Source organism: Paramormyrops kingsleyae, chromosome 4, assembly GCF_048594095.1.
Source record: "Paramormyrops kingsleyae isolate MSU_618 chromosome 4, PKINGS_0.4, whole genome shotgun sequence".
NCBI classification, from domain to species: domain Eukaryota; kingdom Metazoa; phylum Chordata; class Actinopteri; order Osteoglossiformes; family Mormyridae; genus Paramormyrops; species Paramormyrops kingsleyae.
In genome coordinates, this window is record NC_132800.1 from 36,483,463 (window position 1) to 36,555,551 (window position 72,089).

Consider the following 72,089-nt stretch of genomic DNA (forward strand, 5'->3'; position numbering starts at 1 on the left):
TCTACACAAAGGGGTTAATTTCTCATCAAGAGCAATAAGAGATTTCAAGAGGGATTACAGAAACATGCCAGAGCCCCAAGTCAGAAGCCCAGGTCAATGCAATGGACGTCCAGCTAAAAAAGGCAGTCGTTTTATACCTCCCACCTGATCGTGGTCGTTGAGGAGTCTCTCCCTACAAACATGCTGTGCTCTCCTTCCAGTATCTGCTGAGCCCAGTACGGATGGAGCCACATGACATGAGACACGTGACCAGCATAAACCATGGGCATGATCCAATTCTCAATGTTAAGCTCGCTGTGATTGAAAGAGAAATGAGAACACAGCACGAAGAAAGCAGTCTTTAAAATCCGCTCCACAATGTCCCTGTGCAGGTGACTATTTATAAACAAGTGAGACGGCCCACCTGAAGAGCGCTTCCTTATCGAAAACGGTGTCAGCGGGCATGCTTACAGGAATCAACAGGTCCGGGTGCGAATCCAAATGGACCAGTTTTATCTTATCTGCCGGGACATGCTTCGAACCAATCGCCCTATATATATGCTGCACCACCTGAACAACAACAAACAGGCTGTTATAAAATAATATTAAGATTCAGATAAACTTTATTGAACCCAGGAAGAAATTCTTGTGCATACAGCATCATGTACTATTACCAGCAGCAGCCCACAGGCGAACACACATATAGTGGAAAACAAAGTGTAAAGACAGTATACAGAGTGCAAACAAACAAATGAATAGCTAACTAATACATGTCGGCAAAAAGTTATTATAGTCCAAGAGTAAACTATATTTAGTCGCAGCTATGATACGTACGGCATCTAGGTAGTTAAGCTGACTTAAAATGAACTTATCCCCGTTGCATTTTAGGGCTGCATAAAATCGGATGGCTAGCCGATATTTTGTAAAAACCCAACGGATTAAGTAGATTTGAACAATCAAATTAAAAAGAATTTAATTTCACACATGGACATATTAATAACGCTTAAAGAACTCATGAATCATTTCAGCTGCCAAAATGCTCACATCGTGGTGATCTTCGACTATCCAGACGGGCAGACGCGGGTATACTCTTTTCGGTGCCTGCACACTCATTTTTTAAAACAATGACTATAATATTATAGCTCTTTATGAATATCGAGTCCTCTTTTAAGACGTATTCCGGCTCACGGAGGTTATAATTAAACAGACATACGGCCGCACCTAAGGTCCGATTGGCTGAATATGACACATACGGCTTGTGATTGGTCCAAATAAGTCCATCGTTGTTACGGCGTCGGCTGGAAACAAGAGATTCGCTTTTAAATTCCCCCTCGAAGAAACCGTCCTACTAATACGACGATGATAACGACAACGATTATTACTACTGCTAATAATAATAATAATAATAATAATGTCGTTTCTATTATTTCTCCATAGAATCAATCTTATTGTGTTACGAACGTAATCATTGGACCGAATAATAATAATAATAATAATAATAGGCTAATAATAATAATAATAATTATTATAATAATAATAATAATAATAATAATAATAATAATAATAATAAACACTTAAACGAATAGGCTGCTGCTGGTAATAGCCCACGTCCCCGGTGTCCCAGGTCCCAACATATCTAATGAGCAACATTTCAGGAATATAGATATTTTGGGACTAAAATTTTGACAGTGATGAGGAATTCACTTAAATGATACTACTGTATGTTTAGCTATACTTTACACCCCCTCTATTTAAAGAAGTAAAGATAATATAAACAGAAGTTATATAAATAACAAATAATTATAAAAATCAACAGTTTATTTATGCGGTTGTGGCATGGCATAATTTGGAGTTAATCTAATAAGCAGATGTTCCTGCCTATGACTATATTACCACAGAGAAGGAAAAGCAAAAAGAGGCGAAATCCCAAGCATCCAAGCAACTAATTAAATAAGTGCCTGAAGCGACCACTTAAATATGTTGTCTAGCGTGGGTGAGTCAGGATGAAATATTGATGTTTTGCGTCGCTCGCTGAAGCGTTATTATTTCGCGTGAATCGGCACCCCCCTAGCGGTCGAAACAAGTAAAACAATCTCTCCGAGACGCCTCCTGACATTACCCGTTCTGTTCACAAGTAGCGCTCTTTCCTCATTCACCCAGTGGCACATTAGTTCTGTATGTAGCATTGTCCCCCTCGCTCTGCCAGGGCGAGGGGTTTCAATCCCTCGCCTGCTTCTCTGTGCGTGGATTTTGTGTGCACTCTTCACATTTGTACAGGATCCCTGCTGAAGTCTAGAATCATGCAGTTGAACTGCCCCCAAAATGCCTGCAGTGTGGATATGGCTGTGCTTCCTGGTAGAGGCTCCAGGCTTGCCATAACTCTGCACTGGATAGGTGGCATGGGTGGATGGATGGATGGATGGATATAGATTAAATGACAAGAGTTTTAAAATGTGATCTAAGGATGTGACAATTTATGTCACTGAGCAAAAAATGATGGATGTCAACACTGTGTTGAGCCCTGCGGGCAGGCTGTGCTGTGTGGGAGGCTGCTCTGCCCCCACCGGGCGTCTGCTCTGGGTGGATAACAGACCTCATACTCTACAGCAACTCTACATCAGAAGCCTCTCATACTATCTATCCCCTCGGCCGCAGAGAACATGCAGAAAAGGCTTCGGCAATCATTAGATGTTAGGAAACACACTGTGCATCATCCATCCTGGCTAAGGAATCATGTCCATCATCTGACAAGTCTACCTGGTGTTTCATCACCAGAAAATGCTATATTTCCTAATTATCTTACTTGAGAAGTTCTAGACTGACAGTTGTAATCTTAATGGGTTCCAGTGAGTGCATACATTACCCAGTCATGTGCCTACACAGGCGGAGATTAGCCAAAATGGCATTAGCTTCCCTCAGGCAAAATTGATCAATAAGATCTACATGCTTCTCATGTCCTGAACAGAACTACTGTAGCATGGATAAGGTGTGAATGTGTGTCAGTCTGACCAGCATTAACATTTCGTGTGCCTGGCCTAATCAGGCCTCCATTTTGTAAAAAAGATAATCCTTGTTCGTCCCTGATAAAGCTGCCTCGATTCTATGTAGTCATTTTCGCAACAGCTGCTCGCAGCACGGCTGGAACATAAACACGGACATCTGTGCGTCCCGCAGAGTTCTTCAGAAGCTTAAAACCACACGTTATTTTGCGAGACTGAAACATATCGGAACAATTATCAATTTTCAGCCTGTTTAACTAATAATAATGCCATTCATCAAGCTCGGGGGTTATGACTGTAATCACCCCAATTCGAATAGGATTCTGTTACTTCCGATGGAGCTCAGTGAGGAATGATGAATGATCTTACAGGGTTACCCTACAAGGACAGGTTAGAATTGTATCTTTACAGAGTTATGCCTTAGGGGCGCGATCAGAATGATAGTGGAATGGAGAAGACTGAGGCTGGTCACTGTGTTAAGGCTGCAACCGATTCAAGGACACAATGCCTTACGTGGGTAGGAGTGATTCAATCCAGAGCAACAGGCAGCTGTATCAAGGCTTTGGAGTTGATTGGCAGTTTGGATACAGTCTGTACACTCATTCAGGATCTGAGTACAGAATATTTTACAGTCGTTTGTTTTGCGTATGCTTACATAAGACTGCAGCATTTCTCATATGTTAATCTGCTTATAATGGGAGATTAAACTGCCTGTCCGTCAGAGTTAATTGAGTAGATAACTTATTAGCCTCTGTTGTCATGGTGAATGAAAACATCCCTCTCGGGCCCGGACCTGCGGCAAGGTTCCCGTCTCGGGTCTGTCGTCCGAGAATAGCGGTCACATCGATTCTGGATCTGTCGAGAAGTTTCATCTCCCGGCAGCTAGGAGAAGCTCATTGTCTCTCCGTGTCTCATTTTCACAACCTGCTTCTGACGCTCTGCCTGCCGGCGTTCCGTGCGGTGAAGGACCCTCACTAAGTCGATACCTGTTTCCTTTTTTTTTTTTTGCTCTCTCTTTCTCTCTTTATCGCTACTTTTTATGCCAGCTCTTGTCAGAGGTGCAGAGGTGTCTCTGAGTACTCCATACCGACGAATGAATGATCTCGCTTTAAAATGGCCTTCATGGTTCTGTGCGTTACACAATGGGCTATAACGTCATTACTCGCCATGGTATAAGCAGGTTGAGGGTCTTAAGAGTTTAATTAAATATATAAATGCATAAGTTTGACAGACTCTAAGCCAGAGATCTCCAACCTTAAGTACAGTAAGAACTACTTCTACATTTTTACATTTATCTAGGGTTTTCCATTCTACTACTTCAGGTAGTAGAGAATTGTGCTGACAATGCGAAGGTCAGGGGTTCAAGTCCCAGGGAACACACATGAATTGTGACCCTTCCCTGTAATATAAGTCATTTTGGATAAAAGCCTCAGAAATTGGCTTAAATGTACTGCTACAAAGGAAATAATCTGGGAGCTACATGTTTGATTCCCTGCAGGCTGCCTGTGGCCAGTGTGGTGGTGAGTCTGGACAGGGGGCGCATGGGAAGGCTCTGGATGGGATGCGAGCCCATTATGGGCCATACCCAGGTGTGATGGGGGGGGGGGGTGTGGCTCAGTGGCTTCTGTGTCTGAGACCAGAAGGTTGCTGGTTCAAATCCCAGGGTCAGCAGAGCGATTTCATCTTTGGGCTCGTGAGCAAGGTGGTTGGAACTGGGGAGGATCCATTCATTTAGGCTGGAAAACTGACTCAGGCTCACCCCCCCCATTGCTTGCGGGACTGGATGACCCTGCTTTCTCAACTTTATGTCACATAAATAAATAAGTTGCTATATACTGATGAGAGCACTGTGTCTCTTCGGAGAATCCTTGCGTATTGCTGGTTTGTCTTTGTGTCGAACGAGCGGTTGCTAGCGGAGACCCGAATGAGGCACATTACCTGCACTGTGAGGGAGCGTCAGTTACGGCGCTACGGCCGTGTGGCGCGTTTCCCTGAGGGTGATCCGGCTCGCAGGATCCTCACTGCTGAGGACCCCAGCGGCTGGACCAGGCCAAGGGGACGCCCACATAACACCTGGCTGCGGCAGATGGGCGGCCATTTCCGGAGGGTGGGACTGGACCGTGTGTCAGCCTGGGGGGTTGCCAAAGGGGAGGTGTTTTGTCATGTGGGGGGCAGGGCAACTGGCTCTACCAGTTAATGCTCCCCAACCTGACCTGACCGCTCGTCAGTCCCTGTGACCAATGACCACAAATATCAGACACACGTCAGTTTGTACGCTGACCACACCCCCCACACCCCCCAGACACTGCAGTCTGACCCCGTTCAGACTGGTTCCTGTTTACAGCTGCATTCCCTTTGTACCAAAGCCAAATCGGCTGCCTTCTATTCTGGCGTCTCCCCACTTTTTCACGAGGCCCGTGCCCTAAATACCTCCCCCCCACTGCATCCCCCCATCTCCACACCCCAGCCTGAGCCGGTCTTCCAGCCAAATTGAATGGATAACCCCCCCCCCCCCCATTCCCACTGCCTAGCCTCTATGGACAGGCACCATGGGAGCGTGTAGAGATCCCATTGCTCAGCGTGGACCTGATTCTGACTCCAGGATGGAATTTGTCACACCCCGCCAGCGGGCTCAGCCACTTTTTCCCTCTCCCTTTTCCCTCCTTTTCTCTCTCCCCCCCCCCTGCAGTAATGTGACACATAATTCACATTTATCACAGCTAACAGTCACGGGGAAGCCTGCCCCATCTATCACTCTTCATCTGCGGCTGCCTTGGGGGTGGTGGTGGTGGGGGGGGAGGAATCCGTGGGGGGGTGGCCATAGGGCGGCGCATCCCGTCACTCTCTCCTTCTCAAGGTGAACAGTCAAAGCCTTATATATCATTCCATGTATTATACTGCCTAGTTGGTTTCATTTCAGGGCTCTTGCAATGGAACTATTGAATCTCTTACAGGTCATTGTTCAGGATAAAGAGTATTCAGCACAATCTTGCTGTAAGTCTCCTTTAATAAGTCCTTCCTGTTTCATTTCCATCTTCTGTGAAAGGGAGCTGAAGCTCTTTCTGCCGGGTTCATATTTATGTCGCGGATTTTAACACCCATATAAAATCTGGTTGAAAGCTCACTGACAGATACCTTTCTGTTGTGGGGGGGGGGGGTGACGTTCTCTTTCTCAGGCCGGTCCTGGAGAATGTTTCTCCCCGAATAGCGACACACGGACGGGGCGCGCCTTCCCGTTCTGTGACGGATGGACACCCTCGTCCTGTGCTTGTTACTTGCTCTTCATCTGAACTATATTTTTACATCCTAAAGTACATTCCAGCTGTTTTTTTTTTTGTCAGAGAAGCTATTTGCTGGCGAAGGAAAAGGTCTGTAAGAAAAAACAGAACTGATACTAGTACTGAAAGAAACATGAAGGCTGAACCTTGACCTTTAACCTCGTATTTGCCGGTGTCACATGTTACGTGAGAAAGCCTTTCTGGCTTGAGGGAGCTGTCCGTTTGTCACCGATAATGATGCCCGAGAGCTCTGAGAGACCCATTTCTATTGCGGCAACACCTGTGGCATGTTCAAGTTTAGTGTTTCAAGTACGCTGAGGGAACTTGTGACGCTGATGTTTTTTCTTCAGTGGTCAAGCCACCTCAGCGGGTGTCCTTCGCTCCCTGCCAGATGTGACATCTCCCTCACACTCGCCACACTGCCCCTCCTCTACAATCTGATTGGTTATGTCTCTGTACCAATCATTTTTTATTCCGCCCTTAGAACATTTTTGTGTAAGTAAAATTCCAACGAGCCACAGAGTAGCTTGGCAAGCTAGAGCAGGGGCATTGTTGTCACGTCGAGACCTTTTTCCCTCACGCGAGAGCCACACATGTTCATTCATTCATCATGAACACTTTTGCAATAATAACAAACATCAGCCTCTCTTTTCACTTTATTCCTAGAAAACCATCTCAAAATGTTTTTTTTTCCTGAGTATTGAATATATTCACTTTTTGATAATTAAGCAGTTTGATTAATTGGTGATTCTTGGATTTGACCCTGAGGGCAGTTCAGCCCCCAGTAGGGTCACCACTTTTATGGGACAAATCACTAAATGTTCCCACCTCCAATAGTTGCTTAGACCCACCTCCTTCACAATCTGATTGGTTGTCTCTGTGAACCAATCATTTTTTGCTGTGCCCTCAGAACATTTTTGCGTGAGTAAAACTCCAATGACCTAGATGGACTGAGGGGAACTGAGACAAAAAAAAAATGGGTGGGAATCACAAGAGACAAAAGGGTCTAGAATTGCATATGGTTAGAGGTTTTCATAAACGTTTCGTTAATATCGCGATACTCAATTGACTTGTCTGTCAGTGCTGACTGATTGGCTGACAATTTTAGGAATCCTTCTTGGGCTCTTTGCAATGCATTATGGTTATTTATACTAAGACGGTTACAAACTGCCGCGTTATGATAGGCTTCCTCGGCCAAAGCCCCTGTAAGGCTGAGCAGTGGCCTCAGGCTGTCCTCTAATTTTGGCGATAACACGTGTGGCTTTTACTCCGAGGTAAACGAAAGCCTATTTTCCTGTTGCTGCCACCACTAGCAGCCAGCCGTCCGGGCAGCTTCTCTCAGGGGGGGGTTACACACTAAGCCCCCCACCCCCCCCCCCCAAGAGCACGCGGTGACCCACTTTCTACTCCCAAAAGCCGAAATCCTGCTAAAATCAAGACTTGGGGTCGTTTATAACAGTGTGAGGAGAGAGAGAGAGAGAGAGAGAGAGAGACTCTGTTCCTCCATCCTCTTCTTTATGTTTTCTTAGCATGTATTTTAATAGGGTATAAAACATTAAAGGCAATTGCCATCACAGACTTTCAGGCTGCCCCGTTATCCATTTCCCCAGCAGACCAGTAGAGGGCGCTGTGATCACACTCTTGGGCTGCGTATAAGCACATTGTCGGAGCTGTCTTTCGGAGACTCATATCCAGGGTGATGTGTCTGGCCCGTTCGCAGCGGAATCGGCTCTGTCATGCGGCAAAGCCAATCAGCACGTGCCCTTCAAGACATTTCCTTCTTCTGTGTGCAACACGAGCATCATTACGGCTGCGGCTTTATTACTTGCTGGCTTTATTAGCTTGCACGTTCTCCCAGCGGGGTTCCCTGTGCCTTCTGTGCTTTCCGCTACCGGAAAGGAGTGAGGTTCTGCAGAAGCGCTGACCTTGAACTGTCCTTGGTGAGTAAATACGTGAGTGGGTCCGTCCAGCGTGACATTTTAACAGCCTCTAGATCGATTCATCATTACGTTTACTTTTTATTCATTTAGCAGACACTTACATTCACAGTAACATACAATTGAGAAGGGGGGGGGGGGCTCAGACAGTCCTTGGAGCAATTGGCAGTTAAGGGCCTCACTTTGGGGTCCAGCGGTAAAATCACTCATCTGAAAATGGGATCCGAACCAGTGACCTTCTGATCGCTAGCACAACATCCAAACCTGAGCCATACACCGCTCCATGCAGACTGGCAGGATTGACGGTGGGGCAGCAATGGTGGAGATGGGCCGAGAGGGGAAGCTTGGGAGTGGATCTGGGTGTCCGAGGTCAGGGTGGGGGAGGAGGGTGAAGACGAGGGGCGGAGACGGAATGGCTGAGTGGCAGACTGAAGCCGCCTCCCCCCCCCGTCCCGTGCAGCCAATTAGGCCCTTACCCTTTGCCTCCAGCCAGCCAATTAGGGGGCTGGAATGAACGGACGAGCGAATAAACAAATGAAGTGACAGGAAACTGTCGCTGGTCAGACTCGCCTGGCTCAGAGAGACGGAGATTCCGGAAGCTGGGAGAAGGAACGAGGTCGATCAGAGACGGAAGGCGGAACAGCATCCAATGGGGGAGGAGACTTCATTAGGAACTGAATCAAGGTCCATTGTGAGCATAATTTGTAATTCAATGCAAATTAACACGATGCGCTCATTTGCATTTCCGACATACACACTGGACAGTGTTTTATATGCTGTTGATTTCAGGCCCCATGTAATTATCACCACCTATTCCTTCATTCCTCATGTGAGGTTATAATAAATCTTTGTTTTTCTTTGGCTTGTAAACATGTCGACTCCTCAGGGTCATGGGGGGGGGGGATTGGGGGGGTGCACGCTGGATGGGATCCCAATCCATCACAGACTATTGTTATATAAATACCATATTTATATAAAAAAATTGCAGGCTCCGGCTAAATGAAAGTCTGAACATTTTATTAGTGATATCAAATTGTGTTTGAAGCCCCTATTTCCAGTTCCGCCTCTCATTTGACTCTTTAACTCTCTGTGCTGATTAGATGCTCCTGAACAGGCAGTGGTGGCATGATTGTCACTGTGGATCTTGACGAGCCTGTCGTTCACAGACGAAGAGGCGTCAGAGAGCGGCGACTGCCTCCCGTCGCTAAGCGGCAGCTGTGCTCACGGGCAGACAGGAACACACCCCGATAAAGTTTGAGACAGTATGGATCAGATCCATGTGGGTCAGGTTCCTGGAATACTGGGTTGGGAGGGGGGGGGGGTTCATCTCCACATCCCTTGCCCTAAATGTAAAATTCCCCAAGCGAGGTAGCAGACAAATTGAACAAGCCTCACGCCACAGAAACTGCGATTCGCAATCCCGGGAGCTGTTAAAGGTGTTCTAAATCAAAGTCAGCCCCGAACAAAGTCTCTACTTCTGTACTTTCTGAGTTTTGTGTTGCCGGCGATTACATTTCATTACCGAGCTGTGATCAGGTCATTTTTACACGTCTCAACAGTTCTCGCATATTTCTCGTGCATATCCAAAAATAGAAACCCAGAAACAATGCATTCGTACAATGGTGACTTTATACAGTCTCTTATTAATGTATTGGCTTTGCATAGCTGTGTATCAGAATATTCCTCATCGCTGCATAATAACAGGCCTCTCACCACGGTATTTCACATGCATTATTTCATCATTTAATATTCTTCCTGTTGTTTCACATTAATGAGATGGGATTCACACACACCTGTGTTACAGGAAGGCTTCCACGGAAACATAAATTACAATAAATAATAATATATCATATGAAGAATTCCTTGGTGAAACATGTTGTCGCAATATGATACAGACAGTATGTGGAATATATCATTTTATACCACTTCACATGTATCGCATGTTATTGCCAGGAATTATTCATAATGTTGTTGATTTAAATTCAGGTGAACGTCTGTGGACCCATCATCTCCAGATCACCAGTAGCTACATTTTTTTTTTTTTTTTAGGTTTAATTCTCTTTCCTCATTGTGATTTTTCTCCCCTGATGAGGTGTGATTGTTGTCAAATTGAAACCCTTGGGCTTTTCTCTATATATTATATTTAAAGATGGTTACATAAAGAATTAAACACTGCGCAAAATTTCACACTCCTTTTTATTTTTGTTTTTTTTTTTAATTTCTTTGCAGATGTTGTTCTGATTACTGCATCAGTCAAAGCCCATGTGACGACCTATGCGAGCTTCACCGCTGGCGCCCCCTGCCTGAGCCAAAGTGAAATTGCCTTGTAAGCTGGCGCCCTCTCAAAAAGATAGTGCCCTAGTCAGCTGCCTATGGGTTGACGGACACTGCCTGATGATGACATCAGTCTGACAGGTCTGCACGCTGCTGTTTGATTGGTGGAATGGCTAATTAATTATTAACATTATAATTCATTAAATATCTGGCTAGATAAGGCTGAAGAGCACCTCTAAGAACAGTGGATGTGGCATTTAAGGAACCACCAGTCTGGACCAGGCCCTCGGTGGTACTGTCAGGAATGAATAATTCTTCCAGGGTACTATTTCCTCACGGCTGCATATTAATACCCGTGACTTCACGCTTTATGCGATATGGAGCCAATCAGAGGACAGCGTGAGTGAAACCGCTGTTCAATCTGAAGGAAAATGCTCCAGACGGATGTCTGAGGAGTCGCCCGGCAGGCCTGCGTAAGCGTGTATCCCACGACCAAAGGAGACCCGCCGTCGATTCCCGAAATACCGGGGAGAGGCCGTCACTGTCCGACGCTCGCCAGCACCCCCAGGAGGAGGGAATCGCTTTGTGACCCGCGTGATGGAGCGACACGCGGGGCTGCTTTGTAAAGGGCAGCGTGCCTCTGCAGTCTGGTAGCTTCTCTGAAGTGCCAGCCGGCCTCGTTTGGCGCCCGCCAGCGTCGTCGGGAGAAACTGCTGACGAGACGGGCGCTCCGGACGACAAAGCGGGCGCTCTTTGTAGAGCGGAGAGCTAAGGAGCGGGTTTGACAGCAGATTTAAACCGTGCAAGAGAGGAAAGCGTGTGCCGTCCCTCCGTGTAGCCCTCACTGAAGACAAGCACCACGTCTGGTGTCTAATCTCCAGAGGAAAAGCTCGACTTTTTCATTATGTGTGATATAAATTGAAAATTCAGCCCACATACTGAGGCTCTAAGGCTTACACGCTAACGGGGTGAAGGTTTGTGAAGCCCGCGCATCTGTGCTAATCTCCACCTCTTCCTGTCTCTGCCACGCTTCACTTTGATAAGGCGCCGTACCTGCAGCTGCATGTGCGTGTCTGACAATCGCTCCGACGGATTCCTTAAGGATAATGTGAGTTTGTCGCGAAACGCTTGACAGTGACGGACAGAGAAACACGAGAATGTGCTGAGCCTCATTCAGAGAGTAGCGTGAATGTGTCTACGGCACTCACCAAAAACCAGTGCTCTTATTTACAGTCTTAATCAGTCAAAGAAAATGTTTAAAGATATCTATCTGCTCAGAAATAAAAACACAATTCAACATTAGAACATAGGCAACTTAAGAATAACACAATAAAAACTAACATGAATTTCTTCTGCTCTCCATAAAGTTACGGATACCGTGTTGGATGGCAAGATGAAAACCACTTCAGTTCTCAAACCTCTCCACAGGGGAACCTCAGCTATTCCATGTACTCCTTAAATTTCAGAAACAGCTCAATTAATTAGTTTAAATGGTTTAATAACTCTTTAGCCAAACAAGGTGTGCCGATGATCGAGTCAAAAAATGCATGGGTGTACTGTCACACCAACATGAAAATAATTTTAAAATCACTTTCTTTGACTGCCAAAGACTTTTGCACAGTACTATATAAAAGAACTATCCGTAAAATGAAACTGCAAGAAGTGTAGAAATTCTTTGTGAAGGATTGAAATGAAGCAGGTCAAGGCAGATGAGTATGACATACTTCTGGATCCAGTTGATGATCTGTTTAGGTGCTGGAGAGTGCACGTTCCTAATGTTCTGCAAAGTCAAACTTCATTCAAAGCATGTTTACAAGAATGACTTGAAAATCTTTTGAAAGAAAGTTATAAAGGGCTCTCTTGTGTACGACATTGTGTTAAAAAAATATGTATGTAACCTACATGTTGGCAAACTCACTTAAAACCCCCGTTGGTTCTGAGAGTTTGTGTCGTGCAGATCGATGACACATGCTGTCTAGTAGCTAACAAACATCGGTAATATTTGTCCCGGAAAAAAACTTCCGTGGAGTGACTGTTGAAAGTAAAACATACAGGAGGACAGTTTCTGTAAATTCTTGGAAATATTCTTCATATATTCCTTACAGTCCAGGAGGGAACGAACCCCAGGGCACATCCTGTAAGATTGTTTGCATTTCGTTTGCATTTTAATGAATAGTCGAGTGTGTAAACGTTGCTTCAGGCAATGTTTTAATCTTCATCTTCACAGAATGTTTATTAAACGATCGACTTATCCGCCTGCCCGGAAGGTTCCGGTACACATGAGTGCTTGCGTGCCAGGGATTATTCCTGTTACACTCGCTCACTCCAGTCCTCTGAGCTCTGGACCAGCTGTCGCACCGGTGATGTTTCTGCAATGCGAGTGAGAGCGGTTCACCCGTGTCCTTCAGACCCAGGGTTAGAGAAGAAAGGAGTGGACGGCGAGGCCTGGGAACGCCCTTGTGCGCAGAGAGTCGACGTTGCGGCTCGCGGCTTCGTGAAGATGCCCCACGGATGTGTAGACACTGGACAGGTGATACGTAACCTCGGGATACGAGACCCAAACAGCCTGCATACTAAACACTTTCCTGCAACACATGCTGTCAAGTAAAGAGCAGGGCTGTTGCATATTCCCGAATGATTATGTATGACTGTCTGTACTGTGAAATTGAGGTAGGACAATGGCAGCGGAAGGAATATGTGCGACGCACACAGGGTTTAGTAACTTTGATTGCGGCATCTTGCAAAGAAAAAAGAACAAACCAAAAAAAATGCTGGATGCTGTGTTTTGTGCAAAACCCACTTTTTTAGACATGGATGCTCAGGTCAAGCCTGGGCTTTTAATATTTAATTTAATCTTCCTTCCAGTAACACATAACGCTTTATGCAATGCTACAAAACATACTACACAGAGTCCCTAAAATGGTTGGGTGATGGATGGCAACTGTTTATTTTAGGGGGTCAGTATCCAAGGAGTTTTCTTTGAAATTAGGGGCAACCCCCCCCACCCTCTACTGATGAAGGATTGGGTCACAGTACATAGCTAATGATTCTTTTGATTCCAGCTGTAACAAGGCCATCCATGGAAGGTTGCATTTGATCTATTTGGCAGATGCATTTTCTTGATCAGAAGGCAGCATCAGACGGTCCCTGGGGAAATTGCCTTGCTTAGGGGCCCAATGTAAAATCGCTCGTGGGAGTTCTACTTACACAAAAATGTTCTGAGTGCTGAAGGAAAAACGATTGGTTCAGAGAGATAACCAATGAGATTGTAGTGGAGGTGGGTCCAAGCAACTGGAGAAGGCGGGACCATGACTTCTGATTGGACGCATTAGATGCAAAATCCCTCTGTTAACTACAGGATTCAAGCCAGCAGTCCTCCAATCAAAGACACAGCATCCCAACCCGCTGAGCCAATGCCACCCCGAGACTTAAGCTGGCTGGGATTATTTTACCCTCTCATGCATTTCCACAGATCCACCTGTCCTCTTTGAGGCTAGATGCTATCTGAGGAAGCAAGAGATCTACAGCATGGACACAAGGCCAGTCCATCACAGAGCGGCCACAAAAGACACACCCAGGAAAGGCAAGATGGAGACACTGATCCACTGAACCAGACACTGTGCTCCTGAAGGGAAGCAGAAGGCCAAGGAGAAACCCCCCGCAAGTGGTAACAGAATAAGGGCAGGAGCTCTGGAGGAGTGTTGGCACAATACTGCCCCCATAATAAATCCCAGCCCCCTCCCCTTTCTGGTCTACTGCATCTTTACAACTATGTTATAATTCATCCGTGAGCCACGGCTCCCACAAAGGCATTGATTAATGTACACTGTTGCTGGTCAGGTGATTGTCTTGTTCAAACCACCATCTGACATCAGATTGATGCAATTTATACTGACGTGGAACTTGGTAAGAAACACCTTTGAGAAGGTTAACATGCTAGCGAACAATTTCCCCTAGTAGATCAGCGTATAAAAGCAATGGATCATCAATATAAAAGCAATGGAGCTTCAACTACACCAAGCTACTTGAAGACCAAAGGTGAAGGCTCATTTCAGGCACTCAACAATCTTGGGCAAGCAAAGACCTTGCATTCAATCAGTGGGTGGACTCCTTAGCTACCTCAGGATTTTCTTCTTTCTTTGAGGCAGTATTGGGTTGGGGCTTCCTGGTAATGAGGACAAAGTCAAAATGAAAGAAGGTCAAGCCATCAGCTCCGGATGGAGATGACACAGCCTACAACTCCTGAACTGTAACACCGATGTTCAGATAGATGCCATCAATCACGTTCTTCAGTGACCCATAAAGGAGAACACGGGACAACATGGAACACGTCAAAAAGCTGAAGAAACGAGGCTGTCCTGAATCAAATACCAGCTGACCTCGAAGAAGGTGGAACAGAGCTTCTGAACTACATACCGGCCTACTATAAAAGATCTGTCACGAGGAGGGAGCCTCAATAAACATCACCATGCTAGAGTTATAGCACTATACTTGAAGATGTCATCTATAATGCATTATAAATACCCTCATAATGCATTATAAAGGTGGGTAAAAGTATTAAGGATGATTTTTACTGCATTATAAAGGTATCTATGGTGCATTATAGATGAGGGCTTCATAAAGCATTCATAATGCATTATAAACATGGCTATAATGTGCTATGCCTTTTGGTAAATATTTATAGCCATGTTTATAATGCTTTATGAATGCGTTACAATGTGTTATGAATGTGTTCATAGATATTTATAGACTTGGCATTCGTAGGAAGTGTAACCATTATAACGCATGCATGTTTAAAAAGAGAAGACTGCACACCTGAGTCTCTCTTATACCAGGTGCTGAAATACTCATATACACATGAATCAGACACCTTTATCATTATTGACTGTTAGAGGAAATGATTCGCAAATTGTGCCTTTTTCCCACTTAAAGGCACATATTAAAGCTTCAAGACAACCAGCTTCTGTAAACTATTGCAACCTGATTTTTTGACCTGATTCTGTCAAAAAATGAAGAAAAAAATTGTGTCCTAGGTAATTTCTTCACACCGGTGTTACTTCTGGCGACGTGTTGACGACTGTTCACAGTAGCCGTGGGTGTAAAAACCAAAGCACTTTAAGGTTCAGTCAAGGGCTAAGGATGTTTTTGTGACCATTATCCAGCTAAGATCCTAAACAGAATGCATGAAAGCTCATAACTCCATCCTAGACAATGCCAGTATTGAGCAAATATATATATATTTTTAAGTTTACTATTCTGTGGTCTATTTGCATATTTATTACTGAGTGTTTACTCATTCATATTGTCTTGCAGTGTCTTACTTTTTATTACACTGCTGTCTGTCCTGTATTGCACTGCTGTCTCTTCTGTATTGCGCTGCTTTTTGTTCTATATTGCACTGCTGTCTGTCCTGTATTACACTGCTGTCTGTCCTGTATTGCACTGCTGTTTTGTCCTGTATTGCACTGCTTTTTGTTCAGTATTGCACTGCTGTCTGTCCTGTATTGCACTGCTGTCTGTCCTGTATTACACTGCTGTCTGTCCTATTGTCCCCCCATGCACTTGTCCCCTCCCCTGCAACTGTCGCATAAGAATTTCACTGTCTTCCTTCCAACACGTGACCACTGGATGAGGATCGGCGAGCACAAGTCCAGGCGGTCAGATGATGTATATGAGGAGATCCCGAGGTTACTGCACACGACCACCAGCGTCCCAACTCAGTGTTGGGTTCGTCTAAAGACGAGGGGGAGTGAGAAGGGTGTGAATGAGGTGAGGGGGACTGAAAAGGAAATAAAAAGAAGCTGAAATAGGAGGAAAAGAAGGGATTTTCACTGCTGGCAGAGCAGTGGCACAGCGGGCGTGATTGGCCATCTCCAGCCACGCGTAGATGTAGGTGCATCACTGCGTCCCTGTGCTGCCCAGCTGTCCAGCAGCGCACTGGGCCTGAAGTTTTGACAGGTGGCTGGTGATCGCAGTGTCCGCCGCTTGGAATGTCCCAGGGGGTGGCCGCTGTGACAGGATACAAACTTCTGGGTCTCTGTTTGAAAACCAAACCACACACTGATCTGTCCCTAAGGAGACGTGGTTGATAAGGAGCCTTAAATTCATAGACTCCCCTCTCCTGCTTGGTCACCTTCTCCACCTCAGAGCAGACATCCAGGCTGAAATTTCAATATGGCCAAAGTTGTGCTCAAGGTGAATGAGAAAAATAGCTTTTTTTGGAATTAGGACAATATAGGTATAGATCTTCTCACTTCCAAGCACATCCACACAGTCTGGACAGAATCTTTAACATAACCCAGGGCGCAGCTAGAAATTCTGAGCCCCATGGCACAATGTTAACTTGGGCCCTGGGAAATTTTGTTGACTGGATGGGCGTCCCTCTCTGTAGATTTTGCTGATCAAGTCGCTGGTGTGGCTGGTGTGGTGGCTCAGTGGTTTGCACTATTGCCTCTGGGACCCGGGTTCGAGTCTCTGCCAGGGTTCCACATGTTTTCCTTGTGTCGTCATGGGGTTTCCTCTAGGTACTCTGCTTTCCCATCACTGTCCAAAAACATGCTGAGGTAAACTGGTGTTACCAATGGCCTGTAGATGCATGGGTGTGAGTGACTGGTGCATGGGTGTGCACTGCGATGGGTTGGTAGCCCATCCTGGGTTGTTCCCTGCCTTGTGCCCATAGGCTCCAGACCCGCTTATGAACTTGAATAGGACAAATGGTTACAAAAATAATTTGATATCTAGGTAGATGGATGGATGGAGGCCCCCAACATGGGACTTTGGGGCCCCTATGAAGTGCTGGGGCCTCTGAATCCTCCAGAGTATCTATACCCCTCCAACACCTCCCTACCATGCCATGAAGGCATCATTCGAGACGCTATCACATAAATGATATCAAAGGTCCATCCACATGTCCGGGTTTGAAGCAGTTATCTGACAAGATCCAGGCGCTTGACCTGTCTGGCCAAACGCTCGCCCCACATCTACGCTCCCTAAGCTGCCAAATTTCTTGCCTGGATAGTTTTATTAGAGTTTCCGTCCCCTCGCAATTCCTAGCTTTGTGCTTGATGTCAGTATAATGGAGCGACAGCCAAGGCCTGGCTACCCTGGAAAAAGCCTGTCATTAGACTGGCTATTAACCTTACAACGCCCTCTGGAGGCAGGAGGTCACAGGGGCGTCCATGGGATGTGAGCGGCGTCCCCTGGGGACACCGCCGGCTTTGGCTCCAGGAAAGCGGCACTGCGTCGAAAATTAATGCCAGCCATTTTCATAAATGGACCGTTTTTTTCCCCCTTTGGTAATGGAGCATGATTTTAGAGGCCCCATTGGGGAGGGGTGACGTATTGAGCACACACACCTGGGGGACATTTATCCTGCCGCACCTTTCGCTTTTCAGAGGCGGCCATATTTTGTCTTAAATGTGCTGTGTGGGAGTCTAGTTAAACTTCGTTTAATTATTGTTTTTTTTTTTTTTACCAATAATTAGTCCTGTGTCTTGGCTACTTTATCTATGGAGGCTCCTGAAGTTACAGTTTTGCATTTGCGCTTGTTTCATGCAGGTCACCTAGATGTCCATGTTAGCTGGCACCGTGCTAGCACACGTTAGCCAGAAGTTTATCTGCTTATTTATGTTACATTTTTCTTTGTAATTGATTTTGTTTTGCTACGGAAATTAAGGCAATTATGGGAAGGGAAGATGCAATTATTTATCAACATTAATACATTGCCTGTTCTCTCTGTTTATTTATTGTACCTCAACTTTTCCTTTGCATACAAAAGGGTCTTAATGTAACCATGTAACCATGATGTCGGTGCACAGAAATGGAGAAAACATATGTGTTTAGTGTAGGGAGACGTGGGAAACATGGTGTTAAGCGGACTAAGAGGTGATGGGACTCGTGGGGGGAGGGGGGGGGTGCTTGTTTACTTAAGGAAAAATGACAAACACAGACTTTGAGAGGCTCGTGTGGGGCTGATGGGAAGTGAGAGTGTCCCTCTCTCACACTGCAGTCCCACTGTTTAGCAAACACAAGCATTTCTGCAGCTAATCCGGGGTCACCGAGTGGACAATGCTAGTCGAGGGGTTAAGCACTGAAAGTGATGAGTCTTACTTTGGTGGGCCTCATTTGCATCGCATTTTCTCCAGAAGTGTAACTGCAGGAAAGTCTTTAGAATTGATATGTATACCTCCTTTGGCCCTTTTGTTTCCTTTCTGAGGGATGACTGTACAAAGAAGACTGAACAGGCTGAATGTCCCTTCATGGTCGATGTTCTTGAAATTTATCTGTTTATCTGCTTATTTAGGTTACATTTTTCTTTGTAATTGATTTTGTTTTTGCTAAGGAAATTAAGGCAATTAGGGCAGAATTTGGAGTTTCCTGGCATGGAAGGGAAGATGCAATTATTTATCAATATTAATACATTGAAACCTTTAACTTTTAGCAAAAGCTATATTCGTGGCCATAACCACAGTCACGGCACATTGTGGATTATGGAGTTAGTGTCGTTTTTATGCAAATGAGCTACCTACCCATGTGACCGAGTCAGGGGTGCGCAGGTGACCTGTTTGTTAGGGATCCATCTATCAGCATGGCAGTGTTTTTGCCGGTACCGGCCCAGCCTGGTAGGAGTGGAAGACGCTGAGATGCTGCCGAATGCAGCCTTACGGGTCAGAGCCTCCATCCCACTAGGAGCTTCTGGTATCAGTCCATTTGGTAATGGCTTCCCCTCCTCACACCTCGCGGTGTGATGAGACAGATTAAGGACGAGTTCATCTCCTTCCCGGCAATCTCAGGGGAGTCCTATCTTCCTTATGTATTATTGTTGCGAGCATAACTGAACATCCGATAACTATCTCAGTGGCTTCCATGTCCCCCTTTTCTATTGGCTCCTGACCTTCTATAGCTCTAACCATCCACACTGTCTACGCGAATCCATCTGTGACACTGCTGATGCTAAACGTCATGTTCTATGACAGTTCGGCTGGGCGCTATATAAAGATGAATAGAATTTAGGACGTTCTGCAGAATTACAGTGTTACATCGTGCCTCTGATCCCGTCCACGCTGTTCCCGGCGCCGGCTCCCGCCCACCCCGTCCGGCAAAGGACCTTGAAGATGGATGGCCGCATCAAACCCCACGGCTTTCATAAGCGCTGTAATTCGTGACGACTTCTCAGTGTTGTGTTCTCCTCTCACCTATCCAGACAGGAGCACATTGATTAGCAGGCTGTCCTGGAGATAATGGACAGAGAGACACCCTGGTCCATCAAAGGCAAGGATAACAGGAAGAATACGGCAACTGTCTGCAGGCAAGGCTAGGAGATGTTCTTTCTTTCTTTCTATCTATCTATCTATCTATCTATCTATCTATCTATCTATCTATCTATCTATCTATCTATTAAATTAAGAAATGCAGGTTTTTAAGCTTAAAAATGTCTGTTCTTGTATAGTTTTTAAGCATTTCTTTCGACTTTAACTGAATGCAATTCTCTGTTTTATCTAAATAAAGCACAAATGTAGCTAGAGCCTGTAGTGGCTACTGAGCCAAAGAAAATACAGCATTTGAAGGTGAAGGACTCGACTGTCCTTGACCTCCCCCTCCCCCCCACCCCTCCCACTACCCTAGTAGGGAGTAAAGAGAGTATTAATCTTTGCTCCATTCACCACCACTCGAAAGAGTTCGTGTGCTTGGTTCATGTGTGCGGGCGGAATGGCATTGACACTACTGTTTGGGCCTTTCACACATCAAATGAAAAGCGTGCCTTGGAAATGGCTACCCTGTGATCAGAGTTCATCGAGTGGAATCAAAAAGAATACTTCAATTTGGAGCGGCCCGTGTGTCGCCATGGATACACGTCCTCGGCGAGCGCTTCAGTGCGAGGGGCCTTAGGGCTGACAGTTGATGTTTCCAGGCAGGCGCCCTGCGGACGGAGAAAAAAAGAGGGAGCGAGCGCGGCGACGGTGTCACCGAAGTCTGTCGGACACGCAGCTGCAGAGCACTTCGTAACGCCTTCATAGTGACCTTCAGAAGATGATCTGCTCCACTTCTGAAAAGACAAAATGTAGGGCAAAACTTTTCCGACAGCGGCCTTTGGGTCTAGTTAGAGGTGCATGGCTTGGTTCTAGGCAGCCCAAAGCGACGGTGGGATCCGCAAGGTACACCAGTGTCTTTCATTCTTCCGGCTGGTATTTTCTGAAATGAAACTGTATTTACCATTTGTACAAGAACGTTGGAATGTGTCTTTTACAAACCCTTTCTTAGAATTAAGGAACACACACATATACAAAGCAAAGCTTTGGGATCAAACCAACACCCCTTCCGATCACAAGCACAAAGGCGTAGCCCATTGAGCTAAACTGGGAAATACATTCAGCTGTATATTCCACACTGGATTAATTGCTGATGGGGGGGGCAGCATTTATCTTGTCAAAATGGGGATTGTCAATTCACTTCTGGCAGACTCCTGGTTATCACTGCTCACTGACTGAGTGTTCCCAGTTCAGTTCATTGCATTCCCAGCTTAGACATTAGGACCAGTTGGCCTGGGATGTAGACCTCTCAGTACCAATAACATCCCGCACTGGATGAGCCTCCAGACAGCTTATGCCAAAAAGAGTTTATTTTGAAAGAGGAAATGGGAGGAAACAACTGCCAGTGTTTTTACGATGTTCCCAGGGCTCATCTAACTTTTAATTTCAGGTGGCTTCACATGTTTCCTACAACTTTAAATCTCTCCAGCAGCAAAATTGATATTAAATATGGCGTGTTTAAAACCCCTTGGAAATACACTGGGACACAGATGAAAAAAAACATCTTCACTTGAAGGAAATGTTGAAACCCTCTACACCGCCTACGTTAAGTGACCTACCTTTATTCCCTAGAAGGTTCAACCGGCAGACATACATCTGACCAAAACATAACAAGGAAAGAACTTCACTTACACCCTGGATAATATCCATCTTGGTGTTTTTTTTTCCAGTATCCTTGATGCAATTATGTAATATTGTCGTGTCGAGCGGGGCACGGAGCGGGGAAGCAGCACAGGATCCAAAGAGATCGGGTGAACACGGGGTTTATTAGAAAGCACACAAGAAGGACTGACCTTAGACTTCAATGACCGGACTGGGGAAACACATTTTAACGCGGGCTTAAATACACAGGCAACTCGAAACAGCCGATCACATGGGGATTCCACACGAGGTAACGAGGGGGCGTGGCACACGGGAGGACCGGACGAGCGGGACATGACAAATATTATCAGAGGTTGGGTAATTAAGATCAAATCACAACTTGAAAGCATAACACATGTTAACATTTTGTTTATTTGGCAGATCCTTTTATCCAAAGTGATATACAGTTGAGGGTCAGACAGTCCCTGGAGCAATTGGGTGGGTTAAGGGCCTTGGTCAGGAGCCCAACAGTGAAATTACTCCACTGACCATGGGATAAAACATATATACCTGAATGCATCTATAAAAAAAAATCATGTTTAAGATGGTATGCTTTTTACAGCAGGCAGCTATTGCTGCAAGGGTTGAGAATTTAAAGGGTAAATTTAAACTGTGTTTTGCTTCACTTGGTAAAATTTGTACCGGACTGCACCACTGAAGAGCTGGGAACTTTAATTGGGTTTGTTGGACTGAATCTCGGGTCGATAAGTGAAGCTGGAGAAAGTCGAGGTCTCTGACTCGAGGACAACAGCGGGATATAAAATGTCAGAAACCCACAACAGAAATGAAATATGAATGAAAAGCGGTTTGTATTACAAACTGGGACGGAACACAACATATCAATCAGATAAATTAGCAAACTCTTCAGAGGGAATCAGCGCTACGGGATGCAAACTTTAGTACAAACACCACCCAGGAAGGTAGCCCCTCTCCACCTTGTGGATTGCTTTCTCCTTGCATATTCACCACTAACATCTCAATGTTATCAGATCTTTAACCCAAACTGAATATTAGATAAAAGATCACCTGAGACAACAAAGACAAAATTCATTCTTTGTTGAATAAATGATGAAAGAAAGTTGCACAACATTTCTCGAAAAAGTATCTGCTCCATTTCCTGAAGCCCTTCACAGTAGCTGCAACGTTGGTAACTATAACCAAGCGCTTCTTGTAGATGTCGATTGGTCTCGTACAGCTTGGTAGAAGAATTCTGGCCCATTCCACTAATGAGTCTCATGAGAATTTCTTGGTATGTGCTTCAACTGAACGTGTCAAACTCGCTAACTTGCCGATTGCTAAGTGTCAGGATAAGTGATGGCCAAAACAGCGCTTCATGAACCATTTCCTGTATTTTCTTACCCTGCTACGTGGTGCTCTTGGTTTGGGGCATGCTTTGAGCCCTCTTTTGATTGGACAGCAACATCGGGAGTAGTGAGTCACAGCCACCATTCGGCCGGGCAAATAAACAGCACAAATACAATGGATTGCATTATGCGGAGGGGCACTTAGGGCAACATGAAAAGTACATGGAAGTAAAATAAAATTTAAAAAAATGTTGCTGTGTTTTTTATGATAATTTGTAAAATATTTTTAGATTTATATAATATAAGACCTAATCTATATAATCTAAGTTTGATTCTTTTAGGTTTGAAAACCAGTTTGACTGATTCACTGGAAAGAACCCGTTCAAAAGAACATCACTGTTGTTCACTTGGAGTTTTGTGTACAAGTAGTTCTTATAGTGCTTTTCTCTCCGACCGCATATCCTACAAATACAAACAGGATTCCGGGTTGTGTTGGTCTGGTCCCGTGCATCGCAGCAGTGAAAGACGAGGAGGCTTGTTTAACGGGAAAAAGAAGGCTGTTTTATTAAGCCCTTAAAAGGATTAACACAGGCATTAAACAACCACCAAACCACTCTTAACACCGAAACGCAGGGAGGTCTGACTCCAGACAGTAAGGTCTAATTTCCCAGATTTGCTCTGTGATTTCACGCATTGTAGCAGGTCTGACTATATATACTGTACATACACACACATACATTCATACATACAAATATCCATCCATGTTCTAACCACTCAACTTAGTCAAGGTCACTAGGAGGCCTAGAGCCTATCCCAGGCAGCACAGTGCCCAAGGCTGAGGTCACCCTGGATGGGATACCACTCTGAAATGAACACCCATTTCAAAGGCCACCGAATTTACACTTCAGTGTTTATTAAACCTGTCTTCCATCTCAACAGGAAAAAAGAACAAAATGCAGAACTGGCAAATAGCCATAAAGAACAATAAATATTTTAATTAAAATAAACATAATTATGAAATAGTCTCAGGTTTGTGGATGTGGAAGCAATTTAAAAATGCATTTTCTTCACACTATATCCAATTTCCTGCCTGTCGAAAAGTTAATTGTTTATTATTTTCTAATTAGTCAGCACAGAATTACAATATGAATGAGAAATACAATGTTTGTTTGGTACTAGTATGATTTACAATTTATAGCAGCGTTGATTGGTTTTAATGAGATACAATATAGCTAAAATTTCAGACGATTGGAATTAATTAATGGCATAAGAAGCCAGTATAGCTTTTATTTTAATGGCATGGAAGGATAATAAACCCAACTGATAGCATTAGCGCACCGTTTGGGAAGGCGGACACTAATAAGATGGCCAGGCCAACTGTCGCTAATCGGATCATATATTCAGGGAGCCTGAACCTTTATGGAGAGCTAAGTGCTCAGACGCCTGTTTAACAGTCTTCCCAGATAGCAAAACTGTACCAATAGAAGAGGGACAACAAAAATAGAAGCAACAGCCACCAACCGAGTGGAGTCTGTGGCTATAGCGAGAGTCTCCGCATTAGTCTTCCTCTCCCCCATTGTGTTAAGCCGAGCCCTTTGGAAAGAGGATCCACTTGGGGCAGTCGGTGTTCTCTGGGAGTTAGGCGTTAAGGGCGTGGCTCGGTCTGGGGAGCTCGATTGTTGCTCCACAACAGAGGTGCTGAAGTTTGGGCAGGGGGCCGTTATCCACTTTCCAGGGAGCTGAAGGGGCAACATGAACCCTGGAGACAACATCTCAACAGATACTTCAACCTAATCAATGAATTTATACATAGAGACCTTACATACGGAATATGCCCTGTATGTAAACCAAGCGAGGGCAGAATCACAGCACAGGTCTGGAATTCAGAAGTACCTCATCGTCATGGCGATGGAATCATCCTGACAAACAGCGCTATGGTAACGACCCTTAAATGGTTCAATGGACTGACAGGGATTAATGGAGCGGGAAGAAGGGGGAGCATCACCTGCTTTATATCCAAGGTCAATGGCCACCTGAAGTACCCCATTCCTGAATACCAGTATGGTCACACTCTCGACAGATCAATATCAGTGTTTCCCTTAAAGCACAAATACACATCCCTTGAAAAATTGTAAAAATCCATCTGTGGTTCCATCCATCTTTCTTCTAACCCTGTATTCTGGTCAGGGTTACGGGGGCTGGAGTCTGTCCCGGCCTGCATAGGGCACTAGGCTGGTGTACACCCTGGATGGGATCCCACAGTGACATGTGTAAACTTAATTATCAATATTGCAGCCTTTGCAGACAGGTGAACGTTGCTACAGAGGTATCCTCAGAGACGGAGGTATAAGAATTTCCAGACAGACATATTTCATCTCGTAAAGAAAGATAAACTCGTATTTTAACTTTTAAGCCACAAACTCAAAGAAGTAATATAACGAAAAAGAAAAAAAAACAGAAATGTCCTTACGAGGTAAAAACTGTTAGGTTTTTGCTACATTGTGTGGACATTTGGTCCCCATAATGTAGTATACACACACGCACACGCATGCACACGCACACATACGTTTATATTCATATCTTTGTGGGGACCGTCCATTCATTTCTATGGGCATAAGCCTAATCGCAACAATGACAACCTTAACCCCTACCCAGCCCTGACCTTAACCATAAGTAACCAAACAAAATACAAGTCTTCTGGCATTTAAAATTTTTTGATTGCATTCAAAGATTTTTTTTTTCAGTTTCCTATTGGGGACACTGGGAAAATGTCCCCACAAGGTCAAAATAACAGGTTTATATCACATTTTGGGGGGATTTGCTCAGTCTCCCTAGGATTCACCTCAATACCAGCCTCAGCTCCATCTAGTTCAATTTCTTTTAAATTCCTGCCCTTCCCAACATCTTAATATAGGTTTAATGGCTAGAATCGCACCATAAATTAATAAAATAGCAGTTAATTTCACACTGCATTAAGTGCTGAAAGAGACAGAGGAGGAACACCTGGGCACGTGGTCTTCATCCAAATCAAAGACACATACAGTATGAATGTTCCTGAGAGCAGGAGAGGAACATGAGCTTCTGCTGGGTACTGCAGAAAGCCACCAGGGGGCGAGAGAGGGGAAGGGTACACCCCCGAGATCCAGACGGCAGACGGCAGACGGCAGTGGGCACCTCAGCGTTGTTTAAGGTGAACAGGACTAAAACAAGTTATGATGAAATAGGGCTTCAGTTTGGATTGCAATACCTGAAAAGAGAGTGTGAAGCAGTCCTGCCCAAAGCTGGCAGATGACATCATGTAGTAGGAGCCCAATAGCTGAAGGCTTTAAAAAAACTTCCCTTTCATTAATACGACCAGCATCCCCGCAATCTGAGATCACATTCTGGACCGTATGTGTCAATCAGCCCAGTTAAACAAACAGGGGCCTTACAGATGAGTAAAACCAGCATGAATTTAATCGCCTAACCCTCGCCCGTCAATCACGTTGAGGTTCGAGTCTTGACAGAAACAGAACAATCTAAAATGTTTGCTGGGGGAGTCGAGCATGTGAATATCCATGAAGAAACGGCGAATGCACCTACAGTACACGTCTTTTTGTACTGACATGGGACCCTGTGTCGCAGTGACCTCATAACCTCAAAGTGACCTCACGACATCCTGTGACCTCACAACCTCCTGTAGCATTACTTGTGATGAGCAAATCACGTGTTTCGCTGATTCCATATAATCTACAAGAAAAAGCTCTTAGTGACATACCCTGAACTTTCATCCACGTTAAAGCACCTAATAACTGTCATTTGTGCTGTATTAAAAGCAAAGTCTATTCTTCTTTTCTTACAAAATGGCATTTATTTAATAAATGTGTAATAATACATTGTTGCTCGAGCTCTACACTGCTCCAACGTTCCAATATACAGTTCAACAGTCACATAATTTTTTTTTCTGTTGTTACTCCTGTTAGTTTATGCTTCTTAACTGTCAGGGAGAGTCATATAAATGTTTGGTACAAAATGTCACATTACAAAGCACATTAGCATTTGATTTATGAACTCAATGCACATAATCTCAGCTTCCTTTGAACAAAATGATTTAGCTACAATAAAAAAAAATCACCAACAAAACTGGGACAATGAACCAGCCAGAGGTAATTAATAATTTGAGTGTACACCTACTAGCAGAATTGTAAAGATCCTTTATACAGTAAGTCCTCACTTAATGACATATTGTTCCATTTATAGCACAACGCAAGACTCACTCAACATCATAAAGATTTGAATTTCAGAATTCAGTACTGGAAAAGGCTTTGCCAAGAGTACTACACAGTTTTTACTGCAATATCAAACATTTAATTAATATGTTTAAGCTTATTAAGTTAAATTAATTTAAATGTATTCATTAAAATTTCTATAGAGTTCTTGATTGACCAAGTTTCCACAGTCGTGTTACAATTTTCTGGGAGAACTTACATGATAAATCGCTTGGATTCATTTCCTTCACTGCTTAAGCTACATCCGGGAATATTATCGTGCTCAAGACTTGATTTTTGGTTTTTCAGACAAGCAGATTTTCCCTGGATCGTACTAGTCTCCTTCATGGTATGGTGGTGAATACTTTCTCAGAACGTATTACAATAATTCCTGATATAGTCATAGTAACTCCTTCATCAAGGTCATTGTTCTAGTTAAAGCTACAGTAAACAGTGTAGAAGAGTGCCCCCTGTAGATTTAGGGTGGTAAAGCCATCCACCTTTGTTCATATAGCAAACTCACTACCCCCTCCCTCATGGCATGTTGATTTTGGCAGACGGATCTTTTCAACCCTGAGAGGTAAACATGACGATAATACAGAAATGAAACAGAAAAATATATAACAAGGAAAATATAAAGTAAAACAACCATTCATCTCCATACCATGTCATAAAAAAAGTCACAACACGAGTCAAGTTTGGGCTTTGCCATAAAAAAAAACGTAGCAATTAAAAGTGGAGATAAAAGATACAGTGAGATACTGTCATAAAATACATGAGCCTCCGTTAACTTAAAACCTGCTCCTCTGTAAGTGTACATTAAGCTGAAGGAAAACGGCAGTTAAAAATCAGCATTTAAGAGATTACAAACTTGTCATTATAAAACACAAAGGGCAAGACAGAACGTTTAAGACTCAGCTCACAAACGCCGGACGTGTCTCGGCGGATCACGTAAAAGTATGCGAGTAAGTTCTTCAAAGATTTTCCGTAAAAGTGAAAAAATTCCATCTCACATGGCGAACGGAGTGGCAACAAAAGCTTGTAAGAGAGGAAAACACATTTTCATGTCTGTATGCTGAGGAAACGTACACTGTTAGAGAATCGGCATCTGTTGGGTACAGTCTGGTCAGCGAAAGGATGAACAGATGAGGATTTTATGAAAAGAAAAAGGGCACTTGGTCAAAGTGGGGGCCGCGTTTCTGCCCTCTCCCCGAGCGGCCGTGTTCAGTGCCAGGATAGATCCTTTGTGCCTGTTTTCTGTTCTTTTTCTGTTCCCCAGTTTTTGTTCCCGGTATTCCCCAGTTTTTGTTCCCGGTATTCCCCAGTTTTTTGTTCCCGGTATTCCCCAGTTTTTTGTTCACGGTATTCCCGCCAATGATCCGTTAGGAATACCGACGGCAGTCCTCCCCACCGTACATTTCCGCCAGTTTCCGGAAGCGGGGCCCCCACTCGCTGAGGTAATCGTAGTCCTGGTCGCCCTCAGTGGAGGCGGAGCCTAGGGAGCTCAGCGAATCGGCGATCGAGCCGCTCCCCTCGTAGGCATAGGTGGCAAGGGAGTCATAAGGGGGCGCCGTGGGGTTGCTGTCGTTGTCGTGCACCCGCTGGTTGATGAAGTTGCGGACGTCGGCGTTGTCCCTTGCCGGGGCGGCCGCCGCGCAGCGGGCTGGCAGGTACAGCGCCTCAGGGACGATATCACGCCGTGTCTTGCTCTCCTCCACGGCCTCCGGGTGGCGCAGCGTGCCGATGTCGAAGGCCTGCGTGTCCTCCTCACCGCCGCCTTCGTCGTTGTAGCTGACGATGTTGTCCCTCACGTCGTCCTTGGAGAATATCAGCGGCTCCTTCTTCCTCTGTCGCCTCAGGGCCGTGAAGAGCACGACCGTCGCTGTCGGAGGGGGGAGAGGATAGGGGCGTCATGTGACCAGACGTCCAGATCACAACACGCTACTGGACAAGTCCTATGCAGACAATGTAGGCTCACTTTTGGAATCACTGTTATCTCCACATATTTTAATTTTCAAATACCTTCAAGTGGTGCAATTCACAATATCTTTAATATAAAAAGGAAATTATAGGTCATTTGGAATATTTTAACATTTCAGTATAGGCTATTTGATCTCTTTAATGACACATACAGAAAGTCACTGACGTATGAGAACATTCGATGGGGGGGGCAACTTAATAATTTAAACACAAAGGTCAATTTTTTGGGAGGTATGAATGAAGTCAAATGAAATATTGGGGGACATACGTCCCCCTCTGCCCCCCCGGTACCTATAGCTTCTGCAGCAAGTGGCTACGAGACATTAAACGTGATTATATCTCTGAAATGGTTAATCTAGTGCACATAATGCCGACACTCACTGAGGAGGATGACGATGCAGAGGAGGATGGCCACCAGGGCGGCGGTGCTGAGTCCGGCAGATTGGGACAGGGCCTCTAGGTTGCAAGACTCCACATTGTAGTAGCGGTCGCACGGGCACACGTGCACCACCAGTGTGTTGGTGCTGCTTTGCCGGGGGTAGTCACCGTCGGTGATAACCACGGGGATCTGGTAGTTTCTTTTCTGCAGACGACTGAAGCCCCCGTGCCGGGTCAGAATGGAGGCTGTGTTATCTGCATAAAAGGGGGGGGGAGGGGGGGAATGCACGTGATGTCAAATATGCAGTGTTTTCCAGGGATTCAGTGCATCAACGACTATGCAAAAACAAACAAATAAAATACAGCACATTTTCCAGTGTATTATTTACATTAAAAATCCATTAAATACAGCATATTAACCATTTATCTACAAAAATAATACCATCTACTACATTGTATCCTTCATTATAGTGGCATCTGTATGTAAAAGCACATAAATATATTTACTGTTCAGTTAGTTTCATATATCTTCAGGATAATTGCTGCGTAAAATCCCATATGTCTATACTTAATTTGCACAGCATTTCACGTCTGAGACTGTGGGAATTTTTCAGAGGCTTTCAGATCACCGGGGAGGGGTCCAGATGTAACCCCCATGTCTGAAAACGGAAACGTTTACCAGAGGATTTTCTCTACATGGTAATTATGCTGCCCCTTAATGGTTTTTTTTATTATTAATGAATACTGCATTTATTTGATTTCTTATTTTCACTTATATGTACAATTAGCAGCCTCAGTTACTGCAGGCATGTCTTATTTCCATATGCGTGGGAGTTTTCCTGATGCTTATATTTGTACTAACCAAACAAAGGCTTGTTTGTGCGGTTAAATGTGATTTATTTCACGCTGCCTTTTTGCTGCAAAGTCATTCCCCTACGGGCCCCGTTCCCTTTGTAATTCTAATGATGTTTTAACAAAGTTTAATCTGGTCACTACGTTTTTCATGTTGTTCACGGAAACCGCAGGTATCTTTAATTAGGCAGCGCAGCAATTTATGATAGAAATACTCTTAGATACTCTGAGTTAGCTTACATTATTATAGATGTGCAGATCAGAGGCTAGCTCTGCTGTGTTAACTGGAGGTGGACTATGGAAGAGGGGGAAGAACGGCTCTACTCACAGAGAATGACTATGGAAGAGGGGGAAGAACGGCTCTACTCACAGAGAATGACTGTGGAAAAGGGGGAAGACTGTCTCTACTCTCAGGGAATGACTGCGGAAAAGGGGGAAGACTGTCTCTACTCTTAGGGAATGACTGCGGAAAAGGGGGAAGACTGTCTCTACTCTCAGGGAATGACTGCGGAAAAGGGGGAAGACTGTCTCTACTCTCAGGGAATGACTGCGGAAAAGGGGGAAGACTGTCTCTACTCTCAGGGAATGACTGCGGAAAAGGGGGAAGACTGTCTCTACTCTCAGGGAATGACTGCGGAAAAGGGGGAAGACTGTCTGTACTCTTAGAGAATGACTGCGGAAAAGGGGGAAGACTGTCTCTACTCTTAGGGAATGACTGCGGAAAAGGGGGAAGACTGTCTCTACTCTCAGGGAATGACTGCGGAAAAGGGGGAAGACTGTCTCTACTCTCAGGGAATGACTGCGGAAAAGGGGGAAGACTGTCTCTACTCTCAGGGAATGACTGCGGAAAAGGGGGAAGACTGTCTCTACTCTTAGGGAATGACTGCGGAAAAGGGGGAAGACTGTAACCAAAGTGTAGTTCTTGTGCTTTTTAAAGCTTTGATGGTTCCTTTCCAGTTTTAGAGTTTATTAAAGGGTAGAGCTCCATTCTGAAGCTGTAGCATGAGCCTGCCCCGCATACGGGACGGGAACGGAGGGCTCCCACAGGTGCATAAAAGGGCGGCTTCGAAAGGCTAAATCTCAGGATGGCTAGGAGGCAGCACGGGGCAAGCGTGAGCAAGAGCTCAGGCGAAACAGACAGGGCCTGGTGACTGTGCGCTACTGTTAGCATTAGCAAGTCATTGATAATGAGGGTAACAGCAGTTCAGTGCACAGTCTTCCTGTTAAGTGTCTGTAGGTTTGTAAGTTAAGTGTCTCATCTGCGGTATGGCATAGGGTGACTGTCGGCCTCTCTGTCTACGTCTGTCCTCTTACCTTTGTTATCACGCACTGAGAAGTTGGTCCTGACGGCGCTCTCTGAGTCCAACGTGAAGGAGAACTTGTGTCCTCCCGGCGGAGCATCGGCGTCTGTGGCGCTCACGTTCAGTATGACCTGCCGAGTCGTAGAGAGGGATCGCCTTAGCGACGCCGTGCAAACACAAGCGCAAGTACGACACAGCTGTGCTAAACCGAAGCCTCAAACTCAAGTATTCTCTCTGTGGGGAGAGTCGTCCGCTTTGGCCCCCACCAGCTTCAAGGGTACAGAGCTGTGTGAGCACATAGGCCTCTCTGCATACCAGCGTTGTACCGAGCTGTTATTTTTGCAGTCGTGGCCCTTCCTGTTAGCTTTAACGAGTCTGGCCATTCTCTTCTGACCTCTCTCATTAAACGGGCGTTTTAGGCCACAGAACTGCCGCTGACTGGATGCTTTTTTGTACTTTACACATTTCTCTATAAGCTCCTAACACTGCAGTGTGTGAAGTCCCTGGGGGGGGGGGGGGGGGCTGTTTCTGAGAGGCTAGAACTGCCACGTCTGGTGCGAACAATCACACCTCGTTCAAAATCGCTTAGATCGGGCACTGTAGCTAGTCGTAGTCTAGCAGTAATGGAAGCTCTTGACCCTCTCTATGTGCTGCATAAATTCACCTGAACCTCTGTTTGCTGGAGCAGGCTTATTGCATTGACTTAATAAACCAGCCACTTGCTGTAAATGTACACCAGGTCTTTGCAACAGTATGTTGAGTGCTGATCTTTCCCTGTGAAGCCTTTCACTTGCGTTCCCAAGTTGTAATTTCACTGGAATTTCACTAATTTTCGTACCTGTAACTTCAAAAGGTCGACCTATATTCAAATTCCTCCTAATTCAGTCAGTCGGCTACATCCCACTCTCTTCTTACAGCTCTGACAGGAATTTTTATGAAAGGGCTGACATTTACGGTCTTCTGAGACGGCTCCATAACCCCGTACAGACTGACGGCGGCAGAATCCGCCGAGTTACAGTAAGATCAGGACATCGTATCTGACGGGGCTACCTTAAGTAGAACATGTTCCACTATATTCTCCAGAGTTTCCTTGAGTGAACAGGAACTGTGTGTGTCGGGTCTAACCGGAACCATCACCATTAAGGCGTCGACTTTGAGAGATGAGGAATAAACTCTATACCTGCTCATATCTGCTGGAACTTGTGCAGTGACAGTATTTATCACTCTGAAATGTGAAAATGTGTCTTGCAAGCAATGTTTTATTATTCGATTTTTCATCTTTTCGTGTTAATGTTGTTTATTTGTCTTTATTATTAGGTCCCTTTCGAAAGTAATTAAGTATTCCGTTCCTGATGGTTACCATGTCTTCAGAATAAATTTTTAAAAGAATGATTATGGTATTCCAGTAGTAATACTCGCATTTTACTCTCTGGGGCAGTGCGAGCAATTGCCTAACGACTCGTGCCTGCCACACGGCTCATACACCCCCCCCCCCCCCCCCCCAAACCCCAGGGCTCTGTACCTGGCCCCCCTTGATACCCTCGCAGATGTGTGCCTCGTAGAGAAAGGGGAAGCTGGGGGCGTTATCATTGACGTCCAGCAGCCGGATGTAGACGGACGCCTCACTGTTCTGTCGCTGGCTACCTGTCATCACACACGGGGGAGACATTCAGCTCGTTTGTCCAGCGTTAGTTGGGTTAAGAGACGGTCACATTGTCCTGTCACTGCCCATGTCACCCTGAGCCCCGCAGAGCCAGCTGCCTGAGCTTGCCTCCTGGGTTTCCCCTCACAACGTCCACAATTAAGTCCCCATACCCACCTCCCATCCCATAATACATGCTTCCGTACCCCATCTCATCTGGGGCAAGTCAGACATTGTTTTAAGGACAAATTGCATTGTACTGGAGAAATCCTCAACAGTGGCTCACTACCAGGGATCTGAACCAGCAACCTTTAGGTTAAAGGTTTTTAATTTCATGTATGCTTCAGTTTTGGGGGGGGGGGGGGTGTCCCTGTGATCAGAAGGTTGTTGGTTCAAATCCTGGGGCTGGCAGGGTGGTATCAACAGTGAGCAAGGGCCCATAAACTGCAAGACTGGCTGATACTGCCTTCTCAAAAAAATAAAATAAATGTCACTTTGAATTAGAGCATCAGCCAAATACAAGTATGATTACCAAAACAGATTTATGGCCATGAAATAAAAACTGATTCTTTATTTAACAGACTTTATATGGTTTATTTTGCAAACATATTCAAACCTTACAACAGTCCTGGCTGAAAGGTTGCTAACTAAGGTTTTTATTCATCTGAAAGCACTAAACCTAATGCCGAATCCTTTGAAAATGAGATTTAAGGTACAGTGTTATTGGCGGGGTAGGGAGGTGCTCCTCGTAATCTGATTCGGAGGGCAGACGGGACAGGTCGCAGAAATTAAATTCTTCATCAGGCCAGGCATTGTCAAAGAAGACCCGTGGGTATAGTGGAACAGGCAGTCATTTGCTTTCCTGATTTGCAGACTTCCTTTCCAAGGTCCTGATTTAATACGCTTTGTGGCACAGGGAGATTGGAAAGGCCTTTGATCACTTAATAACACGGTATGTCTTAGAACTTTGCGCACGTGCAGAAGTGTGTAATTTTTCCGCGGAGAAAACAATGACGCATGGGATGGGATTATGAAGCGGGAAGGGACATCTTTCACGCCATCGTGCGTCGTCTGTGCCCGCGGTTCACTTTTATGTTTTAATCAGAGGTGATATTCCGGCGGCCAGTCATTTGCTGCCGCTTTAGCTGTCAGGGGAGCCTTGCTTACTGAGCTCGGTGGCGATCACGGAGATGTTGTGCCAGACGGCTTCCTCGCGGTCCAGTGGCTTCTGGGTAAATATGGATCCGTTGACCGGGTCCACGCTGAAAAGCCGGTCGAGGTCTCTGTGACGATTGATGGAGTACCTGTTTAAAAAAGAAATTAATGAAGAAACACACGAGTGTTCAGGTTCTGGGTGATTGTTCAGTAGATTGTTGCCAAGCCTGGACATGGTGCCTGCAGATTGTTCTGGTCCATCTTCTAACGGAATTTGCAACCCCCCCCCCCCCCCCAAAAAAAAAGGGATTCCAGAATTAATAAGACTGGCAAGTCATGTTACCAAGGAGCCACAAGCAACTCAAAAGGGGCCAAGACCTACTACTGTGGACCATTCCGTGATGCCAGAACGTTCCACAGAATGTTTCGTAGTAGTGGAATGCGAGCAGGAGTGTAGGGCACAGCTACGTTTTCAGAACTGCACACTGCACACGCCCAACACAGTGCACAGTGCAAACCGAACTCCAGTGGAATCAGGTGACCTAGTTGCGGCCCCTGATTGGCCCACATCGTTTGCAAAAACAACAGAGTGAGAATCTAGAGAAATGCTTTTCCAATAAAAAAATGTAAAAACTGGGGCCTGCTTAAAGAGTTTGTCGCGGTAAATGTGAAGCGGGTCAGAAGAGAACGATGTGGAATGAGCCGGAAGTGTCATTTCCGCTGAGTGCACTCTCATCGAGTGCTCAGCTCGCGGCTCTGAGTGGCCCCAATCACAAGGAGTCAGTTATCATTCATGACTAACTGCAACCGGACAGACTTCTGGAGGAAGACCTGATTGTGAGGTCAGTGTAAATTAACATGGACTATTATTTTGTTTTTTTTTTTTAAACGATCTCTCTCCATTTTAGTGCTTGGAAGTGAAAGACTTTGTACTCCTTGTATTTCTAAGCAAAATTCAGTGGCTATAAAAATGAGCAGCTCCTAATTGCTACGCTAATTTTCTCACAAATTTGCCATCTGCCTCTAATAGAACTGATCTTTTGTTAATCTGCTAAGCAGCTACATTCTTAAGCGTAGCTTATTATCATTTGACATGGGGGCACCGATTACTATTTCCACTTTATTTAGCCATTAGCATAGCAGGCCATGTTTTAATGAAATAATGTGATATCGCTTTACGGACAGGTGTGATTCCACTCTATAGGCTATTCTAGACCCCATTTTAGGGGGGTCCAGCCACGTTTTTTTTCTCTCAATCCCCTTTTAAAATTATTTTTCTAAATCCAGTTAGTGATTTGACCCGCCAACCCCCTTGGCAAATTTTATCGTACAAAACCCGGTTGGGGGGGGCATAGTAAATCTACTGGAAGCTGAGCCCTCCACACACGTCAAATCCTAGGATCGCCCCTCTTCTACCCTACGGTATATGGTTCTCCTGGGTTTAGCGAGAGTGCCCCCTACCTGACGGGGTTGCGTATGGCGTCGTGGTCGGAGGCCGTCACGGAGCCAACGGCTGTTCCCACGGCTACATCCTCCTTCACCTCCATGATGTAGGAGGCCTGCTCAAATATCGGGGGCTCGTCCACATCCCTGACGGTGATGCGCACCGTGGTCGAGTCCTTGGCCGAGTCTCCCCATAGGAAGCGGGGGTCTGGGTACGTGTTCTCAGCCTGCACCTTAAGTGTGTACGACTTCTTTTTCTCGTAGTCCAAAGGCTGCGGCACATTGGAGGGGGGTGGGATACTCAGTCAGAGCCAATGGTGTGACAGGACCTTCTGGCAGGGGTGCTGTAGAGCGGGGGCAAGGTAGGATGATGCTAAGAGCCCCTGAGTGACAGGGGCCCTAAATATTTGGAACATAGCTGGATTGGTCGGGGTTGGGGGCCAAAAATGTCTAGTGACACCCCTGCCTTCAGCAATGACCTTAAACTGGTCCCTAAAGCTGCAATCAGCCAGCAAGGCTGGTGTCAAATCTGAAGCACAACTGCATTTAAAGGAGAAATGAAGTCCTGCTTCAGTAAAGGTATCTTCAGGGTTATCTCAGGTCAAATACCATCAAACCAAAACTGGTAAACTTCAAAACTGTGTTATACACTTCAGGTTGAAATAATCAAAAACAATACGAAATTAATTAGTCTTTCATTTCAGTTATACAGTACCCACCCTACGCCAGCAGGGGGGGCCAGTCATTTCCGTTAACTGCTTCCCTCACCTTCTTCACAGTAATGACGCCTCCCTGGGTGGCCGTTTCCGTGGTGATTTTGAACATGTCCAACCCGTCCCCTTCGACGATGCTGTAGGTGACCTCGGCGTTTCTGCCGACGTCTGCATCTATGGCGTTCACCTTTCCCACCAGGTATCCGACCTCCGTTGCCTCGAGGGCGCTGAACTCAGACAGACCTTGAGCACAGAAAGTGCGGGTACGACCCGAGATGATTATCGCTGTATAAATGCAGAGGCTAAGAGGCGCTCAGTTTAGCTCAGACATCGAGCTGGGATTGTATAGGCTATCAGGGAACGGATCACAACATTAAGCCTTAAGCTGCAAGCCGGCTTTAGCATGTTAGGAGGTTTTCCTGGATCAGTCAGGGCTGGGTCGATACTGGCTTCCAGTTACAGATTTCAGGAACATTTTGTTTCCATTTAATCAGGGCTGGCTGGCAAGCTGGTTATCCATCCATCCATCCATCCATCCATCCATGCATCCAACCATCCATCCATCCATCCATCCATGCATCCATCCATCCATGCATCCATCCATACATCTATCCATCCATCTATGGGGGGGACTCACTCTGCGGGAATCGTGGCGGGTTGTCGTTCACATCCAGCAGGGTGATGCTGACAGTGGCTGAGCTATACAGCCCCCCGATCTGCCCTGCCATGTCTTTGGCCTTGATCACTATCTTGTAACTGGCCAGCTTCTCCCTGTCCAAGTTGGGGAGGGCTGTCCTGATGATGCCTGTCGGTTGGGGGAGGGGCAGCGACAACGTGGCAAAAACATTTATATCTGAAAAGTACACACTGCACATTCCCTAGACCATGGCAGTACAGACTAAAGCAGTACAGATCATGCAGTACAGACCATGACAGTATAGACCAGGCAGTACAGCCATGACAGTACAGACCACGACAGTTCAGACAAGCAGTACCGACTAGGCAGTACAGACTAGGCAACACAGACCAAGACAGTACAGACCAGACATGTAAGATTAAACTACAAAGAATTATTAATGAAGTGCTTGTCTTATGACCCAGGTGTAGAATGCTAAATACTACATAATGGTACACTATAATGTGCTACTAATGTGTTTGGGGAAAATCGCAAATTACCTTAATCCTTACATTAAAAACATAATATTCAAATTTCCTTGTAGGCGAAGTGGGTTACTGTGAGTATGAGCACACTGACCCGTCTCCGAATCAACTGGGAAGCAGTAGCAGGGTCGGGGTTATTATTATGATAATTATTGTTAATATAGAAGTGTAAGCGTGAGTGTAAGCACACTGACCTGTTTCCGGATCGACCGAGAAGTAGGGCTGCCCTTCCAGCAGGCTGTACACCAGCTTGGCGCTGGTGCCGTACGTGCTGTCATCAGCGTCTATGGCCGTCACCTGAGTCACAGACGTGCCTGGGGGGGGGGGAGGTCGTGTCACTTTAGAAGAATCGAAAACTGGCCATTAAAAAGTCTATGCTGACGAAGCCTCTCTTTCTGAGAGTGTTTCATCAGCACCACAGAAGCAGTAATATGGAGACGCACCCACGGGTGACATTTCCAGCACGCCGGCTGTGTACAGCTCCTTGGTGAATGTCGGGGCGTTGTCGTTGATGTCGTGGATCTTTACCACAAATTCGGTCTCGGGCTCGATGGGCTGCCTGGTGATCTTGTTCTGAGCCCGGACCCTCAGCATGTACTGGCCCTTCTCTTCGCGGTCCAGACGCTTTATGGCGTGCAGGTTGCCGGTGGATTCCTCGATGGTGAAGATAGATCCGGCCCCCTCCCCTGAGAGGATGTACTGCACGCTGCCGTCACCTTTGTCCAGGTCCGACTGGAGCTGGGGGGGGGGCGGGGGAGGGGGGCAGAAAGTCAGCGGTGGTCACGCACACGGCGACTTTTTGCCCCTTTCCAATAAATTACAAATTCATTCTGGAAGGTTCTGCTTCAGGCATTTCACACACCAGCATTCCGCTTTAAATATTGAACCAAAATCTAATTCAGCAAATCGAATTCTAGCCAAGAATAAATAATGAATTTGAACGTAAATATGAATATTTCTGTTTGAACTGCCGGTTTAACTTTAATTTAATTCCACAAATGATTATAAAGTCAGGATAAGTACGCAGTCTGGTAAGTGGCAGGATGAAAGGATAGTCGAGCTTTCTTCAGAAACTAAAGGTCTATAAGTTTCTTACTCTGGGGTTTTGGAAAGGGTGAAAAAAAACAATAAAACAGGTAAAAAATAGTTACTACTGGATTATTTTATCAATCAAATATCACTATTTTACGTTAACTTTAGTTACATGTCTGTTTATATGCGCCATAAATCTCTTCTATATTACTATTTCATGCTATATGCAGCAGAATGTTCTAGTATTAATACTAAAAAAAAACATTACTATATTTATATGATGACAATTTAATGAACACTGACACTGTAAAGTCTCACTGTCAGCTGAAAGATTACACATACACTTCTGCTGGTATCGGTAACAGGCGGTCACTTTTCACCCCGTCAAATATAACAGACATCTTCACGGCAGACTTTTGCAAATCATTTTCCCCAGAAAGTTGGCAGCGAGCTGGCTGCTTTGGGAATCGGCGTCACTCAAATTCAAATGTGATAGCTGCATTTTCCAGCTGGCGAGAAAGGTGGCGCTGTGGAGCAAATGGTTTCCCGGGATACCAACCTTTCCGATGTACTGCTTCTCGGTCCCCATGTACTCCTCTTGTAAAAAGAACTGGTTCCACATCCAGCCGCGTTTCGAGCGCCTCAGAGTTCCTCCATCCGTGTCCTCTGACCTGTCCTTCCCCGTAGTCCATCGCAAAACGCCGTCACTGTGTCCTAGCAACCACAACCACAGCAGCCACGCCGCGTAGCTTCTTATTGTATCCATCGCACTGCAGTCCAACCTCTATCCACACAAGCTTTGCTCTTCCCTTAAAGGAGCTAACCCAATGCTCATAGTCTCCGGCATGCAGCTCTCCAGGGGATCCCAGATGACCTGAGAAAATAAATAAAAACGAATTAATATCAGCAGGTTTCTGCTTTGATCGGCGCGGGGGCCTGACCCCTTTAATCCATCTCCTAATGGGCAATATATTTTTTTTAATTATCTTTTTTAGGAAGGTCCTTCTGGAAGGCGCTGGCATCCAGAGTTGCTCCACCAACGGGGGCACCAAAAGATCAAAGGACAGAAGACACAGAGACACGGCAGGGCTGATCTCCAGTCCTCGTGGAGACAGAGCAGCGTTGGTCCTGACTGTACACCAGCACATCCCCGCTTATTACAGACAACCACAAGGGACACCGTGGACATAATTTCAGTCCATCGCAGGACAGGTATAGTACAGACACTAGGTGGAATGGAATATTTCATGCACCCAATACTCAAGGACAGAGACACATCCATATGTGATGTACACATCCATCCCTGGCCGGCTGAGGACAGAGACACATCCACATGTGATGTCCACATCCATCCCTGGCCAGCTGAGGACAGAGACACATCCACATGTGATGTCCACATCCATCCCTGGCCAGCTGAGGACAGAGACACATCCACATGTGATGTGCCCATCCATCCCAGGCCAGCTGAGGACTGAGACACATCCACATGTGATGTGCCCATCCATCCCTGGCCAGCTGAGGACTGAGACACATCCACATGTGATGTCCACATCCATCCCTGGCCAGCTGAGGACTGAGACACATCCACATGTGATGTGCCCATCCATCCCTGGCCAGCTGAGGACTGAGACACATCCACATGTGATGTCCACATCCATCCCTGGCCGGCTGAGGACAGAGACACATCCACATGTGATGTCCACATCCATCCCTGGCCAGCTGAGGACAGAGACACATCCACATGTGATGTCCACATCCATCCCTGGCCAGCTGAGGACAGAGACACATCCACATGTGATGTGCCCATCCATCCCAGGCCAGCTGAGGACTGAGACACATCCACATGTGATGTGCCCATCCATCCCTGGCCAGCTGAGGACTGAGACACATCCACATGTGATGTCCACATCCATCCCTGGCCAGCTGAGGACTGAGACACATCCACATGTGATGTCCACATCCATCCCTGGCCAGCTGAGGACAGAGACACATCCACATGTGATGTGCCCATCCATCCCAGGCCAGCTGAGGACTGAGACACATCCACATGTGATGTGCCCATCCATCCCTGGCCAGCTGAGGACTGAGACACATCCACATGTGATGTCCACATCCATCCCTGGCTGGCTGAGGACTGAGACACATCCACATGTGATGTCCACATCCATCCCAGGCCAGCTGAGGACTGAGACACATCCACATGTGATGTCCACATCCATCCCTGGCTGGCTGAGGACTGAGACACATCCACATGTGATGTCCACATCCATCCCAGGCCAGCTGAGGACTGAGACACATCCACATGTGATGTCCACATCCATCCCTGGCTGGCTGAGGACTGAGACACATCCACATGTGATGTCCACATCCATCCCTGGCCAGCTGAGGACTGAGACACATCCACATGTGATGTCCACATCCATCCCTGGCCAGCTGAGGACTGAGACACATCCACATGTGATGTCCACATCCATCCCTGGCCGGCTGAGGACTGAGACACATCCACATGTGATGTCCACATCCATCCCTGGCCAGCTGAGGACTGAGACACATCCACATGTGATGTCCACATCCATCCCTGGCTGGCTGAGGACTGAGACACATCCACATGTGATGTCCACATCCATCCCTGGCCAGCTGAGGACTGAGACACATCCACATGTGATGTCCACATCCATCCCTGGCCAGCTGAGGACTGAGACACATCCACATGTGATGTCCACATCCATCCCTGGCCAGCTGAGGACTGAGACACATCCACATGTGATGTCCACATCCATCCCAGGCTGGCTGAGGACTGAGACACATCCACATGTGATGTCCACATCCATCCCAGGCTGGCTGAGGACTGAGACACATCCACATGTGATGTCCACATCCATCCCTGGCTGGCTGAGGACTGAGACACATCCACATGTGATGTCCACATCCATCCCAGGCCAGCTGAGGACTGAGACACATCCACATGTGATGTCCACATCCATCCCTGGCTGGCTGAGGACTGAGACACATCCACATGTGATGTCCACATCCATCCCTGGCCAGCTGAGGACTGAGACACATCCACATGTGATGTCCACATCCATCCCTGGCCAGCTGAGGACTGAGACACATCCACATGTGATGTCCACATCCATCCCTGGCCGGCTGAGGACTGAGACACATCCACATGTGATGTCCACATCCATCCCTGGCCAGCTGAGGACTGAGACACATCCACATGTGATGTCCACATCCATCCCTGGCTGGCTGAGGACTGAGACACATCCACATGTGATGTCCACATCCATCCCTGGCCAGCTGAGGACTGAGACACATCCACATGTGATGTCCACATCCATCCCAGGCCAGCTGAGGACTGAGACACATCCACATGTGATGTCCACATCCATCCCTGGCCAGCTGAGGACTGAGACACATCCACATGTGATGTCCACATCCATCCCTGGCTGGCTGAGGACTGAGACACATCCACATGTGATGTCCACATCCATCCCTGGCCAGCTGAGGACTGAGACACATCCACATGTGATGTCCACATCCATCCCTGGCCAGCTGAGGACTGAGACACATCCACATGTGATGTCCACATCCATCCCTGGCTGGCTGAGGACTGAGACACATCCACATGTGATGTCCACATCCATCCCTGGCTGGCTGAGGACTGAGACACATCCACATGTGATGTCCACATCCATCCCTGGCTGGCTGAGGACTGAGACACATCCACATGTGATGTCCACATCCATCCCTGGCCAGCTGAGGACTGAGACACATCCACATGTGATGTCCACATCCATCCCTGGCCAGCTGAGGACTGAGACACATCCACATGTGATGTCCACATCCATCCCTGGCTGGCTGAGGACTGAGACACATCCACATGTGATGTCCACATCCATCCCTGGCTGGCTGAGGACTGAGACACATCCACATGTGATGTCCACATCCATCCCTGGCCAGCTGAGGACTGAGACACATCCACATGTGATGTCCACATCCATCCCTGGCTGGCTGAGGACTGAGACACATCCACATGTGATGTCCACATCCATCCCAGGCCGGCTGAGGACTGAGACACATCCACATGTGATGTCCACATCCATCCCAGGCCGGCTGAGGACTGAGACACATCCACATGTGATGTCCACATCCATCCCAGGCCGGCTGAGGACTGAGACACATCCACATGTGATGTCCACATCCATCCCTGGCCAGCTGAGGACTGAGACACATCCACATGTGATGTCCACATCCATCCCTGGCCAGCTGAGGACTGAGACACATCCACATGTGATGTCCACATCCATCCCTGGCTGGCTGAGGACTGAGACACATCCACATGTGATGTCCACATCCATCCCTGGCTGGCTGAGGACTGAGACACATCCACATGTGATGTCCACATCCATCCCTGGCCAGCTGAGGACTGAGACACATCCACATGTGATGTCCACATCCATCCCTGGCTGGCTGAGGACTGAGACACATCCACATGTGATGTCCACATCCATCCCAGGCCGGCTGAGGACTGAGACACATCCACATGTGATGTCCACATCCATCCCTGGCCGGCTGAGGACTGAGACACATCCACATGTGATGTCCACATCCATCCCTGGCTGGCTGAGGACTGAGACACATCCACATGTGATGTCCACATCCATCCCAGGCCGGCTGAGGACTGAGAGATCAAGCTGCAGCTGCCTCCCTGTCGTCAGCAGTCAGTCCCACCTCCCCTCGTAAGCCTCCTCTCGGCCGACCCTGCTCACCCCCACCTCGCTGTGTGATGTATCTCGCTTCACATCCATGCTTCTGAGCCACTTGTGAAGCCAGACAGGCATGACAAACTTACAGGTCAGTGTCGTCTGCCCAGCGGAGGGAATGGAGGTTGTGAAGGGGGAGAGATATAGAGGAACCAGCAATTAAATGAGAGTTGGAGTTAAACTGGTATGAACACAGGAGGATTACATCCATCCATCCGTCTGAACTGTCCATCCATCCACCCATCCATGTGTCTGGCCATCCATTTATCCATCCATACATGCATCTCTCCAGTAACAGTCAGAATACTGGGGAGTGATAATCAGAGTACCATCCAGGAACAGGCAGAATACTGGTCAGTGAAAGGCAGAGTACCAGCCAGTAACAGTCAGAATACTGGGCAGTGATAATCAGAGTACCAGCCAGTAACAGTCAGAATACTGGTCAGTGATAATCAGAGTACCAGCCAGTAACAGTCAGAATACTGGTCAGTGATAATCAGAGTACCAGCCAGTAACAGTCAGAATACTGGTCAGTGATAATCAGAATACCAGCCAGTAACAGTCAGAATACTGGTCAGTGATAATCAGAGTACCAGCCAGTAACAGGCAGAATACTGGGCAGTGATAATCAGAGTACCAGCCAGTAACAGGCAGAATACTGGGCAGTGACAGGCAGAGAACTGCAGGCTGGAGGTTCAGTACAATTCTGTCAGCTCAGAGATCCGGCTTGTGTGTCGCCATGGAAGCCAGTGTCCAGATATAAATATCGTTGGGCCCCAAGTCTGATGGGAGAGTCTCCAGACAGGGGAGTCACCTCCGTCAGCTTTGTAAGTCCCAAGGGAAGATATTAACCGAGCCTGTGACCACCCCACTACATCTGGACACGTCTGCGTGCGCAGCCCAGTCCTGCCAGCCCTGAGCTGGTGTATATCCCCTAATTAATTGAACTTTTCTAATCTCTCTCCGGCAGTTCGGGCAGTTTAGGTGCCATTATTGTAAAAGTTAAACTCTCCTTGTGGCATTAATAGGTCCTCGGTGCCGAATCCGGTAAGGAGCGAGCTTCAGACAGCCCGAGACGATCTCCGTCTGGCAGCTTTATAAGGCGGCCGTCGGCTTTGACCGCGCTGACGCTCGCAATCCCGCTTCCCCGCTAACTGTTTGTCAGTGTTTTAGCTGCAGTAAACTGGAGGTGAGTGAGCATGAGCAGGCAGGGAGAGCGTGGGGTAAATCTGAGCGCCTCTGTAAACACAGCGTAATCTCATTACTTCGTGCTGCTTTCCGTCCGTTTGTTTGTGAAACTTCCCCCGCCGTTTGCAGAGAGACAAGCACAACGATCTCCGGGTCTGTAACTGCGGCGGTGGAGGGAAATTGAACCACCACAACCACCCCCCCCCCCATACCCTCACGCCACTCCCAGAGCACGGACACCCTCCCCCCACAGCCTCCCTTGCACCCCCGGCTGCTCCGACGAGTCCCGCGGGAGCAATTAGAAGCAGAAAAGCCGGGAATGTCAGCCGTGATTGGAAGACAGGTAGAAGTCGTCCTAGCGAAAAGGGAGGGAGGACAGGGAGGGCAAGCTTTCTGACACCACTGCGGTATCAGGCACAATTAAAGAGGAGCACATCACTGGTGAACAGCCCTCATTTCCTTTCTCTGTAACCATGGCGATTGTTGGCATCTGTGGATTGGAATTTTTCTTATAATTTGCATTTACACGGTTAATTTGACTTACATAAGGGCTACTGACACAGATTACTTAGGTCTGCCTGCGTACACTATTCTGTGATTTATTATTGACATGAATTGACATGAAAACTAATTGTGTGATTCTCAATGCTTTGGGTGTTTCTCTGTGTACGTGACCATACTTGTGCTCTCATGTACCCGTTTTACCTCATGTTCCATTGTCAAAGAACAGTTCTAATACCAAGAACAGAAGTATGGAAGAGGGTAAAAACCCCCGGATGCCATTCTTGCCCCACCCAAAATATCAAAGATACATCGGCTGCATCCTCGCCAAATGAGGCCAGCCTCATGATTCATTGCAGCCAAGTTCATTCTTGGAAAGAAGACCAGTCTTGCCAAGACCACAAGTACGACCTTTGCATTCTGGGTATTGAAATTCATCGCTGAAGTCCTGCAGAGTGAAAAGGGGGCGTGGCCAATGAAGACCTGAGCGCCCCCTTGGTCCTGAAGAAAGGCATCCGCTCGCGCACGAGCCTTTCGGGGAGGTTTCGTTTGACCTCAGATGCCAAGCTTTACGGATCTGTCGATATCTACTGATTTCCCAGTTTCACAGGGGGAAAGGTCTCTCCACTCCAGAGGATGTGAGGGTATTCCAAATTCTTCATATTTCCATTTTGTAAAACCGGCTTTCTTAGCGATACTAGCGGCTACCCTTTAACGTCGTTTCCTCATTTCGTTGTTCTGTACGTGTAGCTAAAAATCTCTGAATTACGCTCGTTAAACCCTGGAATATGTAGCTGGAGAGGTCAGGTCCGGTCCCACGCTTAGTCAGACTGGTCAGTCACAAGCACACCCCCGCGTTGCTATGGCACCAGCCCCGTGTTCACCACAGCGTGTGTCTGCTGGTCCCCCCGGGCCGGACTGGCCCATCACTCGCAGCAGTGCTCCTGTGACAAAGGAATCATCTACAGATGTCAGCTCTTTATACAGCATGCCAAATGTCATGTGATTTGGACAGAACGTTTTAATAATTTAATCTGTCCCCTTGTTTCCAGATTTGTCCATCCAGCCATCCATTTTCTAAGCCCGCTAGTTCTTTGTGGGGACACCACGGTTTGGACTCTATCCAGGAAGCTATAGGCGCAAGGCAGGGAAAATCCCAGGATGGTGAGTCAAGCCATTACACATCATTTATATACACAGGATCCAGTTTTTCCAGACTGGTAGAAAACTGGAGTCTCCCACTGGAAAACATGAGCTCTACACATGGATCTGGGATGGAGACTCAAACCCTGGTTCTAGAGGAGTGAAGCAACAGTGCTAAACATTGTACCACTATGCCATCACCCTGAAATATCAACATCTGATGAAGATGGCGGGAGCGTTTTCCCTAATCCTCTTTTTAAAAATGCTCATATCAGGTCCTCAGCGTTTCTGCACAGATGTTCCAGCTTGTTTTCCACTTTTAATCCGTATTTAAACGCGGTTGGGTTTCAGTGCCAGCAGGAGGCGCTCTCGGAGAGAGGCGAGCGTGTCTTTGTCCTTTCAGTGCCGGTCATGATTAGGATGGTGAGACCCTCTGTGTGACCCACGCTCTCCGTCAGGGCACAAACGCAGCATCAGACGCGCTCTGGGTCTCAAACCCCAGCACACTGACGCGCTCGGGTCACGCTCTCCACCAGCGGAGTCGTCCGACACGCCTCAACACGCATCATCAGATCCCACCTTCTTCGGATGTGATAGACGGGTAGAAAATGAATAGCGGCCCATTAAAAAATATATTTCCATTCTTTTCATGTCATCAAAACCACAGAGAAGCACTTATTCACCTTGTCCTTCAGGTATGGCGGGGGTCAGAGCCGCCTCCCTCTCCCCCCTTACGTAGTAAATCGGCCGTTTCCCCCCACAAATCCCACTCTGAGCTTTATTCAGCTTCGGCTCAGGAGAGAGAACAGAGTCACTTGAACGGGGGCCTAATTGAAATTGATTTTGCAAAGAGAAAGAGGTGAAGTGGATCCCGGGCCTGAGTTTTCCAAGTGTCCCGCTAATCCGCCAGTAAGCCCCCCCCCCCATCCCCCCATCACTGTACGCACAATGTAATTAAGCTTTGCGGCCTAGGGTCCCGGAGGACACCCTGGAAGGTGTGCTTTCCACTGTGACGCAGCAATCACCTTTAATTATGTTTCGGGTTAACGATGTCCTTGCCGTACGTGTTTTCTAGGGTTTGCCAGCTAGTGTTCGGTAAGTGCAAATCGGGCTCGGGTCAGACCTCTCTCTCTCTCTCTCTCACACACACACACACACACGTTTGTAATTATCTCTTGCTGGAGACTCTCCATTCATTTCTATGGGCGAAACCCGAATCCCAACATGACGACCTTAACCCCTACCCAACCGTAACCTTAACCATAAGTAGCCAAACTCAATACGAGACTTTTGGCATGCTTGGTTTTTTGATTACATTCACAACGTCAAAATAACAGGTTTTTATCACATTGCGGGGGACATTTGGTCCCAACAATATAATATACACATAATTCACACACACACACACACACACGCACACACACACACACACACACACACACAGTTATCCCCATGAGATCAGCATGAATGACCAGATAAAATCAAAAAATAAAAAGCCAAACTGCACCTAATAAGCAAGACATCCAAGGAATTTCACAGTACTTTAATGTGCTCTGCTGGACAACAAGAATTTAAATCCCCCCCCCCCCCCAAATCCCCCTGTCTCTCACCTGTGTGGTCGAAAAGCACAATGCTAAAAAACTAATTCACATCCATAACTAATCATTGTAAGTGATAAACCTAACACATATATCACATAGTATACACCGGTAGTTCCCAATTGATGTAAATAATCCATTCCACAAGCCCTTATCCAAGTTAAATTATATGTATGTTGGATCTACTCTCCTACAGCGGTGGAAAGTCTACCTCCAGATTTTGTTCCAACCAACCAGGTGAGTACTCTGTCAATGTGACTTCATACTCAACTGGTTGGTCTGGAATTTAATTTTCTGAACACTGATCGTTCCACCCCTGCTCTCCTGTACCATTCGAGACACCTCACAGCAGACATCCCACCTCTTCTCAAAGTGCCGGGCATCTCCCACAAATGAGCCGCGGCACCCTGACAGCTGCGAACGATGCGCTGAAGATCTATCCACTGGGAATTAAAAGCGATCTGATGCAGGGGTGTGCTTTCTACCGCTGCCGTCCCCCGTCAACAAATTTCACAGCCACCGCTTGCCAATCCTCCCTCATCCACCCCTAAAATCAATATGCCTGAGGTAGGTTGTCTGTTATAGAAAAAAGCACATAAGCCTAAAATACACTAGTAATTGACACGCAAACAATACCAGGCATGTTACCTTTTAGCGTTAGTGCTTTGCATACTCCACGTATCTCGGATATTTTTTGTGTAAATCCGGATTTACGTAATTACGTAATTTACGCTGGTTTTTACGCAACTCTAGAGTTCCCTGTACATTTTCCTTGGCTTCTGGGACTTAAATACACCTTTCCTAAATAGACCTGACCAACATCTCCGTGTGGTCCTGCTCCATCCCTGTGAGCGACAGCACGCTCTGAAACTAATTCCACTGCCTGGTGTCGAAGTTGTCCAACACAGCACAATATTTGGTGACCTTTCCGTATGTCCAGCTCTGGGTCCACCCACTGCCAGCAGGATAATTACACAGCCTGGCCTGCGGTGATAGACTCCGATCTGACAGCCGTGGGTTAAGGCACCAGTCAACATAAAACGTGTCTTCGGCTACATCAAGAAAAAACAGGGGATCAAAAATACTCTCCACTCCTCCTCAGAAATAAATAAAAAATAATCTCTCTAGTCCCCCAGCCTTCATGTACACGGAACTTTCTAGAAGGAAACTGCAAGCCCTCGTCTTTGTGTGCTCGGGAAATAAAGATTTTGAAGCAAGAAAAGATGGTTTTCCTTGGGTAAATCTGGAGACATCACAAGTATGGGTCAGACTCTGTCTTTTATACTTCCTGTCATCATTAATGTCCTCATATCGCCAAGAGAGTTTTGTGCATTATCAAGAATATCTCATTTTCAAGAAACTTTATCTTCTCTCATTCTCATATTTAAGCTTACACCTACACTCAGTTAAACTTGCGGAACGCATAACAGCATTTTATACCATCATCAAGCCAACAATACTCTTGTGAAGACCAGATCTCCGTGCCTGACGCAAGGCAGGGAACGATGGCGGTTACTCGCAGTCACTTTGATGAACGTAATGCACAAGTTTGTACGCCGTAATTTACATGTGAATTCGCCTATTCATGCTCTCCCCGCATGTAGGCGGGAGACACAGAAGCAGATCAGAGAGACATCAAATGTCACTGTTGCTAGAAGCATAAATAAATAAATTTTGTCAAAATAAAAGACTCACTTCCTTTCATCGTTCTTTCCATCCGAGACAGAGGTCACAAAGGCAATGACAGTGACACTGATTCCTCCTGTGCTGAACATCGGTGCATGTCCGCGGAAAGATAACTCACACACAATACCGCTTAATAGCCCTTAACCAGCAGGGGGCAGTGTCGTTCAGGAGAGCCGGCCAGGCTTTTGGTGCTGAGAGCAAACCGGGTCCTTTGAGGGGTGTTGGAAAAGTAACACTCCCTTTACCCCCCCCATCATATGACCTGGCTGATGACCCCATGCATTAGCTACCCCAAAGGACAAAAAATGCACTGAGGAATGGCACGGTCTAGACTATCCATCGTGTAACTGGCGGCAATGTCCCTCTGGCCGGCATTTCACTGAGCAGCAATCCGCTTAAGCTAGCATTTTGCCCTGACACAGCGACGCCTGTCCGGCTTACGGAGATACCCGTATCTTGCTTCTCTCTTTTCCTACATGCGTTTGTGGTCATCCTGACCTCAATGCTAGTGATTCAACCCTGGGACGGATAAAGGACCACGCAGTCCTCAAGCATCAGGTGCACTTACAAGACAAAGGGATCTCAACAATCTCAGTTTCACCTCTTAAATTCCCTAGCAACCCCACCACAGAAATCGGGGTGTTTTGCAGCTGATTAGCACGACGCAGGCAGCTTGATTAGCCGTGTCCACCTTCAAACACTCAAGCACGACTGCCTGTGTTGTTCATCAAACCGGTGATTTAAACACAGCTTGCGATGCCTGTCTATAACCAGCACTAAATACGCAAACGTCTCAATTACGAGCCTCTGGGCTGTTCCCCACTGCACACAGCAGTAGTCTTTAATATTCTCTGTTTTACTGATTTTGTTCTTTTATAAAATGATTAACATGCTTTCGACTCTAAGCTTAAAATAAGCATGGCATTCACTGGGACTGGTTGCTATAGTTATTTGTCAGCGCACTAACACTAGCTCTAAATGAAACTTCTAAATGGGGCAATTTAAAGAAAGCACCATGCTCAGAGGTAAAAAAAAATAAAAAGTAAAGGTGAGTTGGTCTCCGTTGCCTTTCTGTGTCAGGTCTGTAAGCTGTTATTTACCCACTGCGTGTTGGACTTCAGACAATTACTGCACTTTTTCATGTCAGGAAGTGACATTTTAACAAAGTATTGACTTGAAAGGTCAGGGATGCCTTTAGTTCTGATGATTATTAGAAGGAAAGTACATTCAGAGTGAGCTTTCACGTGGCTAAGATTCGATAGAGAGACAGTTGCGAACTCCACTGGTAAATTGACCTGGGGGCCAGATGGCAAAATAAACTAAATCATTAACAGTTTCACTGTCCACCGAACCTGCCTTTGATGCAAACTTTGAATTTTTACCTTGGTGCTGAGGGGACAATTACGCGGAGCAGAGCATGTAGGCACTGCGTTGTCCACAAGGGGGCATGATAGCTGGGACAGATTTCACATGTTTCAGCGACACTGATCTTAAATCCCACATTAGAAATTAGCTGGAATCTCAGGTTCAAAATCAAATTCACAATAACACGAGAAAAATAGTTATTATAAAATTGGAATTCAATGAATTTAACAAGCGTAATTGTATTATGTGATAAAATGTTATAAGCTAAGCAAAAACAAACTAGCTTTGTTTCCAGCGGTCAAAACACTCGCATTTTATACTGGTAAAAACCGAAATCATTATACAAATAGAGAGTAATTTATTCAATTTGATTAATAAAAATTAAAGTATTACGTAATTACAGTGTACTTTGTTAAAATTGCTAAAACCAAACAAACGAAAAACCCTGAAAGTATTACACAATCACTGTGTACTTTGTTCCATGATCTTGTGATAAAAAATTACGATAACACTCAACTCCCTTCAGTCGTCCTCTCACATCCAAGAACATCCAAGCAGTCAAAGCACGCTATTCAGTACAGTAACATGCATCTGCAAACGATTTCCTGGACCCACTCATATATAGGCCTACAATTTTTTTGTTGTTTTGGACCCAATTACACTAAAGCTTTACAGGATTAAAATACGACTCTCTTGAGTCGTGTTGAACACATTGTTGAACCTTTTCCCACAATTCATCAAATGCCAGTTAAATACAAATGAAAAGCCTGGAAGACGAAACAGTTAAACAGCAGTTAATTAAATGATAGTTCAACAAAAGAAGAAGAAAAACAAAAACTTAGGCCTTAAAAGTTGATACAGCTGACAGTCTTTAAATCACTACACAGAGTGTAATTCTCAGTACCGACTCGGATGTACAATATTTCGCATAAACAATTATTCCCCTTCAGCTCGAAATGCACCTTAGTGACATAGTGACCGCTTCGTATATAAACTCTCTTCAGAAACCCACACCTGCTTGTTTTCTAAGATATTAATCACGTTGCAGCGCTTGAACTCACTTTAAATGACAGGTTTATCTACTGAGCACGATGCACAACACAGTGCCTCCGTAATGACACACAAATGACTATAGGCGTGTATTTGTCACGACTGCACATCCCGGCTCTCATTATTATGAAAACACTTATTGCTCACATAAACGTAGATCGCTGACATAAGGTTCCATAAATCACGTTTTGTTACAATTTACAATATAGTAATTAGCTATGTTTGCACTGGTCATAAGCCTTACTGCTTATTGTTAACTAGCATAAAATATGAATATTAAATGGAAAGTGACACGATCCAAAAAAAAGTAAGTTTCAGAATTTAAATTCACCGATTTTTGCCCAGTTGAAACAGACTACTATGTAGCCCGCATTTACAAGCCTAACAACCCTTTTACAAATAACTCTGAATATTGCGATTAACAATCCGAAACAGTTACCATTATACATATAAAATCGCATCATTCTTTTTCACAAGAACATTAGCAACAACGCCAATAATAATAATAATAATAATAATAATAATACATTTTGAGCGTTTATAGGTACAGTGCGTGAAAAAATGATCTTGTCGAATCATTTCTAGTGTACTTTTAACATGATCATGATAACTTACAGAGTTGAGATGAGCTTGGAATTAAGCGGCGCTCCGTCACTCACTCAGTCGGTAACTGGGCTGTCAGCGAGCGCAGTTCGCAGGATCACGCCGCAGTCACCGCGCCTCTCCGCCTCTTTACTGCCGCCGCCGCCGCCGCCGCTACTGGGGAAGCCGCGACACCACGGCGCTGGACAAAGCGCTGCTGATTGGCTGCCAGGCAGAGAGGTCCCAAGCCGGAGAGAGAGAGGGGGGAGGGAGAGAGAGAAGACGAGATAGAAAGAGAGGAGGACGGAAAGATGGGGGGAGAGAGAGAGAGAGACTGGAAAAAAACGCATGTCTGATGAAGCTGTGGCACAGTCAATAGCAAGGGGATGAAGTTCACTTTTAGGACAGTGCCTTGTCCTCCTAAAATCCTGGAGAAGAGGCCTGCACCAGAATTCTCACTTTACCGTCTCAAGGGGCTGTTAATGATTTCTGAAATGAGGAGGACGAGAAACCACCAATTTTAGCTGCAGGCTACTAGCCAAAATTGTGGAAACACTTGAAATTTTAGGAGATTTATTATAGATTCTGCATTGATTGTCTATAAACATTATCTCCAATATTCGTGTAGCAATTTTTAGAGCGTAATGCCAAAAATGCAAAATTCCGTAATTTTGGCCACTGGTTTATGTGCAGAAGAATGTGTTGAGATGTTCTCTGTTCAAAGTGCTGTGAGAATTTTGCTGCGGTAAGTCATCTGGACAGGCAGAGCTGAACACCGTACTCCCCCTGACAATCCCCCAACACCGTACTGCCCCTGACAGTCCCCCAACACCGTACTGCCCCTGACAATCCCCCTACACCGTACTGCCCCTGACAGTCCCCCTACACCGTACTGCCCCTGACAATCCCCCAACACCGTACTGCCCCTGACAATCCCCCTACACCGTACTGCCCCTGACAATCCCCCTACACCGTACTGCCCCTGACAATCCCCCTACACCGTACTGCCCCTGACAATCCCCCAACACCGTACTGCCCCTGACAATCCCCCAACACCGTACTGCCCCTGACAGTCCCCCTACACCGTACTGCCCCTGACAGTCCCCCAACACCGTACTGCCCCTGACAGTCCCCCAACACCGTACTGCCCCTGACAATCCCCCAACACCGTACTGCCCCTGACAATCCCCCAACACCGTACTGCCCCTGACAGTCCCCCAACACCGTACTGCCCCTGACAGTCCCCCAACACCGTACTGCCCCTGACAATCCCCCAACACCGTACTGCCCCTGACAGTCCCCCAACACCGTACTGCCCCTGACAATCCCCCAACACCGTACTGCCCCTGACAATCCCCCAACACCGTACTGCCCCTGACAATCCCCCAACACCATACTGCCCCTGACAGTCCCCCAACACCGCACTGCCCCTGACAGTCCTCCAACACCGTACTGCCCCTGACAATCCCCCAACACCGTACTGCCCCTGACAGTCCTCCAACACCGTACTGCCCCTGACAGTCCTCCAACACCGTACTGCCCCTGACAGTCCCCCAACACCGTACTGCCCCTGACAGTCCCCCTACACCGTACTGCCCCTGACAATCCCCCTACACCGTACTGCCCCTGACAGTCCCCCAACACCGCACTGCCCCTGACAGTCCCCCAACACCATCGTGCCCCAGAAAATGCCCCTCCTCGTCTTCCTGTCCAAAGTCCTACAAAGAACATCTTTTCAGTGCTCTGCTCATCAGTCCAAGCTTCACATTTGGGAGGACATCTCCTGTCAATCTCCTCAATAGACTGAGGATCTAACATGTTAGTGTAGGTGAGCTGAACAGCTCCACTGTGACCAGGTAAAGTTATGTCAACGCATGAAGTCTGTATCCTGCTGGGTGTTTTAGTGAAGCAGTTCATGCTAAAGACCATGCATGAGGTTATTAGAGCACAGCCCAGTCTGGGACTGGAACCTGCAGATTTTCATAATTTCAGGCAGGGGCTTAATCAACATGGTGTCATTCGTGTCAAATGTTTGGTTACAAAACTGAGGAGGAACAATTCTGTTCTTATGTTCACACTCTGGGGCCGGACGCAGCGCTGAAATCCAACACAACTGCTCCGTGAAGGGCCTGCTGGAATTATGGGATGCCAGTTTCAAAGTGCATCAGAGCTCTCTTTATGAAACCTTCAGCCAAATGCCTCAACGGAAAAGCCTGACTCAAGGGAGAAATCAGAATGAATAAGCACTTGGGACAGTCACAATCCGAAGGAACGGACATCTCGTCCGGCGTGACCTTCCCTGTGTCCATGTCTGTCACCGACGACTTCACCACTTTTTGCACAGGGGTCACGAGTCGGACGAGGTGATGTGTCAGCTTTCATGCTGAAAGGAGGTTAGCCAAGAGCTCCAGGCCTGCCTTGGGGGGGGGGGGACAGCGACACCACCCCTGGTCCCTTGCGTCACTGGTGTCACCCCCGCAGCCATGTCGCCCTGAAAGGTCCTTTAATGCATGATGGCCGTGTGACCCAGCTTATGGGGCTCCTGCATTTGCACATCAATGGACTCCCCCAGACGCCGAGCAGCTACTGAGAAACATTCAAATAAAACCCACAAGCATCTAGACCCCCTGGCCTCGAGCTGCCCACCTCTGCGCCTCGAAGGTACTTTAGGAAATAACATCCCCTGCAGATGTGCCCTGACGCACCGTGTTGCAACTGGAATTCAGGTTGTTTGAAAGAGCGGGAGCCTTTAGATTAGACGCCGCGTTGCAATTGCACCCGAGATATGGAAGGCCGCGAATATTTCGGGAGAAAGTGGGGCAGAAATAACGACATGCCTACCTGTCGGTCACGTAACTCAGAAGCCGACTCCGACTAAGATAAACAGCTGCCGCGTCAATAGGCTTATCAGTAGAATCTGAGTAACAAGACAATGACCGTTGATGTCCACTCCACCCGCCGTCTTTGCGTTTGATGTTGCAGATACAAAGTTGCCATTATTCTTTCGGTTGTCGTGCTCCCTCAGAAAGCAGACCGAGTCTGTGAGGATTCTGTGAACATTTTTTCGGCGAGTCAATTTAAATTCGCGACACGCCACAGAAGTCATTTCCTGCTCCTTCTAGAGACGCTTGAGTGTTTCTCGAAAGCGCGACTGTTCCTCACAGGTAACCCTACCCCGAACACGGCGGGCCGCTTTTGTGCCGAGGTGTTTCGGGCCAATAATTGCTTCCTGAGTGCATTTCCCATTGTGACGCCAGAATCCTTTCAGCGACTTTTACTTCTGTGTCCCGTGGCCTGTTTGCGTGGATAATGGCCCCGGGTGATGTCACTCACTAAAGAGCGGGACGCATTCATATTCAAATCAGGGATGTGGCGGCACGCTGGCACTCTCCGCTGATAAGGAGTGTCGTTTCGGTAAACACTGAAGATTTATTTAACGCGATCTAATCCTGACGTGACCCAAATGCATTTTCTGACATGATTGATGTCCATTTCGCCCAACTGCTGATGTGGCTAAATTCTTACCCGGAAGGACGGGAGACGGCGTTGCCCCGCAGGCCGGCGTGCATGCAAACAGGTGGTGGTGGGGGGGCGGGGGGCGTGGGGGGGGGTGGTGGGAGCAATGTTGGCGTGCAAATGGAAATCTCCTTCATGTGGAATATGAGGTCATCAAGATTCCTCACCTACTGAAGGTATAAAAACAAGAGCACGTTACGGTCTACCCCCCAAATACAGAATTTCAGGAAAGACGATGCTTCTAGAACATTCTATCCTGGGGCACCAAAGAGGCTTTATTTTGCTGTAACCTTTACAAAACGGTTTGGGGGAAGCTGAACTACTATTTACGCCTCTTTTTGTCTGTATACCTACATCATAAAGCCATAAAGCCGTGAGTGGTCTTGTCCCCCTCCCCCCCCCCCTCCCCGTGCAGCCAAGCCGAATGAGATTAGACACTTACACAATCTTCATGGTGGTTTGTTTTGAATCAGGACATGCGGCCACACTGTGGGCTTGCCCTTCATCGGAGTAGGATGATTACCGCAAGATTTCCCTGAAAGCATGTCTTGGATTAAAAGGAGCGGATTTAAAAGTGGTCACAGCGACAATGTTACCGCAGTAAGTCTGCCTATGTTTAATAGGGCAGCCAACTTCCAAGACACACAATGTAAACGGGGATTAGCGATTAAAAAGCAAATCCTTTAAGATGGTGTCGTCGAGTTAATGCTGTCATTTCTACTGACAAACTTGCCCCGATAATGCCTTCTATTAGAGCAGGTTGTCAAAGAGATTTTGCAGATAAAAATTTGGAAAAAACCATCTGCAATGAGGTACTCAAGTAGTCCAACCCTAAGATGTACCCTTGTTAAGATTCCCTCAAAATAGCATAAAGATAGCCAGTCAGAGATCCGTGCTCATTTTTTGATATTTTTTTTAACCATCCTGTTGGACATGTAAGTCGATATGCAGGAATGCTGCAGGGAGAGGGAATATGAGGTTAAACTCGGAGAGAGCGAACAATTCCACAGGCCGCTGAACTCCAAGCGGATGGAGGATGCACGCGACGGCCCCAAAACGGAGCGATGCTGACCTAAGCCCCCCCCCCCCCCCAGTCCCGAAGGAGGGGCGAGGCTGGAGTAAACGATAAAGCTGCAGTTATCATGGGACATTTATCTTCTTAAGAAGACAAAAAACACCACGAGGGCAGTGGGAGCCTAACGGCTGGAGAAGTGTGCTTGTGAGTGAGAGGCTGCTGTTTTGAATCCCAAGGTACCACTGAGGTACCCTGAGCACGGTACCGCCCCCACACACTGTTCCCTGGGTACTGAATTAGCTGCCCACTGTCAAGTCGCATATAGCTTAAACGCAGAGGACAATGTCACTGTGATGTGTGAACAGTCACGTTCTTCACTTTTCAAAATGGGCCACATCTGACTGCTCAAAAGAAAAACAGCCCGATTTCGGTCCTCTTACACAACGCGGTGCTCAAAACCTGGACGTAAATCGTTTTCGGCTTCCGCTTCACCTTGATTAATTATTTTTCCTAAATTTGACACCCCCTAGAATCCTGTCACGCTGACGTTCTCTGAAGAAGCATCAGTCTCTGAGCTGAATGATTATTCATAAATGATTGTTTTCAACGTTCCTTATGAGACTGAGCTCACTCAAGTCGCCACTCCCTATCTGGTTAAAAAATAGCGCAGCGTTCGATGGCATCGTAAATCAGCTGTGCTGGCAGGCCATTTGTGTTTAGGGAGAAGGTCTCTGCTTTGGCTTCGGGTCTCCCTGGGTGCTGGGGGAGTCCGGGAGAGGAGGGGGGGGTTGAGGCGGTCTCTGATATCGAGGCTATGGGTCCCTTAATGAGGACTGGAGCGGAGTGCCTTCGAGACACCCCCCCCCCCCCCCCCATACAAACTTAACGCTGCAGTGCTACAGACACGCACAGCATCAAGCTACCTCCTCACATGATAATGCCAGCAACAGACATCATTAACCGATTAATTACTATCAATTACACTGTTATCCAGAGGGATCTGTGGAATGTGTGGCTTTAAAGTTAATCTATTTACATACAGAACCTTCACTGAAGCAGTAAGGACAAACGGATTAACCCTTCAGCGAACAGACGGCAATTAAAAGGCTAATACTTTTCCCTAATTAAGCACTGGTGTGATTTTGAATTCTCAAAGTGCGGGGCCACGGCCGAGGGCCAATAGCAGGGGCGGAACCTTGGTGATCGCTCCTCCCGTTATCAGGTAGGAAAGTGAGCTGTCAGAGGAAGTCATCTCATTCGCTTTTCACACCTGGGGTGGAACTACCGACCCCTGGTCAACCACCATAGGACCTCGCCGGTTCTCCATAGGTAAATCCCCTAGTGATGTGAGGTAATAACCAACACCCCCACCATCAAAGCAGCAGCGCTCCGAACTTAATACAGCACCCCCCCGAACCAGCCTGTAGGAGAAATTACAGGGGCAGCGTAGCCCCTGTAAAATTCAGTTACTATCAGTGACACGACCCGCATTGTGATGTTAATGTACCGATTTGCAGTTAGCCTGCTCATCCAGCTACATCCGGCCACAAGGGGGGGGGGGGGGGGGATTAGCGAGCGACGATTTGGTGTAAGGAACACGTAGACCGTAGGCTGGAACGTGTTCGTACAACAAGGACGGCCGTCACCCAGCGGCTGCGTGAAGGACACCGTGCCCTTTGAAAAATCACGTTTTCCTCCAAATGCTACCGTTTAACTCCACAATGGCTGCAGTCAACCTCCTGTGCTATTTACTCTCTTTAGAGAGGGATGAGTCTTCTAATCCCTGGGGCTTGTGCTATCAGAACAGGAAATTAGCCAAACGTAGGAACAGAGCCTTAATGCCCGTCTCGTTTCGGATTTGGAGCTTTGCGAGGCTCTTTCAGGTGTTGATGGTACGTAAATCCATGGCACTTAATCCCTGACCTGTAGAGATTTCCTTACTGGCTGAACAACCATTCATGCATATACAAAGGGGAGGTAACTGACCCCATGGAGTGAACTGATTTTAGAGTCGCCCCCCTGCCCTCATTACAAACAAAAGGAAAATAATTAAAAGAGAAATTTAAAGGCTCCCGCCAAGGTCCTGAAAAGGGTGGTAATGAGTTGGTACTTATAAATGTACTGGAAAAGTTCCCACTACCATGGAAACGATGGCCTCCTTTATGCGATACAAAAAGAGAGGGCAGGGAAAGTTGTTTTTTTGAAAGATGTGGCCTGGTGAAAAGTTATATAAATACCTTAAAGTGTAGACGCAGCAAGGGATACCAGGAAAGGGCCGATTCAGCCATCGCTTGCCTCTGAGGTTGTGCTGATGTACAGGGTCGAACAGGAGAATGCCTGCGGTGGTCATCCACATCTAAAACCAAACATGGGAAATTGGTTAATTGCCTTAAAATGAAAAAAAACAAATGATTATCTTAAAATGAAACAACCCAATGAACTACATTTTCACACGTCTGCCACCACAAATGTAGAATGTATTCTTTTACAAATGATTTTATTGTGCTGACATTGAGTTGTGCTGATTTAATTGAACTGGCCTTACCAGTTGAGAGCAACGCACCCTAATTCATCTTCAGTTCCATCCATCCATCCATCCATCCATTCTTTCATTTTCAAAACACAGGTCAGGGTTTTGGAGGGGCCTCTGTAGAAGGTGACAGTTGGAGAAGTTGGACTGAAGCGCTATATCCACCTTTATATCCACCATGTGGACTGGCAGTCCGTCACAGGACAGGCGATTTAGAAATTCCAGTGTGCTTGGCTCTGAATTCTTCGAAAGAATCCCACACAATATGGACAGAAGATGCAAACTCCACATGCAGACCAGGGGTGTGATTCAAACCCCTCACCCAGGTTCACCCACTGATCCTCCGTATCTTCAGTACATCTGTCCTTCAGCCTTACTTTCGTCTGAATGCCCGTCTTAGCCAGTTCCTTTATTTTTCCGCGGTACAGACACCTTTATTAAGGCCCTTTTGCTCCTCCGCCTTGCAGGGGACTTCGTTAACTCCTCCCTTTCTCTCCCCAGAGCTGCGCTTTCTTTCTTTCCAGCCATTGCTCCTGCAGCTACACCTCCCACCTTCCCTACAAAGGAAAGAGAAAGACAAGTCAGTCCCTGCTGAGACCCCCAGCACGGCTGGACTCTGGGGAACAGCTGGACTCTGGAATAACAATAGAAGGAACTCGCTGAAAGCCTCTTACAGACTGTGACTTGTCCTGCTCCTTCAGTTATTAACCCGAAATACCCATTAGCTGCTGAAGGCTTAATCGCAGCTTATGAAACTCCTTTACATCTCCCCGGACCGCACTCAGACCTCCGCCGTCGACGTTAATTCATATATTACTTGTTAAACCCCTTCAGAGATACTAGAGATGGGGGTTAACATTACTGCGTTAGACGGTGACACCCCCCCCCTGCATAAACAATATGGAAAATTGATAATGGCATGGGCGGCTGTTTCATAAAATAACCATTGTTTGACATTAAGTCTCTTCTTTGGCTACGGTCTGTTGCAACATATTGCATGAGTCATATTATTGGGTTATGTAAAAGGATTAGAGAGAAGCACAAACGTCTGCAGATTTTGACAAGTACACATCAAAAAGAAAATATTTTTGTTGTGTTTATAAAGCCCTTGCCGAAGAGGACACTCGTATTATTCGTGTCTTTAAACTGCAATCGAGAGATGCTGTAAATTACTAATAGGACTACTACTAAGGATCTGTCTCCAGCAATAATGACAGTGAGAGAAACGTGCCAAATCAATATTGCAAGTCATTAAGAGTAAATAATTTACGGCCCTTCTCTGAGACATGCAGTGAACTCGGACTGAAAATAAGCTGTTGCCTTGTGCATCTACAGTAGAGCTGATGCTGCTCATTCATAGAAATCACTTGCCTGGAAATATGTTAGAAGGCGCAATCCCATATATCTAATGTGAGCCACATAGATGACAGGTCTAGCTACCAGCAGTATCGGAAACACATATCGACCTAGATCTTGTGCATTTCAAAGATGCGAACCAAGAAACCGTTACTGCAAAAAGTCACATAAAGAAAAAAAACCCCTCAAATATCGCAAAAAAGTAATTACGTTCAAGTAAGTCATTTTGTGTTGTAATTGCGAGTAATTCGCAAAACTGCAATACAAACAGAATTTGTGAATTAGTAGACACATAGGAGAGGGCAGCGAAATTGGAAAAGCTAGGAGGATCCGAAGGACCCCTGAGTGACATGGGCCCTAAGAAAACTGGAACATAATTGGATTGGTCTGGGGGCCCAATAGGATATGCTTTCATGGGGCCCTAAATCTCAAGCAGCATTCCTATACGTAGGAAGTACGTGCTGAAGTACAACACACTGATCTTAATCCTTAATAAAATTAGCATGACATCCATTAATGAAAACACACCCTATTCGCAGTTTCACTTTATTGATTTATTGAAAATCATTGAAATTACAATTTGCGCAAAACTATATCGTAAACATGGCTACTGACGCATGCAGTGACGTGATGGACCTCGGCCACCCAGACACATGCTTATTCTCCCCTACGAAGGAGGTCCTCTGGGTAATCTCCCATCTCCGCGTCCTTTACGTGGAGATTGTACGATTTGTATTTTTAGGCGAAGGTATAGAGGAGTATCGAGTCACGACAAAACGGCAAAATGGGACTGTGCTGTTTCCCGATGCCCGCTGACCGCATGGAGTGGCCCAGTCAGCGTTTGCCTTATTAATGCCCAGTGGTGCTCTCACGTGGGGGCACATTTCATTATCAGTGTTTGCCGAGTGAGTTTGGGGTCTCCGCTCCGAGGGGGCTCCACCAGAGGAGTCTTCAGGGTTCCCAGGGGCTCTGCTCAGGGTGATCAGAACAGTTTTCTGACCCGCAAAGAGCATAACAATAGTCCAGCACACAGAGTACTGCACCTTAACCATATATGACGCGATTAAAGCATTTATTTCTATTAAATATGGGGTCTGGGTGTACAGAACGTGCTTGATGTGAAATTTAAATTGATATTTTGAGCCCCTAAATGATTACATCTACAGCAGCCAAAATGAATGTTTTTCCTCATGGCACGATAATTGCATAATATTACAGCGATCGTTTGAAATATAGAGCACGTCAAGAAACACCGATGTGTAAACATGGCAGCGTTAGAATGTCGACTGTCTAGTAAATCTTACCAGCTCTGCATTAGACAGCATCTGTACCGCAACATTTCAATTAGCGGTATCATGTTTTCAATGAACTGTAAATCACATTAAATTCATTTTGGTGAAGTTTAAACAAAGAAATGCCATGGCTTCAACAAAGTCACGTAAACATTTTTTTCTAATATTCAATGGAAACTGTCAGTATGCATGACTGAGCAGGGAAATTTTATTGCCCACAAATGAATACTCTGACATGATTACAGACACTAGCTGTACTGGATAAGGGGCGAGATGGATGGATGGATGGATGGATGGCTATACAAGTGACTGCGTGTAGAAATATCCTTTATCACAGAAACAGGTATTGAACTCTGGAAATACACATAAATAAGTAACAACTCATGTTTTCTGTATACTTATGTATATGTACTAAAGTACTCTGACAGTGTGCAAATTCAAATGAATATATAAAACACTAATTAACCGACCACTACTGCCAAAAGCAAACAACCAGCATATATGCTACAGGAGTGCTTGACGTGGGGAAAAACAGGTGCCGGTACTCACTTTGTTAATCAGTACCAGGTGCTGGTGTTCCCCTTGTTATTCAGGACCAGGTGCCAGTACTCACCTTGTTATTCAGTAAAAGTTGTCAATACTCACCTTGTTATTCAGTACCAGGTGCCAGTACTCACTTTGTTATTCAGTACCAGGTGCCAGTACTCACTTTGTTATTCAGTACCAGGTGCCGGTGTTCCCCTTGTTATTCAGGACCAGGTGCCAGTACTCACCTTGTTATTCAGTAAAAGTTGCCAATACTCACCTTGTTATTCAGTACCAGGTGCCAGTACTCACTTTGTTATTCAGTACCAGGTGCCAGTACTCACTTTGTTATTCAGTACCAGGGGCCGGTACTCCCCCTGTTATTCATTACCAGGTACCAGTACTTCCCTTGTTACTCAGTACATCAGAAAAAGTGTTTATCTGTTTGCTTTTTTGGAAGTTTCATAGACTTACTGAGTGATCAAGCCTCCCGCTAAGAATGTACTCACTCACAGATTGATTTGCCCTGTGGGCAAATCCTGGATGTGGAGCTTGTGTTCAGCTATGCTGTGGGATGCCAACTCCACTAAAGTACTTTATAGTGTAAAATAATGTCTATTAGAAGTAGCAAATTCAAACTACCCAGGACCAATATGCTAAATCAAACTAGCCTAGGCCATCCATCCATCCATCCATCCATCGCCCTATTCAGGGTGCGGGGGGTAAGGAGCTTATTCTGGATGCTACTGGTGCAAGGCAGGGGAAAAACCCAAGGTGGGGTGCCAACCCATACCAGGGCACACTCACTCATGCACATCTACAGACAATTTGGTAACTCCAATTTACCTCAGCTTGTTTTTTGGACTATACCCGGAGGAAATCCCCCAACAACATGGGGAGAACATGCAAACTCCACATACACGGAACTCTGGTGGAGACTCAAACCCAGATCCCAGACGTGTGAGGCAACAGTGCTAACCACTGCACCACCATGCCACCCAACTAGCTAAGGCAAGTGAGATAATTCAAATTAGCCAAGGCCAACATGCTAATTCACAGTAGTCTAGGCAAGTGAGCTAATTCAAACTAGCCAAGGCCAACATGCTAATTCACACTAGCCTAGGCAAGTGAGCTAATTCACACTAGCCAAGGCCAACATGCTAATTCACACTAGCCTAGGCAAGTGAGCTAATTCAAAGTAGTCAAGGCCAACATGCTAATTCATTCTAGCCTAGGCAAGTGAGCTAATTCAAACTAGCCAAGGCCAACGTGCTAATTCACACTCGTCTAGGCAAGTGAGCTAATTCAAACTAGCCATGGCCAATATGCTAATTCACGCTAGTTTAGGGAAGTGAGCTTATTCAAACTAGCTATGGCCAGTGTGCTAATTCAGAGTAGCCTAGGCAAAGTGAACTAATTCAACCTGGCCTAGGCTAGTATTTCGAAGAAAAAAAACTAGCTAGGCTGAATGTGCAAATTCAAACCATTTTGGAATAGTGTGCTAAATCAAACATTCACTGGGCAAGCATGCTAACTCAGATTAGCCTAGTTGATTGTGCTAATTCAAACTGACATGGGTGAGTGTGTGAATTCTTTATTTGGATATGATTCCCCAGGTTAAATTATTGACATTGGCTAGATTTGAATTGATCCAGTAAAATCGATTCCGACTAAGAATTGTACTCTTCAGCAGTCAGCACAGTAAAAACACACAAATTATTTATTTTTATTTATTTATTAACCTTTATTTAACCAGGAAGATCCCATTGAGATTAAAAACCTCTTTTTCAAATGAAATGAATCATTAATTAAGTGGGGGAAAACTGAAATCCTGATGTTTATTTAAGAGAAAAACTCGTTAGTAAAATGATAAAGTCACTGAGGGAAAGTTTGGTCTTCAGATCATTGAAGGTGGAGTTTACTGTCATACCAAAGGGTAGGATTAATTATCCAAGCTAGCCAAGCTTAAAAAACTATTTCTTCCCTAATAAGATTTTCCATCTTTAATATCAGAGGCCACCTTGCAGGTTTAAATGGGCCAAATTTCTGGTCAGGACTAAACGCTGGGGAATGTTCACAGGAACCTTCAAGAGGTTTGATGGAAACTGGTTTTAATTTCCAGTGCCACCCAGATTAGCCTTTTTTTGAGGGTAATCCCCAAACATGACAACATGACAGAGCCGGGATAGAGTAGGAATATATATACCCACTTTGCAGGCGATGATTTGGCGGTGTAATAACGGAGCTGAGTACACAGAGAGAGCGGGCACCTCCTGTAAACAGCCATCGCAAATCCACTCGGGGTCAGTGCGGTCAGCACTTTGATTGAAGGCAAATGGAGGAAAACTGCCATGTTCACGATCTCCTGGCACACTCCATCGAGGTCATAGAGGGCCAGGGGGCGGGGTCCGCTCAGCCTCCAGCGCAAAGATCAGCTGGCAGACTGGACAGCACGGACCACCACTAATATGCAAATGCGTGTCCTGTTTTTGTCCACCTTAAATATGATATACACACTCTCTGCTTTACTTTTGTTAAGGAGGACTTGACTTGAGATTTCTCTCACCTTTTCGGTTTTTACACGGATTCCACAAAGAATTATATAAAAAGGAAAGATATTTATAAGTTTATTCTAAGGAACTGGGCAGAGATGTGTAATGGCTCTTTCCCAGGGGAATCAAAAGGAGGTCACAGGCATTCAAAATTTATTGCTAGCTTCTAGCATGGTCAAAGATGAAGGACAGCCTGGAGACAGAAGGCAAAAGGTTATACACTTTAGTTGGTCAAGAGTTCTCTCTTGTCCCTCACCTGGGCAAGCATTTAGAAGACGGGTGGATGCATAGATGTTTAGGACTCATATGGAAAGTTAAATGCACGGCTTACCATTATTAGAAAGTGTAGGGATACTGGAAGAATGGATATCCTTTAATGAAAAAAAGAAGCAAAAGGAAAATCAATTGGCAACAGCTCTGCCCTCTAGTGATTCAAAGATATAACGAACTAAATGCTCTGATGAGTTTTTTTTTGTTTCTTTCTTTCTTTCTTTTTCGATCTGAACACAAACATTTAGTTTTGTCATGAAAAGAACAAAGACCAGGCCCTGATTTTCAGCCGCAACACATGAGGTGGGTGTTTTTGGGATTTTACTTTGAAGGTGAACCCCGGGGCCTTTGTCAAGACTGATGAAATCACAAACCCCTGAAAGTACGGAAACATGCTGGCCAAACACCTTGTTCCCTCTGCCAGGAGACTGAAGCTTGCCTTCAAGTGGACCTTCCAGCAAGACCATGATGATCCCAAACATCTAACATCAAAATCGATCAAGATCTCACTTCAAACTCCGCGCTCTAAATCGGAGCAGCCAGTCCTTAGCGAAAAGCGAAAAAAATGAGTTTCATCAGCAGAAACCCATTGACATCATGCACGTTCAAAACATCAACAGGAATCAAATGATGAAAAGGCAAATATTTCAACACTCAAGGCTAACAAAGCCTGTTCAGATAGTCTAAACAGCTGCAGTCTTGGTGTAGAGGAATCTTGTTTATATATAAATACACTAATAAAAGCTGGATTTTCTCCCTCGCTGTGCTGCAAAACATACAATAGAAATAATAAACTAAAGACAGACATTTGTTTTTTTTAATGAATTTAACTTTCTGTGTCCATATAAAATATACAACATGCTTCTATACCTGAAAACAGCTTTATCTAAATCGTGCCTTTCCCCCCTATTATACGTATACATTGGACATAGTCAGCGCCTTCATTTGACCTCTGTGGCATGGTGTTAAATCTCTCATCTACAGTACGATAAGCTAGCTCCTGTCAAGCAGAAAACAATACCTCCTGATGAGACTCCACATTCTAGCACTGACCCTGATGCAGGCCGATAGTGGAAAGCCTGTATGGAATGCAGATAATTGTGTGGATGGCCTTTACACCAGACAGTGTACACTAAGGAGTGCACACTTCAGAGTGTACACTTGAGAGTGTGCTACCCAGAATGCAATGTTATGATGACACGAAATTCTCACAGCGTGCATGCAGTTTGACCTCATTCTTTCAAAGATCTTCTTCCATTCAGCTAGTAACAAGTCAGATCATCATTCTTGCCATGCCCTTTTTAAACGAAAAAAGTGTGAAACATTATAATAATAATAAAGTACTCTTGTAGGCGATCTTGACTGGAGCCCAGTCACAGCCCTGGACTCACACAGCGCGCCATTTCTGGACGTGTTTTTGGGCTTCACTAAAGTAGCGGTTTACGCCTGTACTGACCACTAGCCATTGTGCCAAAGTAACTGTTCCTGCTGGAGCTGACTTTATCCTTACAAATTCTCACAGAGATTTAAAGTAGTCGGGGAAAACTTTATAAATTGCACACGGCTGAACAGTTGCCACAGAAACAGCAATAAAAAGCATGACGAAGACCTAGAAGTGCATAGTTCTATGAAACAGTTGTTCTGAGGTTCTATCTATGTATCTGTCTGTCTGTCCATAGGTCTGTTTGCCTGTTGGTCTGTCTGTCTGTCCATAGGTCTGTTTGCCTGTTGGTCTGTCTGTCTGTCCATAGGTCTGTTTGCCTGTTGGTCTGTCTGTCTGTCCATAGGTCTGTTTGCCTGTTGGTCTGTCTGTCTGTCCATAGGTCTGTTTGCCTGTTGGTCTGTCTATCTGTCCATAGGTCTGTTTGCCTGTTGGTCTGTCTGTCTGTCCATAGGTCTGTTTGCCTGTTGGTCTGTCTGTCTGTCCATAGGTCTGTTTGCCTGTTGGTCTGTCTGTCTGTCCATAGGTCTGTTTGCCTGTTGGTCTGTCTGTCTGTCCATAGGTCTGTTTGCCTGTTGGTCTGTCTGTCTGTCTATCAGTTGGTCTCTCTGTTTGCTATCGATTAGTCTGTCTGTCAGTTGATCTGTCTGTCAGTCTGACGGCCAACCAGAACTGCTTCTGCTCGCAATATGTCAGGAACTGGAGACAGGTGAGCAAGGTGTGGAGGACAGTGGGATCAAAAACCAGGCGTGGATCGGCAGCGCGGATGAGATAGAGCGTTTCTGATGGCACATAGCAGGACAGAGCCGTGGAATCCTGGCCAAGTAATCATTACACCTAGGGGAGGAGATACCCGTGTGAGAAACCTCTGTGGTTATAATTAGACTTTCCCCGAGTCCAAATAAATGGGTGGTGCATTCACTGGCTCAGTGCATTTCAGGAGTAATATTTACTCTGACTGACATGTTGTTATTACATTGTAATTATTTGTACACATTGCAAACTGCAGTGCTAGACCCATTCTGCTCATGACAGTTACCCTCTAGCGAAGTATCCTTCCGAAAATGACAAACATACGTGTTTATTTAAAGGCATTGTTCAAAGATAAGCCTAAACTATTGGGCATGGAGACTTAAAGTGCACTGTACTTTGACAGCCGAGAACTGGGGGCATGAGTCTACAGTTGACAGATTTTTATTTTTTTTATGAAGGTTTTCTGAATAAAATTGAGGCACCTGGTGGACAATAAATCTCACTTGAGCTTCAAATTGGCCATGGGCGTTTAAACAGGCACAGGAGAGCGGGCATTTGCATTAATGAGCCTTTCCGGCCTGTGTCTTCCAGGTAGGATGGGAACTGGTGAGTTGCCCCGGTTTCGAAGACGCGATAAGGTCCGCCTCAGCTCAAATCAGGCACTCTCATTATTCACCGATGCTCAGAAGTTACACGACGGCATCCGTTAGGAAAGCGAACAGCGGGCACAACAGCCCAACATTACAAATGCACAGGTTGCTGCTTCTCTTCGGGAACAGACAGAACAATGGTCTTCCATAGTACAAGTTTATCGCATGATATGTAATGTATACTTCGAACACAGCCCATAATAGTATGCTGCCTTGTCATCATGGTAACGGAGATGTATGCGTTTGGAGGCTGGTCCCTGCCGGCGATCGCAAGTGTTAATTTTGGCGACTGCAGATATGGCAGGCAGATCTGCTGAAAAAATTATTCCTTCAGAGACTGATTCCCTCAGCAAGACTGGGTTAGGCAGATACCAACCAAACATGGAGGATGTCCATAAATCCAAATGTAAGCTACATTAAGCACCTTATTGCTGGTGAAAGTAACAGCCACAGTTGCTGGACATGACTTTAAAATTTCAGCAAGCCTTTACATGATTGGCCCATGGTGTATCCCAACTTCAAAATGGCTTGACATGATTGGTCCATGGTGTACCCCAGCATCAAAATGGTTTGGCATAACTAGCTCAGTGTGTACCCCAGCCTTATGCTGCCTGAGATAAGCTCCAAGCCCTATGACCCTGACCAAGATTAGTGGTTAGAAGGTAGATAATATTATCTCAAGCAATTTTTACGCACTTTACATGGTGTTAAATGTTAACTTAAAAATTGCTTTTCCAAAGATTTTAAAATATATTACCATGGGCTGTATTGTGTAAGGGGCATTATCTCAGTGGGGATGTGGTTCAAATGCAAATTAAATATTATACACATTGTAAACAGTTGGGTTTATAAAGAGTTTCCCTTTGGAACAATGAGACAACCACTAAGGCATTATAATCATGTTAAATATACTTTAAAAAAACCAACCAATATTTAAAAGATTAATGTTGGTTAAATTTAGAGAGAGTAATTTTACAAAGCATAACCTTCAAAAAAAAAAAACAAAAAAACAAAACAAAGTAACGTTTTTTGTCATTCTGAGGAAGAAAAAGGAAAAAAAAACAATAAGTGTAAATTTTATTTTTCTCCCTGGTTTCAAGCAATTGTTTCTCCACAGGAAACATCTGGAAAGCGACGATTGGTTTATTGCGGCTGTAAGATTAACATATTATTCGAACTAGATCATCATTTCATATATAGGGACATGAGAGCCTCTTTTTCCCCATGACACAACAAACTATGCTGAGAGACAAATGTCCGTAACACCTGCGGGTTTGTTGCCGTTTGTTACGAGTCATTTCCTCCATTATTCGTTATTCTAGTCGAGTCAGAAACAGCAACTGTAGCGTCCTGTCAGATAATGAGAACATGAAAGAATTCTCCCCGAGATAATAAAGACAGTCACCCCCATATTTTACCGAGAATCCCGTCTCTTACAAGGTGTTTGTCTGACGCTTCCATCTGTAACCATCCAGTTAAAAGCGGCGACATTAAAAGAAACACCTTGTTACTTTTTTTTCCCAATGTGATTTAACAAGGTGCACAAATTCCGACGATTATTTGTATGGAATCAAAAAAAAGCTTCTAACAGTCAGCAGGAAATATGTCGGCGGAAAATTTCCTAAAGAAATGAAAGCGTCCGCGGCCAGCGGGCACCACGGCGTTTGGCGCGGCGGGAAGGAGACCATTTGGGGAGCCGCCGTGATTTTCATTAGCGCACTTCTGTCTGGCCGCTAACACTGCAGTTTAATGCGCAACAAAAGCTGCGCGGAAGAGAAGAAGGGATGAAGATTAGAGGGCAGGCGCAGAGGAGCATGAAATGATGCCCGAGAGAGGTCGCCCCGAATACAGGGCTTTCATCTCCCGCTGCCCAGCTACGCATCACGCGTAATCTATTCAGCACCTCAAAGAGTCAATGAAAATAATGGAAATATGCTTCCCCCAGCATTTAAAGTCGCTCGCTACTTTATTGTTATGTCTGAAGGTGCCGTAGAATGAGGGGAGAAAATAACTGACGGTGCGAATACTGGCGTTTTTGGGGGGAGGAACTGTATAGCCCCCCATTATGCGAAATGGAACTGCTGACACCGACTGCCTCGGCTTCCAAGGGGGGGGGAGTAGATTAATTATTCTGTCATTACAGCCTCGCAGATTTTTGTCTTTGTGTAAATAAGATGATAATGTGACTGGGTTCAAAGACAGCTATAAATAAAGTTCATGCATAAAGTTCACTTTACTGGGTAAAATTGCTAGAGTCGTTTTTAATCTTCTTATTCTCATTTGAATAATGGCATTTTACACACACACACACACACACACACACACACACACACACACACACACACACACACACACATATATATATTTATGGTCCCCACAATGTAATATAAACCATATCCACACATACACACACAGGTTTGTAATTATATCTTTGTGGGGAACCGTCCATTCATTTCTATGTGCAAAACCCTAATCCCAACATGACGACCTTAACCCCTACCCAGCCCTAATCTTACCCATAAGTAACTAAACAAAATAGGAGACATTTGGCATTTTTGTTTTCTTGATTGCATTCGCAAATTTTTTTAAATTGACTTCCCCCTTGTGGGTACTGATAAAACGTCCCGGCAACGTCAAAAAGACCACAATGTAACATATAGACGTGCACACACACACACGCACACACACATACACACACACGCATTCCCCTCAGCTGGAAATAACTTAAACGTTTAACTAGAAAATGGGATGATATAAATAGTGGGTTTCCCTGAGACACTGATGACATATTTGTTAGCTGCCCCGTCTCGTCACGGCAAGATCAATATCTTCCCGTCACGCTTCAGCCTTGCAGTGTCCAACACCCCCCCACCCCCCCACCCCCCCAGCCCCGGGTGGGACTGACGGCTTCCGCTCTTTCAGCGTTACTATCGGTTATTTCATTTAACCTGGACACATGATGTTTTTCTTGCCTCAGAAATAATAAAATTAAATTCGCAGGAGAGAAAGCTTTCCGTAACCCATAATGCACTGTGCTGCACCCACCCCTCACCCCCTGCCACTCCCTGCACGCACACACTCGCAAACACACACCCACCAGTATGGGAATAAGAATGAGCAAGTGCTTGATTCCAGTACGTGGCAGAGGAAGTGAGGGCAGGGGGCGGGGGCATTAATGAGACGTCCCCGGCAGTAATTACTGCCTCTTCCAGGGGCGGCCCGTCTTGTCTCATTATTGTCACGGCGGGAGCAGCACTGATGACGGCGGACAGCGTGCCCCCCCGTCAGTGCGCCCACCGTCTCCCCCGTTACTTCCTGGTGGGCACCTTGCCCCCCTAATTTCCCACTAATGCCTCGTCCCTTTTCTCAACCCGTGGCCGTTTCCCAGCTCTCTATTTCCGGCCTATCGGCCTTTCATGAGGTACGAAGAAAGGCCTACGTTCTCGCCTTCTGCGACTTCGATGTTTTGTTCCCGATGGCGGAACGTGGGAAGTTCTGGCGAGCGGGGCCGCGTCTGGCCGAGCCGGGACAGGAGACCTGAGCTTCGCCCCTCTCGGGGACGGAAGGGAGTGGGCTGCTGGTGAGAGCAGGGCGGCAACGGAGACAATGAATGGCCTCCTGTCCAAACACGAGGTCGCCCAAATAAACCTCCGAGCACACGGGCGTGTAGCTGCTGCTGTTTTGTC

The 72,089-nt window shown here is 46.0% G+C and overlaps 2 protein-coding genes across 4 annotated transcripts in view; both read right to left on the minus strand.

Moving 5' to 3' along the window:
• Positions 1 to 1,227, minus strand: part of c4h5orf22 (chromosome 4 C5orf22 homolog) — an 8,467-nt gene extending 7,240 nt beyond the window's left edge. Inside the window, exons 1-3 of one of the 2 annotated variants that reach the window (XM_023816143.2) lie at positions 1,024 to 1,226; positions 404 to 549; positions 145 to 294 (exon numbers count right to left, since the gene is read on the minus strand). In XM_023816143.2, coding sequence (XP_023671911.2) covers positions 145 to 294; positions 404 to 549; positions 1,024 to 1,092 — 365 coding nt within the window. In that variant the 5' untranslated portion in view covers positions 1,093 to 1,226. Of the gene's footprint in view, positions 1 to 144; positions 295 to 403; positions 550 to 1,023 lie in introns of both variants that reach the window. The other variant, XM_023816144.2, reaches the window with a different exon arrangement.
• Positions 1,228 to 26,544: 25,317 nt separating this feature from the next.
• LOC111846209 (cadherin-6-like) lies at positions 26,545 to 52,959 on the minus strand. 2 transcript variants are annotated; one of them, XM_023816203.2, is made up of 12 exons: positions 52,581 to 52,959; positions 39,184 to 39,498; positions 38,036 to 38,330; positions 37,787 to 37,906; positions 37,069 to 37,236; positions 36,487 to 36,674; positions 35,737 to 35,990; positions 34,288 to 34,424; positions 33,001 to 33,122; positions 31,492 to 31,609; positions 29,329 to 29,580; positions 26,545 to 28,849 (listed from the first exon to the last, which is right to left on the minus strand). In XM_023816203.2, the coding sequence occupies exons 2-12, from the start codon at positions 39,388 to 39,390 to the stop codon at positions 28,350 to 28,352; spliced, it is 2,361 nt and encodes a 786-aa protein (XP_023671971.2). In that variant the 5' UTR covers positions 39,391 to 39,498; positions 52,581 to 52,959; the 3' UTR covers positions 26,545 to 28,349. The 2 variants fall into 2 exon arrangements, with proteins under 2 accessions (XP_023671971.2, XP_023671970.2); XM_023816202.2 differs by having other exon boundaries at positions 52,537 to 52,959.
• Positions 52,960 to 72,089: the final 19,130 nt, after the last annotated feature.

Excerpts from the sequence above, each read along its gene's own strand:
- LOC111846209 (XM_023816203.2), bottom strand. The coding sequence starts at position 39,390 with ATGGATACAATAAGAAGCTACGCGGCGTGGCTGCTGTGGTTGTGGTTG. Across the intron at positions 31,610-33,000 it reads AGGGTATCAAGGGGGGCCAG|GTCATACTGAACGTGAGCGC; the intron begins GTACAGAGCCCT and ends ACGACTCGGCAG. Across the intron at positions 28,850-29,328 it reads CTGCATCGTCATCCTCCTCA|CGACGGTCGTGCTCTTCACG; the intron begins GTGAGTGTCGGC and ends CCCCTCCGACAG.